At 42.0% G+C, this 72,089-nt stretch overlaps 1 protein-coding gene across 1 annotated transcript; it reads left to right on the top strand.

Annotated features, from left to right (window-relative positions):
• Nucleotides 1–29,459: 29,459 nt before the first annotated feature.
• On the top strand, nt 29,460–69,343 carry LOC124594641 (dehydrogenase/reductase SDR family member 11-like). Its single transcript, XM_047133009.1, has 6 exons — nt 29,460–29,621; nt 42,555–42,717; nt 47,399–47,528; nt 64,516–64,645; nt 69,058–69,210; nt 69,293–69,343. Exons 1-6 carry the CDS (start codon nt 29,484–29,486, stop codon nt 69,341–69,343), a joined length of 765 nt encoding a protein of 254 aa, XP_046988965.1. The 5' UTR covers nt 29,460–29,483.
• Nucleotides 69,344–72,089: the final 2,746 nt, after the last annotated feature.

Raw genomic sequence — 72,089 nt, 5'->3', positions numbered from 1 at the left:
CGACCGTGACGTGCTCGAGAAAATTTCTCCTTTCGTCTAGTTGGACACCTAAATATCTATAAACAGTACTGCGCTGGATTGAGATGCCATTCATTTTAATTACAGGATTTCTGGTAAGAGACAATTTCCCTTTCAACAACAGATACGTTGTTTTATGTGCTGCTACTGTTAATTTATTAGTAGTACACCACTGTTGCAATCTGTTTAGAACTCGACATGTTTTCTGTTCAAGTCTGTATCTGGAATCTTCAGACACTACCACCAGTACATCGTCTGCATTTGCTACTACACCATCTACATCATCTGTCACTTCAAGTTGTTGCAGTAGAGGCTCTATCATCACATCCCAAAATATAGGTCCACATACTGACCCTTGTGGACAGCCTTTTGTGATCTTTTTAATTACCTTGTGGTTTCCTGCTGGCCATTCAACAGTACGACCCTTACAATAATCCAATAGACTATTGTAAAGGCATCTCGGAGTCCGAAGGTCTCGTAATCTAGCAAACATTGCAGGCCACCAAAAATTGTCAAAAGCTCCCGCAATGTCTACCATGATGGCAATGGCTAGCTTACAGGGAGTTTCATCCACAATATTTAATGCTTTGTTGATCGTGTCCTCCACAGACTTCCCTTTACGGAAACCGAATTGACACTGACTCAACCCTGACAGCTCCCTGTGTGACTGCAATCTGTCACATAGAAGACGCTCTTGAACTTTCGCCAAAGTATTTATCAAACATATAGGACGATAACTTTTGGGTTCCACCGGACTTTTATCCTCCCTTTTCTTAATTATTACTATTCGAGCAACTTTCCAGATCTCCGGTACCCTACCTAAAAGTAATGCATCATTTAATAGGGTAGTTAAGAATGGTACAAATTTAGTCCCCATCATATGTAAAACCTCAGCAAGTACACCATCAGGGCCAGGTGATTTACCCTTCTTCAATCTATGTACTGCTCTCACAACTTCTTCTTGTGCAAACGGGATAACAGGAGTGTCATTAAGATATTCTTCACTTAAAGCCGTCCTCAATTCATTGTGCTCTTCTGTATCCTCATCTATGCAATCATCAGGTAGGAGTGTCTTCAGCAGATATTCCGCCGAGTCCCTCCACCCTAATGTCATACTACCGTCACTCTTTTTTTAGGGTTGACAGAACCACAGGCGATTTCACTTTCTCCGTTAATAATCTATATGGTTGTCCCCACATATTGAGTTGCATATATGTTTGTAAATATCTCTCCCAATGAATTCTTTTAACCTCAAACAATCGATTCTTATATTTTTCTTTTACTTCTCTATAGACAGTTAACCGTCTCTGCCTTTCCAGGTACCCTAACGACCGCTGGTAGTGTCGTCTGGCAGCCCTCATTCTTCTACGCAGGTTTTCCAATTCTGGCGTCCACGGCATCTCCTGTACTCCCTTACCTTTATTTACTGGTATCGCTGCTCGTTGTGCTTCCTGAAGCAGCGCAGTTAATGCATGCGCCCTGAAGTCTACACTTCCTACAACGTTATCCAGAGGATTTGTGTCCATTATTTCCCTCATCCTTTTCCAATTTGCACGTTTAATATCCAGTTTTATGACCGGTTCTAAATCTACACTTTGCCCTCTTACATTTTGAGGGGTGATATCTACAAATATTGTATTATGATCACTAGTTGTACAGTGTTGTCGAACAGTCCATTCACTAACTTTACACATAGCAGCTCTATTCACTATCGTCACATCTATGTTTCTTGAGGCTTCCGCTCTATTTTCAAAGGTGCAAGGTTGTCCAGGTTTGTTAACTACAAAAAGATCCATTTCAGCAATAACTTCTAACAGTTTTTGACCTCGTTCGTCTGTTTCGTTACTATGCCAGACAGTAGCCTTAGCATTTGCATCTGCAGCTAGAATGAAGTTATGTCTTTGCCCACACAGTGCCGCAGCCTTTACCTTGTCAAGATAGGGTTCTATTTCGTGAGAATACTGCATGTATATGTTAGCGATTATCCACTTAGTAGATCCATCGGTAGCCTCAATCACTACACAGTCTTCATCACACAACTGCGCTACTTTTGTGATCACTATTGACCGATTTAGTACTATTATCACAGATAAAAGCACTTCAGAGCCCGATATTACTGTTACACTAGGATCAAAATGAGTGACTTTTCCATTTCTTGTATGTGGCTCCTGAACACATATCATGTCAACCTTCGTCTCCTTGGCTACCCTCTGCACCTCAGCCATGACCAGCTTGCTTCTCATAGCGTTTATCTGCATAATTTTCATGTTACGGCTTTCTGGTATATACGTAGCTTTTAGAAGTCGGCAGAGACCAATCGAAATAGACACGCCCATACGCTTTAACAAAGTCTTTATATAGACGCCCTAAATCAAAGTTATCCTGTCTCCGATTGTAGACTTGCTCTACTAAGTCACGCAATTTATCTACATCTGTTGGAAGATTATTGCTTTTTAAAACAGTTCTATCTACCTCCTCCGCTGTAGGGAATGTTATCGTATCACCTAGAGAATGTGCATTTTTTACAATGTACCGAAGAGCAACGTTTAGAGTGTTTGTATCCTCAAGTTTACTTAACCTTAAATTATGCTCTATATCACTGTATATTTCCTGCGCTGTTTTTGGAGGCGTTACACCAAATCTACTTTGGATATCATTGTAGCTTTATCACTATTACTAACAGGAACATACACTTTTGCTACATTGTTATCATCTCTATCAAGTACACATACACCAGTATCACTTAAGGTGGGGTTTACTTTACTGCAATTTGGCACCGTAGAGGAAACATGTGTAGAATTTACTAATTCTTTTACCTGCTCAACTGTCTCATTTAGTATTTTATCTTCAAACTTAGATCCCAGACCAGTTATTGTTCCACTTTTAACAAATATGACAGGTTTACAGCTATTTGGCAAATTTTTAGTATCATATATTTCAGCTGATGTGTTGGCAAATGTGCCAACACATTGTAGATCGAGGAAGCCGAAATGCACACTATCTAACGCAGACGGGCGTGAATTCTGGAACAGGATATGTAGTGAAGTCTAATAAGAAAAGTATGCAGCTCCTCGAATACTTAACTTTATTCGATCCTTGTGGTCCATCGCTCTTGATAATACAAATAAGACTATCTTCAGATACGGTTAATGGCGTTTTGCTAGGTCGTAGTCATGGACTTAGCTGAAGGCTATTCTAACTGTCTCTCGGCAAATGAGAGAAAGGCATCGTCAGTGTAGTCGCTAGCAAAGTCGTCGTACAACTGGGGCGAGTGCTATTCCGTAACTCGAGACCTGCCTTGTGGTGGCGCTCGGTCTGCGATCACACAGTGGCGACACGCAGGTACGACATGTACTAAATGGACCGCGGCCGATTTAAGCTACCACCTAGCAAGTGTGGTGTCTGGCGGTGACACCACATCAGCACTACACGACACCATACCAACTACATCTGAGGTTTCAGATGCATGTCCTAATTCATCATCATATGCACCAACAGTTTCAGATTCTAATTCGTCAATTCTAAACATCAACTGACTTTGGAAGATTGCCCAGCGAAACATGTTTCTCCGAAGCTGTTTACCTACTTCTGGGTGGATTTGCCTACTTTCGACCATACTTTCTATGTAGTCTACATTTTCATGATAATATGTTTCAATCACATCACAGTTCTGCAATGGATATGCTATATATTCAGAATTTTGGGATTTTGCATACATAGATATACACTCCTGGAAATTGAAATAAGAACACCGTGAATTCATTGTCCCAGGAAGGGGAAACTTTATTGACACATTCCTGGGGTCAGATACATCACATGATCACACTGACAGAACCACAGGCACATAGACACAGGCAACAGAGCATGCACAATGTCGGCACTAGTACAGTGTATATCCACCTTTCGCAGCAATGCAGACTGCTATTCTCCCATGGAGACGATCGTAGAGATGCTGGATGTAGTCCTGTGGAACGGCTTGCCATGCCATTTCCACCTGGCGCCTCAGTTGGACCAGCGTTCGTGCTGGACGTGCTGACCGCGTGAGACGACGCTTCATCCAGTCCCAAACATGCTCAATGGGGGACAGATCCGGAGATCTTGCTGGCCAGGGTAGTTGACTTACACCTTCTAGAGCACGTTGGGTGGCACGGGATACATGCGGACGTGCATTGTCCTGTTGGAACAGCAAGTTCCCTTGCCGGTCTAGGAGTGGTAGAACGATGGGTTCGATGACGGTTTGGATGCACCGTGCACTATTCAGTGTCCCCTCGACGATCACCAGTGGTGTACGGCGAGTGTAGGAGATCGCTCCCCACACCATGATGCCGGGTGTTGGCCCTGTGTGCCTCGGTCGTATGCAGTCCTGATTGTGGCGCTCACCTGCACGGCGCCAAACACGCATACGACCATCATTGGCACCAAGGCAGTAGCGACTCTCATCGCTGAAGACGACACGTCTCCATTCGTCCCTCCATTCACGCCTGTCGCGACACCACTGGAGGTGGGCTGCACGATGTTGGGGCGTGAGCGGAAGACGGCCTAACGGTGTGCGGGACGGTAGCCCAGCTTCATGGAGATGGTTGCGAATGGTCCTCGCCGATACCCCAGGAGCAACAGCGTCCCTAATTTGCTGGGAAGTGGCGGTGCGGTCCCCTACGGCACTGCGTAGGATCCTACGGTCTTGGCGTGCATCCGTGCGTCGCTGCGGTCCGGTCCCAGGTCGACAGGCACGTGCAGCTTCCGCCGACCACTGGCGACAACATCGATGTACTGTGGAGACCTCACGCCCCACGTGTTGAGCAATTCGGCGGTACGTCCACCCGGCCTCCCGCATGCCCACTATACGCCCTCGCTCAAAGTCCGTCAGCTGCACATACGGTTCACGTCCACGCTGTCGCGGCATGCTACCAGTGTTAAAGACTGCGATGGAGCTCCGTATGCCACGGCAAACTGGCTGACACTGACGGCGGCGGTGCACAAATGCTGCGCAGCTAGCGCCATTCGACGGCCAACACCGCGGTTCCTGGTGTGTCCGCTGTGCCGTGCGTGTGATCATTGCTTGTACAGCCCTCTCGCAGTGTCCGGAGCAAGTATGGTGGGTCTGACACACCGGTGTCAATGTGTTCTTTTTTCCATTTCCAGGAGTGTATTTAAGCCTATCTGTCTGCGCCATTCCATTGCCCTCCGCCAGTTCCTTGCTCTCGTAGAAGGTGTCTTTCTTTTTAACTTACTGCGCTTCACTACCTTCTCTCCAATATGTTCACTATTTGACTTGTTAGTTGCACTCAAAATACCTGACTTCACGTCACTGTCCATAATCAGTACGTGCAATCATACGTTCAAGCATCATTTGATAGGTTGCGCAGTTAGTTCCCAAATTATTGCATACTCTCTTCCTTCTCACACAGGGTATACAAACCGCTTTTTGATCTTTCTTAGGACATTCAGCTTTTAGGTGCCCCTCAGAGCCACAGTGTGCACATGTTTGTTTGTTTGAACAGGTTTTTGATGAGTGGCCTAGATCATTGCATTTAAAGCAGCGTTGGACCACCAAGTAATCACGAAGATTTAGAGCACGAAATTCAACAAAGATACGTGATTTGGCCAGAAGGATGTTTCGCAATCTTTGTGTCACTTCAAAAACATGATTTACTACCGGTTTATCTCTTGCACCTCTCCTAAACCTCGGTTTCATCTCTTGCTCAAAACTCTCCCTACTGATATCCTCGGACAAATTTAGCTCATAAATCTCTTCCAAAAGATCAGTCTCGTTTAAAACCTCAGGCACATCATGTAATATCACCAATGGCCTCTTTTTCGTTGGTGGCTCGCACTTGATGTTAGGTATGGTGTTTACTTTTTCGATTAACTTCTTTTGGTCATCTTCAGACTCAGTCTCGACGATGACCACATTACTTGTGGTTCTCACTGCCCTAAACCGGAGTCTATCTCGCTTGGGATTAATAGCTGTCGTGATCTTCTCCTTAACAGTCTTGACATCACTGTTATCATTTGCTCGTATAAAAACTGTATTTACCTGTTTTGCTGTTATTTTGTTAATTTTGACTGCAGTGGCTTGTTTTTTGGATATTTTACCCTCACCAGCAGCAACTGATGCATACGTTACTGGAGGAGCCGTTTGAATTTCTCTTTTATTTAGTTCTTCTCAAAGCCTACTGTTTTCTGCTCGCAATTCTTCAATCTGACCCGTAAGTTTCGCTTGATAGAAAGCCCATTTAGTGAATTTCTGTCTGAAGGTTTGCACTACCTGTTGCGGAACTCTCTTAGGCACTAATTCTTTAGAGAAATATTGAGTGATATCCTCAAAAAAGTCGAGGATATGCCTCAGATTTCCTCATGCAACTACTCGACTGTTCATGCATAGTGAGAAGTCTACTTACAGTTCGTGGCGTTGACTGTTGATACACTGATATACAGAAGAGATGGTATGCAGATGTTGCACTCGAAGATGTAGCACTCGAACCAAAGATGTACTATCCTTGCCAGAGAATACAAGGAGAAACACTTTAATTGCTTTGGAATGAGAAGTCAACAGATACAACGCGTTCCCTCCATAACAGTCGTAGTTCGATTTATGTACCACGACTTCAGTTCGATCAAACGACCACAGTTTTCAGATACAGTTTTTAAACGTCACTTTTGGCAAAAATATACTCAAAAAATTTAATTAATTTTGTGACCTACTGGATAACAATTTCCCCCTATTTAAACAATAATCCCCTACCAATTTTCACACTGAGAGTGTTTTGCTTGGGCACAATATCATCCGTAGTTCGATTTATGTACCACAAAGATTCACTCAGAGTTTGATGATAATTACCTATTTCCTCATGCACTTAATCACAACAACACTGCAATTTCCCATCAATTATAATTTTAATATATCCACTAACTGTAATCTTTCCTCATTTGATATATGCACACGAGAATAAGGTTATATTGTTCCACTTCACACGTGATATAGTAAAGGACGAAAATGATCCAAAAAGAATTTGAACAATCTCCACTACTCAATTATTGAAATTATACACAATAATTTCCACAGCCCTTTAATTTAAGGCATCAGTACATGCAAATAGTGAGTTCAAAATGTTAACCTCACTCTGCAGAAATTGTCACACAGATCAGAATGCTCACACCGCCACGCGACGCGGCGCGGACGATACTCAGTAGCGACGGAAAACTATTCAATACGATTTTAAAATACTCCAAAATACTCAAAACAAACTTTCCTTCGCACATTCGCTTCAAAAACCGACCCGACGAACACGCACTACGACCTCGCCCGCCATCTTGATCTAGGGACTGATGACCTTAGCAGTTAAGCCCCATAAGATTTCACACACACACACATGCATGAGCAGCGCCTATTAGACGATGGGGTCTGACAGCCGATCAGTTGCAGTCATTCCACCAGGAAGGAGGTATACGGCTCGTGTTGTCTGTAGTTCAGCCATGCCTAGACGGTCGATACCGTGGTTCGATTGCGTCCGCATTGTTCCTTTGTACCAGGAACGGCTCTCAACAAGGGAACTGTCCAGGCGTCTCAGAGTGAACCAAGGCGATGTTGTTTGGATATTGAGGAGATACCGACAGAGAGGAACTGCCGATGACATGTCTCGCTCAGTCCGCCCAAGGGCTAATACTGGGGTGGATAACCGCTAGCTACTGATTATGGCTTGGAGGAACCCTGACAGCAACGCCACCATGTTGAATGATGATTTTCGTGCAGCCATAGCACGTCGTGTTACGGCTCGAAATGTGCGCAATAGGCTGCATGATGGGCAACGGCACTCCCGACGTCCATGGCGAGGTCCATCTTTGCAACAAAGTGCTTCAAATGGCTCTGAGCACTATGGGACTTAACATCTGAAGTCAGCAGTCCCCTAGAACTTAGAACTACTTAAACCTAACTAACCTAAGGACATCACACACATCCATCCCTGAGGCAGGATTCGAACCTGCGACTGTAGCGGTCGCTCGGTTCCAGACTGAAGCGCCTAGAACCGCTCGGCCACACCGGCCGGCCCATCTTTGCAACTACGACACCATGCAGCGCGGTACAGATGGGCCTAACAAGATGCCGAATGGACCGCTCAGGATTGGCATCACGTTCCCTTCACCGACGAGTGTCGCATATGCCTTCAACCTGACAATCGTCAGAAACGTGTTGGGAGGCAACCCGGTCAGACTGAACGCCTTAGACACACTGTCCAGCGAGTGCAACAAGGTGGAGATCCCCTGATGTCTTTGGGTGGCATTATGTGGGGCCGACTTACGCCGCTGGTGGTCATGGAAGTCTCCGTAACGGCTGTACGATACGTGAATGCCATCCTCTGACCGATAGTGCCACCATATCGGCAGCCTATTGGTGAGGCATTCGTCTTCATGGACGACAATTCGCGCTCCCATCGTGCACATCTTGTGAATGACTTCCTTCAGGATAACGACACCGGTCGACTAGAGTGGCCAGCATGTTCTCCAGACATGGACTCTATAGAATATGCCTGAGATAGATTGAAAAGGGCTGTTTATGGACGACGTGACCCACCAACCACTCTGAGGGATCGATGCCGAGTCGCCGTTGAGGAGTGGGACAATCTGGACCAACAGTGTCTTGATGATCTTGTGGATAGTGTGCCACGGCGAATACAGGCATGCCTTAATGCAAGAGGACGTGCTACCGAGTATTAGAGGTACAGGTGTGTACAGCAGTCTGGACCACCACCTCTGAATGTCTTGCTGTATGGTGGTGCAACATACAAAGTGTGGTTTTCATGAGCTATAAAAAGGACGGAAATGATGTTTATGTTGACCTCTATTCCAATTTTCTGTACAGGTTCCGGAACTCTCGCCACCGAGGCGATGCAAAACTTTTTTGATGTGTGTATAATAACGTGAGACAATGTCAGCAGGCGAAACCGAAAAGCAGCTATTTATCTCACGCGCTATGATTTTATAATCAAAATTGGGTAGCGTTATCGGTCGGACCTGATCCACGGAGAGACGCCCCATCTTTTTGGGAATTAAGACAATTTTTCCGAGCTTAGATGTTATCGTATCTCCTGACAGAGGCGAAAACCGAACATAAAATTCTTTGGGAAGCCCATCCAAATCCGGTGATATGAGGGAAGCAGAGCGAAGTAGTGTCAGATACCTCATCGCGGTGAAGAGCTGCCAAAAATTCCTCATGGAATGCTGCCATTACAACACTATCAAGGAGGGAATTAAAATTAGGTTGGGATGATCACACATAGAACGAATGGTACTGAGACACGTCCTTTGAGATCGCTTTCGAAGCCGAATTACATGATACAGAGACGCCAGCTCATCTTGGAGAATCACACATGGCCGGGATCCCAAACGAAGACCGTCTAGTTGTAGTCTTTTAATTTTTTTGTTGAGAAGCTAGTTCTCTTCTCTTACATTCTTAACTCTGTCCAGGACGTATCCGCTTTCTTGTTCTATGATGCGGCACTTTTCATTTTACTTCCCCAATTTTGCTTTATCATAATTTTGACATTAGATCACTGTAGCTTGGCAACAGATGCAGATTCTTTGGCTACATCCGCTACAGAATTATTTTTATTCACTTTTAGTGTTTCTTCAACATTCGGCATTAACATTTTTTTCAGGATCGTAACGTTACTTGGCAGTATTTGTTGAATTTCTTTAATGAGTTTCAGACTAAGCTGAATGCATCTCTTCTTCAAATAAACTTTATTTTCTTTAGACAAACTTGACTCAGACAATTTCTGTTCAATATGCATAAATGACCTCGTGCATGACACCGGAAGTTCACTGAGGCTTTTTGTAGGTGATGCTGTGGTGTATCGAGAGGTTGTAACAATAGAAAATTGTACTGAAATGCTGGAGGATCTGAAGCGAATTGACGCATGCTGCAGGGAATGGCAATTCAATCTCAATGTAGACAAGTGTAATGTGCTGCGAATACATAGAAAGATAGACCCCTTATCATTTAGCTACAAAATAGCAGGTCAGCAACTGGAAGCAGTTAATTCCATAAATTATCTGGGAGTACGCATTAGGAGTGATTTAAAATGGAATGATCTTATAAAGTTGATCGTCGGTAAAGCAGATGCCAGACTGAGATTCATTGGAAGAATCCTAAGGAAATGTAATCCGAAAACAAAGGAAGTAGGTTACAGTACGCTTGTTCGCCCACTGCTTGAATACTGCTCAGCAGTGTGGGATCCGTACCAGATAGGGTTGATAGAAGAGATAGAGAAGGTCCAGCGGAGAGCAGCGCGCTTCGTTACAGGATCATTTAGTAATCGCGAAAGCGTTACGGAGATGATAGATAAACTCCAGTGGAAGACTCTGCAGGAGAGACGCTCAGTAGCTCGGTACGGGCTTTTGTTAAAGTTTCGAGAACATACCCTCACCGAAGAGTCAAGCAGTATATTGCTCCCTCCTACATATATCTCGCGAAGAGACCATGAGGGTAAAATCAGAGAGATAGAGCCCACACAGAAGCATACCGACAATCCTTCTTTCCACGAACAATACGAGACTGGAACAGAAGGGAGAACCGATAGAGGTACTCAGGGTACCCTCCGCCACACACCGTCAGGTGGCTTGCGGAGTATGGATGTAGACGTAGATGTAAAAGCCAAGGTTCGGATTTGCGTACATACATTCGCTTGGAACTGGTGTTGTCAACAAATCAACAGTTGGAAAAACTATGTTTTGTCCGAGTGACTGCATGAGAAATACAAGTGTATCTAGTAATTTAGTGGGGTCATTGTCTTCTCCTTCAAAAGCTTTTATTGCTATTTGTACGTCTTTTAAAGCATGTTTAAGGTAAAACGTGTAAAGCTGATTTGAGTCGTCACAATACACCTTGTACAAAAGATCGGAAGTGTAACAGTTGTCTTGAATCATAGCAAATGAAAAATATAGCTTTAGTTCTTCCCACTGCCCCAGAATTCTTCGTATTGCTGGTTCAAGTAAAAGCCAACGTGATGCACAGACCTTCAAAATTTTTAGTGGCTGTTTTCCACAGTTTACTGTCTCATAAACCTTTTTATATCCCTCTTGTCTTTTGGGTGAAATGGAGAACCAATTGTAGGTTTCCCGTACAAGAAACTCTATGTTTCTAGGTATGGTATTCACTGAGGCATGCGAAACTGCAAGCTGAAGAGAGTGACAAATGCAACGGATCAGTACCAAATGCTTCAAACCATATTCTCCCTTGAGTTGTTCGAAAAGCCTATTGTTTATTCCAACCATTGCAGAAGCATTATCTGTGCCAATTCCTACCATATTAGCGATTGGAAGTTTGAGATCTTTCAAATAATTCACAAGAACAGCAGCCAGATTTTTTGCATCTGTAGTTTCTACTACAGCGAGTTTGAGAAATGCTGACCTAATGGTTTAGTTGTTTACACTATAGTACTGTATAACGATATCTAGCATTTTAGATATTGATACATCTGTGGATTCATCTATTAGTACACTGTATTTTTGGTTACCTATATCTTCAACCAATGATTGTGTAAAATATGGACCCAAAACTTCAGTTATAATGTTAGTGCACTTTGTACGATGTAATTGCATGTTTTTAGCGCCCTCATCACCGGAAAACACCTTCTTGCACAGTATTCCTAAAAGATCTACAGCTAAAATAGAACAATGTTCAGCAATAAATAAAGGGCGCCTTCCGCTCTGCTTGCTATTCTAACTGTAGTTTTCGGAACAATTTTCACAGGTAAGGTGGTTTGTGTTTTTTTTTAACCAATTTTTTGTTTATGCTTAATAGTTTTCGAATGCTTTCTAATATCACACAATTTAGCATAAAACTCTGTTGCACATACTTGACATCTTGCCTTGGATATGTCTCCAACTACTGGTTTCAGCCACCCATTGAATTAAGGTTCTGCTTCCCACGCATCCCGATATTTTTGAGCGTACTGCTTCTTCTTCTGCGGTAAATCCATTATGTAAGCCATTACAACATAAGTTTCACCAATTTATAATCACTGAAAATACATTAAAACTCAGGCGAACTAGAGGTCATGAAACAATCTACTCACTCGGTAACTCGATATCAGTCCTATTGTTCATTGTTTAAAACGTAATAATATCTGAAATACCCCTACCGAATTGTTCTTGCATTACTACTGTGCATGTGGTAATAATTTGACTGCGAGTTAACATTTCGAAAAATTAGAGGTTGCTGGACAGAAATGTATTTTATTATACTTAATATTACGTATGTTTTTCTGTCAATTCGAAAAATAAAGGAAGTCCAAAGTTGAAGAATTATAGATCGATACGCTATCGACGATATCAGGCTAGTGGGTAAGGAATAATGAATTGTTCTATAGTCAACGTTTTCTTATTCTGTAGGCAATTCCAACATTCAGGTTTACTAAATGCTGAATAATGCTACATGATCCGCTAAGAACTGAATTTAACTTAGTAAATCTAGAACAAAGTCAGTGTAGTACCCATTCTATAGTTAAAATCTTAGTTTTGTTAATGAAAATACTGGCCCAAAAAAGTTTTGATTTGTACTTCAAAAGTCGTCAGTACTCCAAAAGTCGCCAGATAAGTCGCTAAATAATTTTTGTCGCTAAAAAGTTTTTTTTTTGTCGCTAAGACGAAGGCAAAAGTCGCCATTTCTAGCGACAAAGTCGCTAAATTGGCAACATTGCCTCCAACTGCGCAACGCTACGCGCTGTTCACATCCAACTACGCAACACTACAATAGCAAAAATTCCAACAATGCAAACCAGCCATAGACTGCACACAGCACAGTCAGTGATTTTCATACAGAGCGCTACGTGGCGTTACCAACATAAAAACCTAAACAGCCTACTTACATACTGTAACATAGCTACAGTAAGACAGCGGCATCGAGGGAGGTGGCGCAGTGGTTAGCACACTGTACTCGCATTCGGGAGGCCGACTGTTCAAACCCGTGTCCGGCCATCGTGATGGTTTTCCGTAATTTCCCTCAATCGCTTCAGGCCAATACCGGAATGATTCCTTTGAAATGGATCGCTCGTCTCCTTCCTCGTACTCCAATGGGACCGACGACCTCACTGTTTGGTTTCCTCCCCCAAATCAACAAACCAAACAAAAAAGCTGTTCGAATGGCCACAACAGGGCGCTTGCCCAGACCAAACCGAAATCGTATTACCCATCTTCCTTGCTCAAGTAGGAACCGAGCACCAAGATCTTCCCCTCCCAAAAGTTCACTACTGGCATTAAAATTGCTACACCATGAAGAAATGCAGGTGATAAACGGGTATTCATTGGACAAATATATTATACTAGAACTGACACGTGATTACATTTTCATGCAATTTGGGTGCATAGATCCTGAGAAATCACTACCCAGAAGAACCACCTCTGGCCGTAAAAACGGCCTTGATACGCCTGGGTATTGAGTCAAACAGAGCTTGAATGGCGTATACCGGTACAGCTGCCCATGCAGCTTCAACACGACACCACAGTTCATCAAGAGTTGTGACTGGCGTATTGTGACGAGGCAGTTGCTCGGCCACCATGGACCAGACGTTTTCAGTTGGTGAGAGATTTGGAGAATGTGCTCGCCAGGGCAGCAGCCGAACATTTTCTGTATCCAGGAAGGCCCGTACAGGACCCTCAACATGCGGTCGTGCATTATCCTGCTGAAATGTAGGGTTTCGCAGGGATCGAATGAAGGGTAGAGCCACGGGTCATAACACGTCTGAAATGTAACGTCCACTGTTCAAACTGCCGTCAATGCGAACAAGAGGTGACCGAGACGTGTAACCAATGGCACCACATACCATCACGCCGGGTGATACGCCAGTATGTCGATGACGAATACATGCTTGCAATGTGCGTTCACCGCGATGTCGCCAAACACGGATACGACCATCATGATGCTATAAACAGAACCTGGATTCATCCGAAAAAATAACGTTTTGCCATTCGTGCACCCAGGTTCGTCGTTGAGTACATCATCGCAGGCGCTCCTGTCTGTGATGCAGCGTCAAGGATAACCGCAGCCATGGTCTCCGAGCTGATAGTCCATGTTGCTGCAAACGTCGTCGATCTGTTCGTGCAGATGGTTGTTGTCTTGCAAACGTCCCCATCTGTTGACTCAGGGATCGAGACGTGGCTGCACGATGCATTACAGTCATGCGGATAAGATTCCTGTCATCTCGACTGCTAGTGATACGAGGCCGTTGGGAGCCAGCGCGGCGTTCCGTATTACGCTCCTGAACCCACCGATTCCATATTCTGCTAACAGTCATTGGATCTCGACCAACGCAAACAGCAATATCGCTATACGATAAACCGCAATCGCGATAGGCTACAATCCGTCCTTTATCAAAGTCGGAAACGTGATGGTACGCATTTCTGCTCCTTACACGAGGCATCACAACAACGTTTCACCAGGCAATGCCGGCCAACTGCTGTTTGTGTATGAGAAATCGGTTGCAAACTTTCCTCATGTCAGCACGTAGTAGGTGTCGCCACCGGCGCCAACCTTGTGTGAATGCTCTGAAAAGCTAATCATTTGCATATCACAGCATCTTCTTCCTGTCGGTTAAATTTCGCGTCTGTAGCACGTAATCTTCGTGGTGTAGCAATTTTAATGGCCAGTAGTGTATGTGCGATGTATTATAAAAAATATTACAGTGTCACTACAGTCTCTAACTACACTAGAACTATAGACAGATTAACTGACTGCTATGAAAAAATATCTTGTGTTCCGATGGTAACACCACTTAACTTTGGCGTTTGCTTCGGCAAGCACTTGTAGCACTTGCACTCTCAGCCCCTCAGTTATCTCCTACACCGTGTATATTGCCTCTTAGTTTATTAGCACTCTATACTGGTGCCATCGTAACATAGCTATGATACCTGATATATAATTCAGCTGTACAGCACAGTTGTAAGTGTAGTTTTAAGTTCAAAAAATTCTGGAAAATTCGTAATTGTCCGAGAGATTGCAGAAGAACGTAACATTTCTGTTGAGTCATGTTATAAAATTCTGACACAACCTCTTGCAATGCATCGTGTTGCTACCAAGTTCGTTCCACAGCTCATGGGTCAACATCAGAAAGACCTCTGCCTCGCAATCTATGAAGAGTTTTTGGATCGCGAAAATGAGAGCGCGACGGTCCTTAAGGGAATCATAGCTGATGATGAGACGTGGGTTTATGATTATGATGTTGAGACCAGTGGTCAGTCTTCACAGTGGGTCGGGAAAGGTTCTCCAAGGCCAAAAAAAAAGTCATCAGGTGAAATGTCAAAGCCCTGCTGGTAGTTTTCTTTGACTTTCAAGTATCTGTTCATCATAAATTCATACCACAGGGACTAACTGTTAAGCGACGTTACGGTAGAGACGTCTTGCGACGCATGCGAGAAAATTGAGAAGGAAACGGCCTGAAATGTGGCGAGAGACAATTTGTGGCTCTTGCATCACGATGACGCACCCGCAATTTCATCCCTGTTGGTGCGTGACTGTTGCACAGAAAACGAAATCACTGTTCTGCCTCATCCTACGTACTCTCCAGACGTGGACCCTGCGGACTATTTTTATTTCCAAAGCTGAAATCCCCATTGAAGGGATGAAGATTTGCAACGACAGACGAGTTTAAAGAAAATTAGCAGATGGTGCTTCGCACGACCCAGCAAGAGGCGTACCAAGACTGCTTCCGGAAGTGTAAAAGGTGTTAGGAGTGTTCTTATCAGTCGTCAAGAAGACTATTTTGAGGACCATGCACAATAACTAATAGGTAAGCGCTGAAAATTCTGTGGACAAAATTCCGCACTTTTTGAACAGGTGTCCAACATTCTGCGGGGTGTCTGTTTTTCTAAGTCGTGTCTCCCTACCACTTTCGCGCAACGACGCTCTGAGCGTGTTTTTTAGGGAATTGACTAGTTTGAACCTCGGACTTGTTGCTGGTAAGGAGACGCCAGACCACACATGACATGTAGAGTTCAGCAGAGTTCAGTGAGACTAGCGATGATATAACCAAATACTTAATGATTTCAGCGTCAGCTCCACTGCACTCCCTGTAAAAGAATCTTAATACTAACTAAATTTAGTGGAAGGGGTTCAAGGCTTTCCTATTTTTAATTAACTGGTAAAATAACGTCGAAAAAGCAGTTAAGTTTACCACTGGAAATTTTATTCTACTCACAAAACATTGTTTATAAATTGCACTATTGATAAAAGGAAATGTTTTAATACAGGATGATAAAAACCAACTGCGTTCAATAAAAATGTGAACGAATATTCCCTGAGTGGGTTTCTAAGTTCTATAATGGATCGAAGGATGACCTATGCCATATCACATCTATAATCTAGGTTTAAGTTAAGTTTCATAAAAGAGAAAACTATCAAAATGGTCTACAGTGACCCTCAATTATCCTTAATTACTTATCTAACTTGTCATAAATTACAGTGGCTGATGTGACTTCTCAATAACTATATAACAGAAAAATCATCACGTTTCAGATTTTTACTTCAAGTGGCAAATGTGAACACCATGAGCTTTAATTGACGATCGACACTAGTATTACGCAAAAAGGGGGTGTAACAAATGAGACTTCTGCAGTTCTGAGTGAAGCTTTATGCGCTGTTATGCGGCATCGCGTGCGTTCATTACCTTGTCGGTGTTCGTCGGGGGCGGCGGAGCACAGCTCCGCTCACCTCGCCGTCTCGGAAGCAACTGTCATCCTAACTTCTCCTTACTACAATTTACCGAAGTTGGTTTAAAAAAACTATCTGGCTGTGTTTTCATCTGACCAATCAGGGCCTCAATGTTAACCTTAAGCTTTGCCTACAAAAATTCTGTCTATCCAATGAGAAACGTTATACTTTTCGTGGTGGGGCAATGTTTTTAAAGTTTGCAACGTAACAGAGACTCGAAAAAGTCTCACGCTAAAACTTGCATCTGGTGTGGTCCTTTTAGTGTTATCGTAAGATCTATACTGTTCTTCTGGAGGGCTCTATCTTTTAACATGGGCTGAGGGGTGGTCCTGACGTAACAGAGACGCGAAAAAGTCTCACGCTAAGACTTGCGGCTGCGGTGGCCCTTTTAGTGTTATCGTAAGATCTATACTGTTCTTTTGGAGGGCTCTGGTTTTAATATGGGCTGGGGGGTAGTCCTAGCGGTTAGCTGGCGACGTGGGTGTTCGTCCCTTATCGTAGGGCCTTCCAGCTTAACACGGTTCTGCTCTCGGCTTCTGTTCTCGTTTCTCCCCTCGAAACTGCGTCTGTCTCACGGTGGGAAGGTATGACATGCATTTAGGCATTTTTGTGTTAGTCTGTGGTATTCCATTTGCTCACTCGTTACTCGTATTACTTTGCTCAATTTAAAGTCACGATTTATTCGGAGTTATGTGACATACTACTGGATTTTCTTATCGTGTCAGGGTTTTCATAGAAGGTCTTGGATTTGCCTGACATCTTACAGGTGTCGTATGTGAGTCTGCCGCAAAGCCGGAAGGGACTTATTGGTAGTAATCATAGCTTACACAATTGTTTCGTCACCTCCCTGCCGCACCGTTAACTTTCCCAGTGAGGCAGCAGTAACGCCTGAAATTTTCTGATAGATATATAAACAGTAGATAGCGCGTACAAAGCTCAGCTCGGTTCCCAGTAACGTCTAACCGGCCACAGAAACCCAGTGGAAGGCAGTACGAAGTGTCAACCGCGGTAGCTAAGGCCCTATCCATCACAAACGCGGTAAGGGTACTCTTTTTTTGTTGTTACCGCTCTCTATATTCATGCTCCGTAAATCTCAGACGTGGCAGAGAGTACGTTTCATCACACAGTACACTAAGACTTCGTCCTCTACGTATTGACTGATAGAACTTGAAGAGATTCATTTCATATAGTATTTGACCAGAAAAGAAAAGCAACTGGTCACTGGACGAGGAGACTATTTTCGCAACATTAGCTTCAAGGTTTTTTTCGCCTTCGATTTGCGTCCTTACGCTGTGACACGTTTTCTCAAAAACTGTGACAGCGGACGGATAGTTTACTATATGCAGCTGGCAGAATTCTTTCTTTTCACTTCTCAAATTATTTCCTCAGTTTATAGAAAGCCTGAGTAGGAGTTCTGTCATGTTTGCCTTTCGTCTGCAGTAAATTTCTCGTCAACTTGGAGGAACCCCCAACCCCCCGCCGACACTCGTACTAAACCTCCAGTAATGTCCCAGTTGAGCTGGCGAGTCCGTAGATCGTATAAGGGGCGAACAATATAACTGGCCACGCTTTTCCACCCGAGTTTTGCGATAATTAAGCCAGTCCGTCCTTGAACTGACTTAGTGAGCCACCGCGCAGGAATCCTTCCTACCTGTTATGTAGAGACGCTCTCATAGTTTTACGTCCCCTTGCAGAGCCGTAACAGCGCCGTCGAATTCTGAAACTGCAGTACTACTGTCTGTGTTTTACGTAATAAAGTGAGAACAAGTTTTTTCGCGCAAAACAATTTTTTGAACGGGACCCATAAAGTGAGCTTCTTCACACTGATTATAAGCTACCTACTAACAGTACGAGAGCATGGTCTACTGCATGACTAGATCGAAAGGCATTCTACTCGTATCGGCGACTACCGAATTGGCGCGTAGTCTCTAACTTGGGCGTACAGTCGGTATATTTCGTATAAGATCGTACGTCTTCGATTATGCCAAAGTTACTCATTTATTTATTAATATGTACGTTTCTGGCGTTGTAAAGTTCTCGATAGATCGTATTTATCAGCCGTGTAGTCCTCCCAAAGTCTGAGTGGCAATAGGCAACTTCTGTTAGCAAATATTTATTTATATCAATTTTTTGACTAACACCAGAATAAATGTACATTCCCTACGTATCTTTTCGCTGACGTCAGGAAACAACAAAACTAGAAATATAGGAAAATGCTCTCTCATCTGAAAACAAGGGATACCTTCGACACTCTCACTGGTTTGGTCGGTTTTGAAGAAACGCCCAGCAACCTACAGGTACAGTGTCGTAACTGTTATACTTTATTTTGTTCCTCTTGTATGCTGATGTTGTAAACTGGTTTCCTGTTATTAACTTTCGTGTGCGTCTGTGCTGAATGTTACCCCGAACAATGCAAATGCTGTGCCAACATAAATGCTATCTGATAAAAGGATGGCCAGAGCGATCTGCGACTCTACAATTGTGTTACAAATAACTTTTAGAAAATGCGAAACTGTATCCTAAAGAATCTCTCTTGCGAAATTTTGTGTTGTGCAGTGCAGTACGGTGAACGGTGCCACAAGAGGCGATTCTAGAAGTCGGTCAAGGGGCTAATGGGGGGCGGGGATTTGGGGGAATGGAATGTCGCTTACGAAAAGGGGAGCTGGGATCCTCCACCGACAAACTAGTAAAATTTGGTTCTGCGTAAGTTTTTGGTAACTGTTTTGGCGTTCAGGGTAAAAAATGTGTACTAATAAATAATAAGACGCCCATTTTAAGTTAAATGATATTTATTGGTTTAGATAGTAAGCTATTTGCCGCTCTTATTCTTTTGTTAAAATGTGTTTGAAATACATTGTAACCTATATTGCTACATAGTTATAAAAAATTGATATCTTATCCAGTGTAAAGTGATGCTATAGCCCTCATAGCCCCCCCCCCCCCCCTTGCCATCGCCCCTGAGTGCTACAATGCGTGACGACACAGCACACGACTTGTAGTTAAAAAACGCTAAATCATCAGAATACAAATTCTACAAAAAATTACGAACAGAGTTGTGAAAGAAAAAAATGTCGAAAACGCTTTTGTAATAATGCCCCTATAAAAATGCCAAATTCGCAATATTAAATAACGCACAGACGAATGTAACTCTGCGCTGTAAGAACAAGACTCTCCAACAAATTAAATCAGATTTGAACTGAACTTTACCTAAGCTGACGCTGATAATAATTTCGAAATGCAACGCACGACTGTGAATGATTTTAGTGTCCTGACTGTAATGCTAAATTGGCCCAAACAGATTTTCATGATTTACCTTGTGGCAACGGAAACTCGGTAACCATCTAATGAGAAGAAACGTTGGTCGGCGCAATGCAAGGAAAAGCAGCTGTGCCAAGAACATCACGCTTTACTTATAATGACTGTGTACCGTTCAGTGCAACGCGGCAACAGACAATGATAAAACAAAACTTCCGTGAGGAGAGTGTGGTAGAAACTCGACTCAATAAATAACTGAAAAGGAGATTAGCAAACAAAACTGCACTATGAACCTCATTCCTTAAGAAGCTAGATTTTTGAGCAAATTTTCCATTTTATTCTAAGAATGCATTTTGTACTGTTTCCAGTCCGGAACTGTGTGACATTATTTGTCTGACTGTTATGTCGGTATTTTGGTGGTCGCACGATATGGCAGTTGGCGCAAGTACAGACCTCTCATTTGAAGGAAGTTATGTTTACAATCGTAAGATAAAATCCTTGTGTTAATAACAGGATGAGATCTTCCTAAGTTTGGTTTCTGACGTACAATCGAACCACCATGCATACACTCAGCAATTCACAACTGCCGTGGCTATTCTTGATGTCAGCGAGTTGAATTTTTATTTTTTAATATAAATTTGGTCATGAAAGGATGATTGCATGTTACGTCAAACGTGGGATGAGCAGTAAGAATGAGTTTATACCTGGATCATTACTGCAAGTACCAGTAGGTAATGGAAAAGCATTACAATCGGTAGATATGGAGTTTTAGTACACGTAATGATAATTATTACTGCGTTTATTGATTAATAAATATGATATCACGTGTGTTTGTGTTACGTTTCACACAGTTCAGGTATGTTCGTCATTTAATATCGGTGGTAATAAATGTTTAGACGTAGATGATGTAGTCGAAATATGGATACGTTTTACGTCCATCGTTAACCGCACATCGACTGAGCGATGATACGGGGCAATAGCTTTACCGGTGCACTTAAACTGGACAGCACTTGCCAGGCAAGTGATCCAACTAACCTGCAGTGATGTGAACAATCGCAATAAAGACTTAAAAAGAGACGAGCGGGGAACAATATAGCTTTGAATTTCATTTAATTTTTTAAATAGAAAGAAGTTAGATATGGGCAAAGCTCAGGCGATACGCTTCCTAAGTGATCTGACGGGAAACGTAACGCGCCTCGATCTTAGCTAACATAGCAGGGTCATTAAAAACAAAAGTGATGAAAATTTCTGACTTTAATAAGCGTAATTTTCTGCCTGAGCTATGAGTGGCGTAAAAGCGCACTGTTTATTTCTCGTGTAGCTAAATATTGTAGCTACAGTCGTCTGGTAATCTCTGAACTCCCTCCCAGCAATACACTTCCATTATTGCTGCGTTGATAAAGAGGTGATCAGCAACAGAATCCCAAGCTACCAAAAGGTCCACATTTCCTTCTCTCTTTTATGACGTACTGTTCTGCAGGCCACCATCGTTCGGCAGCGTGTGTCACTGAGCTTTGTGCATTAGTTCCTGGACGTTTGTCAGCCAGCTTAAACTTCATGGGATTTCTTCCGACAAATCCCTCAACTTGGCTCTATGTCAGTTCTATTGGGTTCAGAAAGCAGTGGTGCGATGGCAAGTGTAAAAATGCAGCATTTGTACAGTGTGCACGATGCGGTGAAAATTATTGTTTTCCGTGTTTCTACGATGCTTATCACTCTGGCTCGCAAGAAACCACATCTGTATTACAATACAATGTGCATATTCAAATAATATTTGATTCTTCATTTTTCTCCACAGAAATATGATTATGTAATGTTTTCTTAAGTTCAGCAATCTTTTACAGTCTTTTATAAAATATCGATACTTAAGAATTTATATTCGAGATGAAAACCAGAGCTTTGCGATATGTAATTAGATACTAGAAGACGTGCATTTTTCTTGAAAAACGACGGTTAAGTAAGAGTTCATTAACATATATTTGATGAATTTTATACTTAAATGCTTTAATTATTCAAGTCGAAAAAAAGATTGTAGACCACTACGAGAATAGAATTCTCGACTCAGACCATACATAATTATACCAGTCTACAATGCTAGCGATTACGTTACGCATATAACTTGAATACAACCTCATATTTATTACATAGTGTTTCTTGAAAAACGTCAGAGCTGATTTTTCTCTGTAAGAAACAATTTGTTTCTCGCCATTAACGGTGTAAGGCGGACATGTTTCACTACATAGTAGCAAGCAGTATCATCCATTTACGTAGTACATATTAACAACGAGACGCGCAGGCAACAAGTAGCGTTTACAGAGACTATGACCATACACGATTTTTTAAATAAAAAATATGTAGCTAAAGTGTGACTAAGAAATACGTTGAAGGTTGTTAATGCATCAGACTGCCTTAAAATTTCATTTACAGAGACATAGTAGTAAGATATCTACACCGAAGGGCCAAAGAAACTGGTATCCCTGCCGCAACACGGCGTGGCATGGACTCGACTAATGTCTGAAGTAGTGCAGGAGGTAATTGACACCAAGAATCCTGTAGGGATGTCTACAAATCCGTAAGAGCACCAGGAGGTGCACAGCTCGTTGCAAGGCATCCCAGATATGCTCAATAATGTTCATGTCTGGGAAATTTAGTGGCCAACCGGAGTGTTTAAACGCAGAAGAATGTCTCCGGAGCAACTCTGTAATATTTCTGGACATGCGGAGTGCCGCATTGTCGTGCTCGAATTGCCCAAGTCAGTTGGAATGCGCAATGGACATGACTGGATGGAGGTGATCCGACAGGATGGTTACGTACGTGTCACCTGTGTCCAGACGTATCAGTGGTCTCATATCACTCCAACTGCACGCGCCCCATAGCATTGCGGAGCCCGCCAGCTTCAACAGTCCACTGCTAACATGCAGTCGTCGTTGGTCCCGTCCTTGCAGGATCTTTTTCAGGCCGCAGCGATGTCGGAGATTTGATGTTTTATCGGGTTGCTGATATTCACGGTAAACTCGTGAAATGGTTATACGGGAAAATCCCAACATCATAGCTATCTCGGAGATGCTGTATCCCATCGCTCGTGCGCCGACTGAACACTACATTAACACTCACTTAAATCTTGATAACCTGCAATTGTATCAGTAGTAACCGATCTAACAACTGCACCAGACACTTGTTGTCTTACACTTAAGCGTCAAAGAAACTGTTATAGACATGCGTATTCGAATGTAGAGATATGCAAACAGGTAGAACACGGCGCTGCGGTCGGCAACGCCTACGTAAGACAACAAGTCTCTGGAGCAGTTGTTATATCGGTTACTGCTACTACAATGGCAAGTTATCAAGATTTAAGTGAACCTGAACGTGGGGTTATAGTCGGCACACGATGTATCGGACACAGCGTCTCCGAGGTAGCGACGCAGTAGGAATTTTCCCGTTGGACCATTTCACGAGTGTACCCTGCATATCAGGAATCCGGTAAAACATCAAATCTCCGTCATCACTGTGGCCGAAAAAAGATCCTGCAATAACGGGGCCAATGGCGACTGAAGAGAATCGATCAAAGCGACAGAAGTTCAACGTTTCAGCAAATTGCTGCAGATATCAATGCTGGGTCATCAAAAAGTGTCATTGTGCGAACCATTCAATGAAACATCATAGGTATGGGCTTTCGGAACCGAAGGCCCATTCGTGTACCCTTGTTGACTACACGACACAACGCTTTACTCCTCGCCATTGGACTGTTGGTGACGGAAACATGTTGCCTGGTCTGTCAAGTCTCGTTTTAAATTGTATCGAGTGGACGGACGTGTTGGGGTATGGAGACAGCCTCATGAATCCATGAACACCGCATGTTAGCTGGGGACCGAACAAGTTGGTGGAGGCTCTGTAATGGTGTGGGGCGTGTGCAGTTGGTGTGATACGGACCCCTGAGATCTCTAGATACGACTCTGACAAGTGACACGTACCTAAGCATCCTGTCTGATCACCTGCATCCAGTCATGGTCATTGTGTTTTCCGACTGACTTGAGCAACTACAGTGGGCAATATGACACCCCACACCTCCAGAATCGCTGCAGACTGGCGCCAGGAACATTCTTCTGAGTTTAAACACTTCCGCTGGCCACCAAACTCTCCAGACATGAACTTTATAGAGCTTATCTGGGATGCCTTGCAACGTGCTGTACAGAAGAGATCTGCACCCCCTCGTACGCTAACCGATTTATGTACAGCCCTGCGGGATTCATCGTCTCAATTCCCGCCAGCACTACTTCAGACATTAGTCGAGTCGATGACACGTCGTGTTGCGGCACTTCTGCGTGCTCGCGGGAGCCCTACATGATATTAGGCAGGTGTACTAATTTCTTTGGCTCTTCATTGTATATAGGCACTGCCGACCCCAGCGCCGTGTTCTGCCCATTTACATTTCACTGTATTTGAATACGCAAGCCTATACAAGTTTCTTTGGAGCTTCGGTGTAATACATAATTTGGTCCTACTTCCAAGAGCGGAACAACAACATGTACGAAAGTAATGGCTTCCAGCCAACCATCGCTTTTGGGGTTGTTTATATCAGGTTTATTCTTATGATGAACGAAATGTAGTTCCAGTACGTATGGCAGCATAACAGTCTTCTTATTTCTCGCAACAAATCCCGTAATTCGGCTCCAGATCAGTTCTGTTGTGTTCATATTGTAATGGTACAGCGACAAATGTAAAAGTGCAGCATTTGTATACTGTGCTCGATCCTCTCAAAACGATTGTTTTTATGTTTCTACGACACTTCTAATTCTGGTTCCTGTGAGACTACATGTGTGGTATAAAACGTTGGACCTAGTCCATATTAGAGTATTTGGTTTGTCATACTTGTCCTAAAAACTAATTTTTTCATGTTTTCTTAGTTTAAGCAACCTCTATTATCAGTCTTTCAAAAAATGTCGATAATTAAGAATTTATATTTGAAATGAAAACAGGAATTTCGCGTGCAATACGTAATTAGAAACAAGATAACATGCATTATTCATTAAAAAATTGGTGATGTATTTTACGATTACTATTAGCAGTATATCAAACTGAACGAAAAAAAGTCCAAGGCGAGCCTTGAACCTGTCATTCATGATCTGCAAGATATTATCAGTGAAACTACGCTACTGATTTCGCTATACATCCCATCTATATGTGTAACCCAATTGTATCACATACAGTCCTTCGAAAAACTTTAAAGCAGATTTTCTCTGTTGTTGTTGTTGTGGTCTTCAGTCCTGAGACTGGTTTGATGCAGCTCTCCATGTTACTCTATTCTGTGCAAGCTTCTTCATCTCCCAGTACTTACTGCAACCTATATCCTTCTGAATCTGCTTATTGTCTTCATCTCTTGGTCTCCCTCTACGATTTTTAGCCTCCACGCTGCCCTCCAATGCTAAATTTGCGACCCCTTGATGCCTCAGAACATGTCCTACCATCCGGTGCCTTCTTCTTGTCAAGTTGTGCCACAAACTCCTCTTCTCCCCAATTCTATTCGACATCTCCTCATTAGTTATGTGATCTACCCATCTAATCTTCAACATTCTTCTGTAGCACCACATTTCAAAAGCTTCTATTCTCTTCTTGTCCAAACTATTTTCCGTCCGTGTTTCACTTCCATACATGGCTACACTCCATACAAATACTTTCAGAAACGACTTCCTGACGCTTAAATCTATACTCGATGTTAACAAATTTCTCTTCTTCAGAAACTCTTTCCTTGCCATTGCCAGTCTACGTTTTATATCTTCTCTACTTCGACCATCATCAGTTATTTTGCTCCCCAAATAGCAAAACTTCTTTATTTTTTTAAGTGTCTCATTTCGTAATCTAATTCCTTCAGCATCACCCGACTTAATTCGACTACATTCCATTATCCTTGTTTTGCTTTTGTTGATGTTCATCTTATACCCTCCTTTCATGACACTGTACATTCCGTTCAACTGCTCTTCCAAGTCCTATGCTGTCTCTGACAGAATGTCAATGTCATCGGCGAACCTCAAAGTTTTTATTTCTTCTCCATGGAATTTAACACCTACTCCAAATTTTTCTTTTGTTTACTGCTTGCTCAATATACAGATTGAATAACATCGGGGAGAGGCTACAACCCTGTCTCACTCCTTTCCTAACCACTGCTTCCCTTTCATGTCCCTCGACTATTATAACTGCCATCTGGTTTCTGTACAAATTGTAAATAGCCTTTCGCTCCCTGTATTTTACCCCTGCTACCTATAGAATTTGAAAGAGAGTATTTCAGTCAACATTGTCAAACGCTTTCTCTAAGTCTACAAATGCTAGAAACGTAGGTTTGCCTTTCCTTAATCTTTCTTCTAAGATAAGTCATAGGGTCAGTATTGCCTCACGTGTTCCAACATTTCTACGGAATCTAAACTGATCTTCCCCGAGGCCGGCTTCTACCAGTTTTTCCATTCGTCTGTAAATAATTCGCGTTAGTATTTTGCAGCTGTGACTTATTAAAATGATAGTTCGGTAATTTTCACATCTATCAACACCAGCTTGCTTTGGGATTGGAATTATTATATTCTTCTTGAAGTCTGAGGGTATTTCGCCTGTCTCATACATCTTGCTCACCACATGGCAGAGTTTTGTCAGGACTGGCTCTCCCAAGGCCATCAGTTGTTCTAATGGAACGTTGTCTACTCCCGGGGCCTCGTTTCGACTCAGGTCTTTCAGTGCTCTGTCAACCTCTTCACGCAGTGTCGTATCTCCCATTTCATCTTCATCGACATCCTCTTCCATTTCCATAATATTGTCCTCAAGTACATCGCCCTTGTATAGACCCTCTATATACTCCTTCCACCTTTCTGCTTTCCCTTCTTTGCTTAGAACTGGGTTTCCATCTGAGCTCTTGATATTCATACAAGTTGTTCTCTTCTCTCCAAAGGTCTCTTTAATTTTCCTGTAGGCGGTATCTATCTTACCCCTAGTGAGATAAGCCTCTACATCCTTACATTTGTCCTCTAGCCATCCCTGCTTAGCCATTTTGCACTTCCTGTCGGTCTCATTTTTGAGATCGTTTGTATTCCTTTTTGCCTGCTTCATTTACTGCATTTTTATACTTTCTTTCATCAATTAAATTCAATATTTCTTCTGTTACCCAAGGATTTTTGCTAACCCTCGTCTATTTACCTACTTGATCCTCTGCTGCCTTCACTACTTCATCCCTCAGAGCTAACCATTCTTCTAGTTTATGAAAAACACCAAGAACACCCTATTTCCCGGCACTTTCTAACCGTATTCCACACCCGTGTTTCACTACAGAGCAGGAAGTAGCCTCAGCCGTTTACATACCGCGTATTAACTGTGCAACAATCAGGCCACAACAATACAGAGATTGGGACTGTACACAGTTTATGAAATAAAAACTACATAGCTAAACCTTGATTAAGAAAAACGTTGCCGGCTATTAATACATTGAATATCTTAGTTCCATTACACGTAGCTTAGTAACAAGATATCTAACGTATTAATGTCTTACTTATGTATAAGTAGGACCTACTCCCAAGAGCGCAACAACACCTGTGTAAGTGTGCTGCGGCTTGTGACCAATCATCGCGTTTTTGTTTGTTTACATTAGGTTTATTCTTGTGATGAACAGAGTACGTAATAGACGGTAGGGGCCATGCGCAGACGGGCTACGAGGTGTGACGTCACCATAAACCCTTGCCATGCCTCACTAACTTGGAGCTTATGGGCATACGGCGTACATGTTTATAATTCGTAGACAGGTATGAAAATAATCGAGATTTTCCAGGTTTTAATGTATTGTTGTCGTTATTAAGCTTTATATTTGTCACACTGTCTTTTCTATGGTCGGTAAAAGACTAGTATAAAGCCTCCGAACTAAGCCTTTTTCAAAAAAAGGCTTAAAAAACTTTGAGTTTCGGAACACTACGGCTTAAACCAATAAAAGCTGTTGGAACGCTAAATTGTCTGAGTCTTCTATTTTAAAAGTGACTGCACTAGGAAGAAAAAATTTCAGTATGTCTCTGACAAAAGGTAAGGCTTTATAAGATAGACAACTTAAACTCGCAGCGTTTGTTATGTCTTCAGATGACCACAAAGTACATCGTCGTTTCATAAGCCACTGTGGCTGACAGTCAGAACAATATAAAATTTTGGACATATTTTAATTTCATGTATCTCAGCGCTACATCCAGAGATCATGTAGATCTGGATTTTTATGCCTATGGTCTTTTATTTCTGTTTCCACAATATCAAATTGTTGGCCTAAGAACACATTATCGCGTATATGGCAGTGTTTGTTTCCACAGTTGATGTTTTGTCTAGTGGCAATTTCGTCATTAGTTGATAACATACTTGCCCCTAAAATAACTTCCACTTCTTTAAGGTAGCTTCGTTTTTATGCCCCAATAGTTCTCTCGTTATTAGCCCTCGTTATCCCTAGAGAGTATTCTAGCATCCGTATTCCAGGCTGTCCCCACAGTGACCAACTGCACTAGTTCTCATTGTTTGGTCACATCCATGCTTCATCAAATTTGTTGCTTACATAATGTAACTACGGTTCTTTTTTGTGTTTCTTATTTTTACTGTTTGTGGTTAGAATAACACATATTCGGAATGCTTTTATTAGATGGAGCCCGGTAAAACGTGAACTTGTTCCTAGACTTTGCGAGAATTGAAGGAAAAGAAAATGAAAGGAAAGCTCAAAATCAATCATCTCGAAGTTTTTGAGGAAAGCGATTCGCGTACGAGTGAGGAAGAAATAATAAATGCTGACGACCATTCTACATTTCTAAAACTGAAGTTGAGGGCAGTGATGTGGAGGGCGAGTGTGAAACAAGAGCTGAAGATTTTTATGTTGGGAGGAGGCTTCGATTTGATGATAGCGGAACCCAGCAGGAAAGATGGAAACTTGATAATTTTCCTGCCATAAGATGTATAAATCTTTTTTTGTCTGTTTCAGTGTATCATAAAATTTTTTATACAATTATGAGCAGAAATTATTCTATTTTGAACATAAAATGGATGAAATATGTTGTATGGTATATATAATGTAAAATAAGACCAATAACTGAAGCAAAACTAAGTGTTTTGCTTTGTGTAACGCGCGACTGCTCACGTGACTGACAAGGAAAGATTAAGATTGTGCTGTGATTAATATCGTCTTTGCAGTCTCTAAGGCAAATCTGTCTCTTTTCCATACCTTACACACGCTGATCGTCGCTAAAAATACTGGGTATTTCTGTTACACTTGTTTATGAAGGCGATAACATACCAGTCTTTACGTACAGTGTTGATCATCGGAAGCTCTATTTGCTGCTCTAGTACACTGTTTCCCTCACATGATGACTTCTATCTCTATCACATGACACCAGAGTAAATTTTGCTGATAACTTGTCGTGTACATGTACACATATAGAAGACAGTGTGGCTAGAATATCTATGTCAGTTGTGCCTGAGATCCTGACTAGCTGACCACTCTGTCCACAGAGCCATGAGTATCGACAAATACAAGGGACGTGTCGCACTGGTTACTGGCGCCAGTGCGGGCATCGGCGCTGCCATAGTGCAGGCGCTGCTGAAAGAAGGACTCACCGTCGTGGGAATGGCCAGGAGGGTTGACAAGATCAAGGTACTCATACACCCATTCTGTGTCCTAACTTGTATTCCTAGATACAGTCTTACAATGAGACCGTATGGCTGCCAGTTTTTTATGTTTTTTTTTTTTTATGGAGTGGCGAGTATTGCGTGTCTCGCCTTGCGATGAGTTTGGCAGCACATTCAAATCTTGCATGCATGTGTTCCCGGACCCAGCAGTGGTAGGATGGGAGTAGTAGTGCTGTGTGTATGTTTGTTGCTGTTACTTGTGTTATTGTCTAGTTGTTGTGTGATCTGAGTGTGGTCTGAATGCTTACTATTACAGAGAGAGCGTTTTTAGAGAGCATGTGAGGCGGCAAATTGGATTCCGTTTTTCTGCTTCGAGGTGTCCACATCGTGACACTGTGCGTGATTTAATTCGCAAATTCCCGACAACAGGTTCAGTTCATGACGCACCACGAACTGGTAGGCCCACAATTTTAACAGAACGGAAGTTTCAGAGATTTATACCAAATAAATTAACAAACGACGGAGCTTGGTATACAAAATGTGTTAGAACACTATTGCAAAAGCAACGACAAACATGCCAAATCCAAACAGACGCAAAATCTCCAAGATTGGCGATCTTTTACAGAAGCTTGAAATTTAGAGCGGACTTCAAAGCGAGATACCTATAACAGTTTCCACAACGAAACATTGTCTCGAAACCTGGCAGAAAATCCAAAGAGGTTCTGGTCGTATGTGAAGTACGTTAGCGGCAAGAAACAGTCAATACCTTCTCTGTACGGTATCAATGGAGATACTATCGAAGACAGTGCTGCCAAAGCAGAGTTACTAAACACAGCCTTCCGAAATGCCTTCACAAAAGAAGACGAAGTAAATATTCCAGAATTCGAATCGAGAACAGTTGCCAACATGAGTAACGTAGAAGTAAATATCCTCCGAGTAGTGAAGAAACTTAAATGACTTAATAAAAGCAAATCTTCTGGTCCAGACTGTATACCAATTAGGTTCCTTTCGAAGTATGCTGATGCATTAGCTCAATACTTAGCAGTCATATACAACCGTTCGCTCGACCAAAGGTTCGTACCCAGAGACTGGAAGGTTGCACAGGTCAGACCAACATTCAAGAAAGGCGGTAGGAGTAATCCACTAAATTACAGGCCCATATCGTTAACGTCGATATGCAGCAGGATTTTAGAACATATATTGTGTTCGAACATAATGAATTACCTCGAAGAAAACGGTCTATTGACACACAGTCAACATGGGTTTGCCGGCCGAAGTGGCCGTGCGGTTAAAGGCGCTGCAGTCTGGAACCGCAAGACCGCTACGGTCGCAGGTTCGAATCCTGCCTCGGGCATGGATGTTTGTGATGTCCTTAGGTTAGTTAGGTTTAACTAGTTCTAAGTTCTAGGGGACTAATGACCTCAGCAGTTGAGTCCCATAGTGCTCAGAGCCATTTGAACCATTTTTTTCAATATGGGTTTAGAAAACATCGTTCCTGTGAAACGCAACTATCTCTCTATTCACTTGAAGTATTGAGTGCTATTGACAAGGGATTTCAGATCGATTCCGTATTTCTGGATTTCCGGAAGGCTTTTGACACTGTACCACACAAGCGGCTCGCAGCAAAATTGCGTCCTTATGGAATATCGTCTCAGTTATGTGACTGGATTTGTGACTTCCTGTCAGAGAGGTCACAGTTCGTAGTAATTGACGGAAAGTCATCGAGTAAAACAGAATTGATTTCTGTCGTTCCCCAAGGTAGTGTTATAGCCCTTTTGCTGTTCCTTATCCATGTTAACGATTTTGGAGACAATCTGAGTAGCCGTCTTCAGTTGTTTGCAGGTGACGCTGTCGTTTATCGACTAATAAAGTCATCAGAAGATCAAAACAAATTGCAAAACGATTTAGAAAAGATATCTGAATGGTGCGAAAAGTGGCAGTTGACCTTAAATAAAGAAAAGTGTGAGGTCATCCACATGAGGGCTAAAAGGAACTCGTTAAACTTCGGTTACATGATAAATCAGTGTAGTCTAAAAGACGTATATTCAACTAAATACCTAGGTATTACAGTTACGAACAACTTAAATTGGAAGGAACACACAGAAAGTGTTGTTGGGAAGGCAAACCAAAGATTGCGTTGTATTGGCAGGACACTTAGAAAATGTAACAGACCTACTAAGGAGACTGCTACGCTACGCTTGTCCGTCCTCTTTTAGAATACTGCTGCGTGTTGTGGGATCCTTACCAGATAGGACTCACGGAGTACATCGAAAAAGTTCAAAGAAAGGCAGCGCTTTTTGTATTATCGCGAAATTTGGGAGGGATTGTCACAGAAATGATACAGGATTTGGAATGGACATCATTAAAAGAAACACGTTTTTCGTTGCGACGGAATCTTCTCACGAAATTTCAAACACTAACTATCTGCTCCGAATGCGAAAATATTTTGTTCACACCGAATTACATAGGGACGAACGATCACCAAGATAAAGTAAGGTAAATCAGAGCTCATACAGAAAGAAATAGATGTTCATTCTTTCAACGCGCTATACGAGATTGGAATAATAGAGAATTGTGAAGGTGGTTCGATGAACCATCTGCGAGGCACTTAAATGTGATTTGCAGAGTATCGATGTAGGTGTAGATGTTCACGACATTACGGACATCATTTTGCGGAGTCCAACAAATCAATGAAGAGATTATCGGAAGGTAGCTAAAATCTCTGCTACGAGCACAAAAAGCTGTAACCAATGAACTGGGGATGTATCCGTATAAAAGTACTTAGTGCACTAATTATGTTGTATGGACCATGTGAAACTAATAACATATCGTGAATGGTTTCAGGTATTTGTTAACTGTCATGGAGTTTGTGTTTTAGATCGAACGTTTTTCACTGTTGAGGATTAGTTTCACCTATCTGGCTTCATTAATTCCCAAAATTCCCGATTTTTCTTATTAGAATATACATTTCCTTAAGTGAAACACCATTGCACGGAGAGAAAATCGGAGTGTGGTTTGCCATAACGCGAGCGCGAATTATAGGGTCTATCTTTCTCGATACTACCATCACTTTTGATACTTATTGTTCCCAGATAATTTATCCATTTATTGCTCTGCTGAATGAAAATGAGGTCAGTGATTCATTATTCCAACAAGACAACGCTACTGCCCAGGAACGTGCTCGCAAAGGCGCATTGTACTGAATACACTGTGGTGTGAGGTTGCATTGATGTCTGCAGTCGCTTTAGGGTGAAGGCTTCCTGTTTTCCAAGCAGCCGACTTTTGAAAAAGCCATCTCAACTGTTCTCAGGAGTTCCGTTGTTGTTCCAGAGGGGTCTAGTCTTCCTGAGAAACACATTTAAGAGAGTGCAAGAAAGAGTTACATATACATTAAATAAAAGTGTTCTCCATCAGCCGGCCGGTGTGGCCGTGTGGTTCTAGGTGCTTCAGTCTGGAACCGCGTGACCACTACGGCCTTAGGTTAGCTAGGTTTAAGTAGTTCTAAGTTCTAGGGGACTGATGACCACAGATGTTAACTCCCATAGTACTCAGAGCCATTTTTTGTTCTCCATTGCAGAACGACAGGCCTATTGGAGGCGATGGGAGCATGCCTAATCTGTGGGTGGTAGCCCCCTGACCAGGCAGACGCTGTGTGTGGGTTGTGTCGATGTATTTCAGACGAACAATTAGCACTTGGGGCGGCCATACTTTTATCTGTTGTTGTTTAGTTGACTATACACACTATTGTGTTGGCATAGGACCAGCTAGTGCAATGAGGCGTTCGGAGGAGCAGCTGTCCTTTTGAAAAAGTCAATGTGTCCCTTCTCCCCCCCCCCCCCCCCCCTCTCCTGTAGGAGGAAGGCTGGATGGAGAGAGGGGAGGCATGATTGGAGGTAAGGGGGTCTCGATTTTCGGCAGTTTGTAAATGTCTATCGGTGAGAACACACACTCAGCCACCACCCCCTCTGCAGCCTTTTGGGACGACGATTTTCCCCAGCACATGTGCTGCCTTATGAGCCATTCATTAGGAGTACTGGTTTTCACACGACAGTTTTGAAATGTAATTACGTCTGTGATGCATTTTTCCCAGCAGTTGTGGCAGCGTGTATTGGCTTCGGCTACCTGGGTTGCAGGGTGGCTTTTGAGCAAGCATCTGTAGCGAACTATGACATCAAACAACGATAGATATTGTGCTTAGCTGTATGCTTACAAGTAATACACTTCTTAAATTCTTATCTGTCCAACACCAGCATCTCGACAGTTGAACCTACTTTCCACCAAAATGAACAGAGATAGTACCTTGCACCCCTGCCATTTTCCTTCCAGCTTGTAGGTGAAGGGTAGAGTTTGGGTGGTATCGCGAAATTTTTTCACAGCAAAATAATACCTGTTGTGTGACATCGTCAGTTTTTAGCGAGTGTGCGATTTTTGGCCATCCTTGTCCCATGCTATGCATATAGTTGAGTAATTGGGCCCGATCTTTATGATTAATTATGTAATTAGGACCTATCTTTACTTCAGTTAGTGATAATTTCAGATGTTAGCAAAAATTTCCAAAAAAATATCGCACATCTTTATTTTTAGTCTAGAATACCGTGGAGTACTTTTCAAAAGAAAATTCTTACCAGTCGTTACGAAAAAAAGTAAAACCTAACTTTACAAGACACTTTCAAGAAATACTTTTTCTCACATTTTCTCATAAAACTAACTATAACAACGCAGCTGCATCTTGCGATTATCTTTATTGTCTCACACGACTAGTTTCGGCGGCACATTACCACCATCCTCAGGCCCACCACTGCCAAAAGAGTAATAGAATTCATTGGCGCATTTATTGTGGAATCGTTGTTACTAGTACAAGTGGGCTAGCTTTCCTCTCTACTCGATACCGTGTTGTCTCCAGTGCAACAAAGCCGAAACTACACTCCTGGAAATTGAAATAAGAACACCGTGAATTCATTGTCCCAGGAAGGGGAAACTTTATTGACACATTCCTGAGGTCAGATACATCACATGATCACACTGACAGAACCACAGGCACATAGACACAGGCAACAGAGCATGCACAATGTCGGCACCAGTACAGTGTATATCCACCTTTCGCAGCAATGCAGGCTGCTATTCTCCCATGGAGACGATCGTAGAGATGCTGGATGTAGTCCTGTGGAACGGCTTGCCATGCCATTTCCACCTGGCGCCTCAGTTGGACCAGCGTTCGTGCTGGACGTGCAGACCGCGTGAGACGACGCTTCATCCAGTCCCAAACATGCTCAATGGGGGACAGATCCGGAGATCTTGCTGGCCAGGGTAGTTGACTTACACCTTCTAGAGCACGTTGGGTGGCACGGGATACATGCGGACGTGCATTGTCCTGCTGGAACAGCAAGTTCCCTTGCCGGTCTAGGAATGGTAGAACGATGGGTTCGATGACGGTTTGGATGTACCGTGCACTATTCAGTGTCCCCTCGACGATCACCAGTGGTGTACGGCCAGTGTAGGAGATCGCTCCCCACACCATGATGCCGGGTGTTGGCCCTGTGTGCCTCGGTCGTATGCAGTCCTGATTGTGGCGCTCACCTGCACGGCGCCAAACATGCATACGACCATCATTGGCACCAAAGCAGAAGCGACTCTCATCGCTGAAGACGACACGTCTCCATTCGTCCCTCCATTCACGCCTGTCGCGACACCACTGGAGGCGGGCTGCACGATGTTGGGGCGTGAGCGGAAGACGGCCTAACGGTGTGCGGAACCGTAGCCCAGCTTCATGGAGACGGTTGCGAATGGTCCTCGCCGATACCCCAGGAGCAACAGTGTCCCTAATTTGCTGGGAAGTGGCGGTGCGGTCCCCTACGGCACTGCGTAGGATCCTACGGTCTTGGCGTGCATCCGTGCTTCGCTGCGGTCCGGTCCCAGGTCGACGGGCACGTGCACCTTCCGCCGACCACTGGCGACAACATCGATGTACTGTGGAGACCTCACGCCCCACGTGTTGAGCAATTCGGCGGTACGTCCACCTGGCCTCCCGCATGCCCACTATACACCCTCGCTCAAAGTCCGTCAACTGCACATACGGTTCACGTCCACGCTGTCGCGGCATGCTGCCAGTGTTAAAGACTGCGATGGAGCTCCGTATGCCACGGCAAACTGGCTGACACTGACGGCGGCGGTGCACAAATGCTGCGCAGCTAGCGCCATTCGACGGCCAACACCGCGGTTCCTGCTGTGTCCGCTGTGCCGTGCGTGTAATCATTGCTTGTACAGCCCTCTCGCAGTGTCCGGAGCAAGTATGGTGGGTCTGACACACCGGTGTCAATGTGTTCTTTTTTCCATTTCCAGGAGTGTAGTTTTCTCATGTAGTTCATCAGCAGGAGTCTCTCGGCCATGCAATAAGATGGACATCGTTTTTTTATTACTTGTCTGAGGAAAAATCTAGAAACAGTAATAAGTTTTCGGTAAAAAATTTAGGAACACTCTAAAAGATTAAAGATATGTCTAGTAAATATTTTATTGTGAAAACGTAAAACTATTCATAGATAAAAAATAAAATAGCCCATGTAACTAAAATCGTCGTCGCTGAGGAATCTGCGTTCTCTTTGATCTTGTAGAAAACCTCCAGCGTTAAAATTGTTATGAAAACTACAAAAGTAATTTTGGTAACATCTGAAACATAAATTAAAACTGTGTGCCGGACCGAGACTCGAACTCGGGACCTTGGTAGAGCACTTTCCCGCGAAAGGCAAAGATCCCGAGTTCGAGTCTCGGTCCGGCACACAGTTTTAATCTGCCAGGATTTTCATATCAGCGCAGACTCCGCTGTAGACTGAAAATTTCATTCAATCTGAAACACACGTACTGTATCGAACGTGAATTATTTTCGAAAGTTTGCATATGTGACAGCGCACGAATATTTAATAGCCGCCTCGACGTTTCTAGTTCCAATGGCACGCCTTCATAGGACCGAGAATATTCCCCAAACGCCGGAGAGATTGTGTATATGGATCCGTATTACACTGAGGTGATAAAAGTCGTTGGATAGCGATATGCTCATATGCAGATTATGGTAGTATCGTGTAGGCTAGATAAAGTATGAAAGGGCGGAGCATTGGCCGATCTGGCATTTTTACTCACGTGATTCGTGTGAAAAGGTTTCCAATGCTACTACGGGCGCACGAAGGGAATTAACTTATTTTGAACGTGGAATGTTAGTTGGAGCTAGACACATGGGACACTCCATTTCGGACATCGTTAGGGAATTCAATATTCCGAGATCCACTGCGCCAACGAGAAAACCAAATTTCATGCATTAGCTCCCACTACAGGCAACACAGTGGCCGACTGTCTTCACTTAACGACCGAGAGCAGCGACGTTTGCGTTAGAGATGTCAGTGCTAACAGACAAGTAACACTGCGAAAATCAATGTGGGCCGTACGACGAACGAATCCGTGAGGACACAGGGGCGAAATTTGGCGTTAATGGGCTGTGGCACCATACAAGGACAAGAGTGTCTTTGCTAACTGCACGACATGGCCTGCAGCGGGCTCTTGACCGTATCGATTGTACCCTACACTGCTGGAAAACCTGGGCCTTATCAGATGAGTCTACATTTCAGTTGTTAAGATCTCATGGTAGGGTTGTGTGTGGTGTAGACCTGCTGAAGCCATGGACCCAAGTTGTCAACAAGGATCTGTTGGTATGGCTCCATAATGGAATGGATGGGGTCCAAAGGTCCAATTCAGCAGATAATTGACTGAAAATGGTTATATTTGCCTACTTGGAGACGATTTCCAGCTATTCACAGACTTCATGCTCCCGTGTCAACGCGCTATCCCACCGGACCACAATTGTCTGTGATTGCTTTGAAGAACATTCTGAACAATTCGAACGAATCATTTGGCCACCGACATCGCCCGACATGAATCATGCTGTGTTGGCAGAAGAGCCAACACCGTGTTGCTAGAGGAGGCCGAAATGCACGCGTTTAATTACACGCAGACTGGCGTGAGGTCTGGAACAGTTAAATGTAATTAATATAGCCAATAAGGTACGTTGTTGCTGGAATACTTAACTTTAATCCATAATTGGTGTACATCGCTCTTGACGGTACATGGTTCACATAATAAATATCAATTGAATACGGCGCCTTGCTAGGTCGTAGAAAATGACGTAGCTGAAGGCTATGCTAACTATCGTCTCGGCAAATGAGAGCGTAATTTGTCAGTGAACCATTGCTATGAACGTCGGCTGTACAACTGGGGCGAGTGCTAGGAAGTCTCTCTAGACCTGCCGTGTGGTGGCGCTCGGTCTGCAATCACTGACAGTGGCGACACGCGGGTCCGACGTATACTAATGGACCGCGGCCGATTTAAAGGCTACCACCTAGCAAGTATGGTGTCTTGCGGTGACACCACAAATCACATCGAATATTTATGAGACATAAAGTAGAAATCAGTTCGTGTACGAAATCCTGCACAGCCAACACTTTCGCAATTACGGACGGCTGTAGAGGCAGCATGGCTCAATATTTCTGCAGGGCACTTCCAACGACTTGCTGAGTCCATGCCACGTCAAATCACTGCACTACGCCATGCAAAAGTAGGTCCGACACGATGTTAGGAGGTATCCGATGACTTTAGTCACCTCAGGATACGTTAAAAATGTTCTCTAGATACCCCACAGTTTGTAGATACCCCACAGTTTTGTGCTTGCTCGATCTATGCTTTTCAGATCTCAGAATGGAAACATAGTTTGCTGAACCCAGTAATAAGAACGAATGGTCTAGTAAGTGAGTTTCTTCTGTTTTCATATCAGTCTAGGTCGCCTCTCTCACTACCCCCTCCCCCACTCCTGAGTGAAATAATGTCGTTGACATATTTCTGTAGAGTAGTAGAAGTAAATGTTAAAAGATTTATTACAGATGACACCAAACGGTAGACAATCAGTGCCGCTCTGCTTTAGCTGTAACACTGCATTTAAAAATCAAAGATATGAATGTGGAAACGAAAAATAATCAATAGAATCAAACGAACTTTTGATGTAAACTCGATACTGCATTCATTCTCTTTCGGTCAGTGGTACACATTACATCTCGGTGATGGTGGAAATGGTCACATCCACCTTTTTTCATCTGGAAGTATCCGGAGATAATTTTTAATCGAGCGTGTGCCTCATTTATCTTTGGCGAATACTTGCAGGCCAGCCTGTCCTTCACGACCTAATGTAGTGTTGCAGTTGAAACCCACCAGCAGACCGAGGTGGCCGAGCGGTTCTAGGCGCTACAGTCTGGAACCGCGAGACCGCTACGGTCGCAGGTTCGCTACCTGCCTCGGGCATGGATGTGTGTGATGTCCTTAGGTTAGTTAGGTTTAAGTAGTTCTAAGTTCTAGGGGACTGATGATCTCAACAGTTAAGTCCCATAGTGCTCAGAGCTATTTGAAACCCACCTGCTTCACTGTTGACTGCATCGTGCACCAGTCCGCAACGAGACGGTGGAGACAGAATGACTGCTTGAACGAAAAGCGTTGCCTACTAAATATCTTTCATGTTGAATGTTTCCTTTAAATAATTTGTTTTCTTTGATTTGATTTGGATTTTGAAGAGCTGGCCTGTTGATTGATTGTAACTTGGCTGTTGTTTAGCTTTGTGCATTTCCAACTGCGAGAGAAACTAAATACATCTGCCTGCCAGAATGCAACATGAATCTGGCCCGGGTTTTCTAGTCTTTCTAAAAGAAATGTGCAAACTGATTAAATCCTGATATTTACAGTTAATATCTTTAATTAAACAAACTGGTCCCTATACGTTAATGACTTGGCTAATAATACTGTTTATGAAATTGACCCTGGGCGTAGATAATTCCGCAATGAAAATCTCGGTAATTTCGAAGAATGATTGCCCATCGAAGTCGCGTGGTCCAAATGATACATATCGAACGTGCGATCCTAAATCGATCATGAGACTCTGGCGGCGGGCGTTATGATCAGTTATTTGTGATCGTCAATTTTATCTGTTTTCTGTCGTTCCCTTAGTTACTCAATATTACATATCTCCGCGAATTATTTCTGAGTTGCTAGGGAAACCTAGACGATTTATGTCGGTAGTGAGTGGGATGTCTGGTGTTCTTGACGTTTCTTCGGCGGATTCTCTCACATGGAATAATCTGATTCCATGCTAATCCAGCGTAGAAAATTGTTTGACTTTTTGTCGCGAATGTCGACTACTACCTGACGAGGAAACGAGGGACTGTGCAGACTGGGGGTGCGAAGTTGAAACGTCCCCTTGGAAAAATTAATGAATGACTGTGCTGATAGACCCCTTACATTATTTGATTTTCAAACAGCTGAGCAAAACTGAACGTACTCAGACATTTCTCTCTTTACCTATTATGACCAACACTAAACTGACACACAATATTTTTAGCGCAACGCAATCTGACTTTCAATAATCCCTACAAAAGAATAGCCCTGACGAACATTAACCTATACCTTTCACAAATCACTTACCTCACAAAAATCATCGTTACTCGAACTACTGCAAAACAGCGAGCGCCATTACTGCCAGCTAAATGAAAGATTCAATCTACTGAAGGCACTAACTACTGACAGGCATGAAAGATTTTGATAGAGAACAAACAATGTATTTACCTTAATAGTGTTCAAAAGTCATAATATATATATTGCAGTTCATGACATCCAGTCTCACAAATTTACTGTCTCTGATGGACACACGTCCAGATCACCTGCTCTCAAAACTCTGCCATTTCTCTCCCCACATCCACCACTGCTGGCGGCTCACCTCCAACTGCGCAACGCTACGCGCTGTTAACAGCCAACTGCCCAACACTACAATAGCAAATTCCAACAATGCCACCCAGTCACAGACTGCACACAGCATAGCCAGAGATTTTCATAAAGAGCGCTACGTGGCGGTGGCGTTACCAATATAAGAACCTAAACAGCCTACTTACAAAGTATGTAAAACTTCGTAAGAAGGGCTTCTATGCTGAAATACCGTTACAATTTCATTGCGGACAGTGCGGAAAACGAACGAGTTTCAGGAATAATGTATAGTTCGAGTCTTCTAAATTATCCGTCCAGACCAGCGTAATTCTTCTATCTTGCTGTATTCGAGACTACACCTTGCAAGGAACAGCATCGGAAACTGAGTTACCTGCTAATACCGTGTGCGCCTATTTCGGGTTTTGCAGAGAAGTGTGTTTTATGGTGTTGACGAACGACAGTGTACCGATTGGTTGGCGGAGTAAAGTTGTTGAAGTGGACGAATCTCACATAGCAAGAAGGAAGAACCAGAGAAGGCGACCTTTAAAGAGTGAAATCGATCATATTTGGATATTTGGTGGGATAGAAAGAGAGTCCCGAGAAAAGGTCACTTTAGTGTGTCTGATAAAGCACTTCATACTGCCTGGTAATAAAGTCATTACAGACTGGTTTAAGTCCTACAAGACACTCAGAGCAGAAGGATTCGACCACGAGTTCGTCCACCACTCTGCAGAGTTCGTGTCTTTGGATGACCCCAGTGCATGTGACAGAACTTCGAGCGGCTGTAGAAAACTGTGAAGTCTTCCATTAAAAGAGAAAGGCGTTCAGGACAGAGAGACGAACTATACTTGTTTCAGTAGCTCTATTTCCACAACTTGCGTTTGCAGGAAAAAGTTAGTGCATGGGACACTCTACCCGTATTCTTGCGTGATATTGACAAGAGTTAACCCAGGCTATGGCAAAAGGGGAATTGATCCCTAGCGTACACATCACATGGACTTTCACATGACGACAACACCGACGACGAGTAACGTAATTACAAGTATTTTTGTAACGCTCTTCTTTTGTCGTTGCTGTAGGGACCATCGTAAACAAACTCATAACGCCCGCCATCAGCGTCGCATTATCGATTTAGGATCGCGCGTTCGATACGTATCGTTTGGACCACGCGACTTCGATAGGCAAACATTCTTGGAAATTACCAAAATCTCTTACCTCATAATATAATTGCTTGGAAACAATGTGCTTGCTGCTCTGTGTGCGCCAGCTGCAAATTTTTAACTACAGTTGCTTTACTGAGAGCTTAGTTTAATGCTCCAGACAATCAGTAAACTATTTTAAACACATTATTGAGTGAGACACTCCTTTAAATAAAAATGACTTGGATTGAGGATGTGGACAGTGCTCTTTGGCGAAATATTCCTTTAACAAAGTGTTTTTAAAATATCTGGTATATTATTAATTGTATGAGTGTTACAACACTCATTAACACTGAAAAGGGTAGCATTGATATCAAACTTTTACTCTCACAAATGTTAGACAAAGTATTGGTAAACATAAAAAATACCTTACAGTGAGAATTATACATCTCTAAAGAAAAATTTTAAGTTCTCTAATATGGATGTGTCATTCGACAATAATTACAATGTACGCGCGATCGCAGTACTACATAAATAAAAAAGTATTACCTTCGTTTCCTTCATACTATTTTCTAGTCTCAGTACATCTCATTTCATTCTAAATCACTTACTGAATTTTTCTCCTCTGTTCCACAATACTAAAACACAAATAATTTTACTTAAACATCTTCTCGCTGCCAAGCAGAGATGACAAAAACAAGCACATCTCCCAGTGACACAGCTACTCTGACCAAAGACTGCACGCCAATAATAAGCAATACAAAATTGTCGCTTAGCATTTGAAACATCCAAAGTATGTACAAACTCCATAAATGCAAATAACAAACTTCCAATATACCTGTTTCAGTGTCATTGCCACTTTCAGGAGATGTAGTTTCGAGACTGTCTGTATTCGAACTGGCTATGTTTGAGTGGACGTGTCAATGTACGAGTACTTGGCTAAGGAGGGGGTTACGCTCGCCCATGACAAATACAGATAAGAAGTATCCGGTGAGTTCCTCGTAATCTCTATCAAGACGCCGCTGGTTCTCTTGTGACAGGAACTTGAGCTGAATGGCGCTCCCGGTAAACTTCACGCCATCGCCGGAGATGTGGGTGACGAAGGTAGCATCCTGTCTGTCTTCAAGTGGATTAAGGACAACCTAGGAGGTGTAGACGTCCTGATTAACAACGCTGGTACCTTTCCAGCCAACGAACCGATCGGTAAGGAAATATATACATAACATTTCATATTTCTTAAAACATTGGTGTAAATGGCTGTATACACTTGTACTGGTGGATAAGAAACGGTACGGCACATCGGAATTGGTCAACACGCTGCCAATCATTTAAAAGGACTGATCTACTGCCAAGCTGTGCAATTAATATCTGTCGAACTGCACAAGAAGTCCCTAGACGTGTGGTGTACCTGTAAGTTAATGATCGGACAACTGATTTCGCTGAAAACAATTATTCGGACAATACACACATAGACAAAAATCCAAGAATGGAACGCATTAGAAATCAGTGTAGATCTAACAAAATAAATGACTGTTCGAAAAGGATGATACAAGTTCTTGAGATGGTTGCAGTATTGAACTGTCTGTTTAACAGGAAGGAATTTTACATCGTCCTCATCACGTCCACTTAAGATGGGACAGTTAAACCAGTAAAACATTCCCAGTTGCCGTGGGCCCAATTCGAATTGAAATAGCGTGGCGTGGACCCTAGTCGTTGATGAGTCAGGGTCATGGTGCGAACGGGACGTGAGCAATTCACTGTGAGAGAGACGCGGGACGGTCGTGCTACGATTTGATCAGAATAAGTCGTCTTCATCATATGAAGATACTGATGCACTACATGTTTTTTAACTCTTGAATGCTGAGCAGCGAAGAAGATACTGCGCATATCCATTCTGGTTGAAAAAAGGGAAGAAACGTGGTATATTCGACGTAATGAAAGAGCTGAACATATATCCCAACCATTTCCAGAACTTTTACAGTGTTTCTGAAAGGCATTTCTATACTGTGCTACAGACAATGAAGGAAAGCATTCAGAGAAAAGCAACGAGACTAGAATGTTTTGATTATAATATCTGTTTTTCATTTGATTCTCATTTGAACGGAAGCATAAATGTTGGTGATTTTCTGAGAGATGTTTGAAATATTAGGGCATTTTTCCATAGTCTGATCATCGATAAATATTTCACTGCTGTAGACTAGAAATGACTAGCTATAGATAATAGTTTTCTACCATATGATACAGATTTTGCACTTATAGAGAGGAACTAAATAGTCTTTCACCCATAAAACTGAATTACAGTCATTGCCAACGCAGGGGACAATAGATTCCTTCGGTACAAGATGGGACCAGACGATTTCAACGATCTTAGTGCACTAGATGACGGGTTAAGTAGAGGCGCATTATGTCTGACTACGCATTTCATCTGACAATTCTTCAACACTAAGAGAAAGGAAAAGTTGTAATATCCAGCAACCGCAGATTTGTCAAATTATTGCAAAGAAGCCGAGAGGCACTGGGAAAGAAATTAGCCGATAGATAACATTCCAGTTCTCCCTATCTCGTATGATAAAACTCTGTCAGTAAAAAAAAGTGCCGAGAAGAAAGCCTTACTTGAGATGTGACAGTACACATCAGCTGAAAAACGGAATTTCGATCAGCATGTTCCAAGTGAATAGTGGATTTGCACGTCTGTCTGGCAAAACCCATTGATTGAGGGCGGTAAATGTAGTGCTGTCTGCACCTGGTTCGTGTAATTGCAAGAGGAATAGTGTTAAATTTTTCCGTATTTTCTGCAGCTGCTAGTGCAGATTTCTGCAATAAGTAACACAGGAAAAGCAGAGTGTTTCAGCAGCACAACGTTGTAACTGCACAGATTCAAAGTCCAGAAAAATAAAAAGAGAGTGATATTTTTTCAAATATATCTTAAGTAATTGTCTAATAACTGTTGTAGAAATGGGGTTTTACCTCAAATACACTGCCTCCAGCAAGAAAGCCCAAATATGTAAGCATAAAACGCACAAGCAATTTGATAGGTATAAAATCATCTAGAATACAGAATACTTTAGTTATAGTAATATCTAAATACCATTTCTCATCCATTGCTCGCTGGAACACACGCAATTTGTTCGACAATATATGAACGAAAACAGTTGCCGGATGTTTCATTGTTCGGAAGTTCCAGTTACGGGCTTCTAGGTTTGTAGAGCGGACTGAGTACATAATACTCGTATTTTGAATCAGAGCACATGTGAGGAAACGTACCGATTCCGTGTTAAACCCATTTGAAAACGTGTTTGCTAGGTGGGTATGCAGCAGGGTACTCATGGTGGGGGGTGCTTGCATCAGATTGGCTGATGTCATTTGACGTCTATCCTATCTCTCTGACCTGGTTCGAGCCTCATTCACGCGCCTGTGAGTGTTAGAGCGACATGGTTGAGAACACGTTGGCGAAGCACACGGTAATGGATGATCCTCTCGTAGTCTTTCTCACGATCGTTACCCACAACATCTGACTCCATCGCATACCCTTTTCGCCACAATTACGCAACGGCTTCGAGAAAGGGCACCTTCAGCGGGCGTGACTGTACTGCTCCAACGAGACGCCACACACCCGAATTGGAAGAGGCCGTGATGCGTCACTTTGTTTTTTGTTTATTTGGTTACTAACGAGCGGATTTGTAAATAATTGTGAAATGAGTGATGTATTGTGTCACGGCTAATAAATGACTTGTAAAAGTGGCCACGTTACCAACACGTTTTCAAACGGTTGTAGCACGGAAAGGCACGTTTCTGGACAAAAGTTCCAGTTCAAGCTATTATCTGCTCAGTCCGTTCTACAAATCGTAGATGTTTGTAACACGAATTTCCGAACACACGGTATAACTAACTCTGGCGCTGTATCTGCCATTCCATACTTCTAGTTTCAAAATTAAAGGAAGTCTCAATGCTGCATTAACTTGAAATGAGATTGTAGCTGACTTCATAAATCACTTACGGAAGAGAAAGATGAGCCACAAATTCGCATAGTGTGCAGCTAAAACGTCGAGTGTAGCGCGTCGTATCTCGTCACGGTCAAACGTGAAAAATATTACTTATTTACTCGGTACTGTAAATAGGTATCCTTCTCCTTCCACCGTTAAAAACATTTTCGATATGTTATCTATATTTGGCACGCAGCAACCTATGTCCTAAAACCCGCCGGCCGCGGTGGCCGCGCGGTTCTAGGCGCTTCAAGTCTGGAACCGCGGGACTGCTACGGTCGCAGGTTCGAATCCTGCCTCGGGCATGGATGTGTGTGATGTCCTTAGGTTAGTTAAGTTTAAGTAGTTCTAAGTTCTAGGGGACTGATGACCTAAGATGTTAAGTCCCATAGTGCTCAGAGCCATTTGAATCATAAAACCCACCAAATGTGAACTCGCCAGCGACTGTAAATATGCCTGGTAGTTTACTTATTTGCGAAATATTACAATAACTATGGGGAATAAGGGAAATACAGGTAAAACCTGTTCATTATCATGCTACGATGTCAGTGTATGTCGAAATATATTTGATGAAGAGTTTTCTCAAAATCGAATGAGAAAGACGGAGAACATGGCCGAATCCCAAAACAGTGTTTTTTCTTTCATTTTTACGCGAAAAACGAAGCTTAAGGGAAAAACACGAAGTCGGGATAACAGAATTACTTCAATGTTTGTATACCATTATACCATTACGCACAGATATTTCTGCTACACTGTGTGTTAATAAATGATTATGGGGGTTTTAACGCTTTATAACATTTATTGTATTAAACTTACAGTTATAAATAATATGTCAAATGAAAGAGCGACTCAAACAGTTTTACCAAGAACCTTATAAATGTTCAATGTGAGCACCATTTGTCATACGGCACACATCAAGTCTATAGCCGAGTTCTTCCCAAACGTTGATAAGTGTGTCTTCAGTGATTGTAGCAACAGCTGCTTCAGTCCGGTTTCTTCACTCAGGGAGGTCTGCTGGTAGTGGAGGCAAGTACACACGATCCTTGATGAAGCCCCAAAGGAAAAAAAAACCACATGGCGTTAGATCGGGTGAACGTGGAGGCCATGCAAAGCAAGCCCTGTCATTGGGCCCCTTGCGGCCTATCCAGCGTTTGTGCTATAGACTTGGTGTGTGCCGTGTGACAAATGGTGCTCACATTGAACATTTATAACGTTCTTGGTAAAACTGTATGAGTCGCTCTTTCATTTGACATATCATTTATAACTGTAAGTTGAATATAATAATTATTATAAAGCATTAAAACCCCGATATTCATTTATGAACACTCTGTATAACAGACGCGTAAAGCGTCTCTTGAGATATTCCCGGAATTGCCAGAGTAGTGCACCTTACTACTTTATTTCTTAGGAAACGGCGATGTAAAAAATGTTCTGTATATGTCAAACCCTGGTTCGATGTAAGAGGTGGCCTGATGGGCATAACCAGAGCAGGTAAAATAAACAAATACAATGATTATGAAGCACGGAGGAACGTGCAGCCATATGAACAGACGATGGACCAACCATTTACTTTGCTGCATTCCAAAACATAAGCATGGACTGAGAAGACAATCTTGTGAAAGGTCGGTTTACGAAACCAGAAAACGCTATTAAGCAACACACATGTACACAGCTGAAGCCTGTAATGCAAGAAGAGATCATGGCAGTTGTTCGCTGCTTCGTCAACACGGCAAACTGCAGTATAAATTTTAATAAATAACCACGCATGAGCAAAAGCTGAATATGTGCAAAATTTTAAATGGGCGCATGATACATGCAAAACTCTCAAAAATTTCTATTTATCAAAATTCTTCCAAAAACGTACTGATTACCAAAGTTAAATTTCTTTTTCTGACAATCAGATGGCAAGACAGAAGATTGGAAGAGCATCCTGGACGTGAACGTGCTGGGTCTGAGCATCTGCACCAGGGAGGCCGTGCAGGACATGCTGGGCAGGGGCGTCGGCGACGGCTTCATCATCCACATCAACAGGTGGGTTACTCCAACCCTACTGCAAAGTGGGATCACCTGCATTCAGGACCAGATAGTGGCATCTGTCCAAAGTGATACAGCCTGTTAACAGCCTTTAGGTGTCAAGTGAATTCAACAGCCATATCTGCTTTTGTTGTTGTTGTTGTTGTTGGGGATCTTCATTCCTTACACTGAGTTGCTGCGTCTCTCCACGACAGTCTATTGTGCGCAAGTGCCATCAACTCTGAGTAACTATTACAACCTGTATCAATTTGAACCTGCTTACTGTAGTCTGGTGTTTGCCCCCTTCTACATTTTTTACCGTTTACAATTCCTTCAGCTACCACACTGACAATTCCTTAGCGCAATTGGATGTGGTCTAGCAAGCAATCCCTCCCTTTACTCAATTTGTTTTTTGCGCCCATTAAATATCCCAGTGGTCATCAACTGTCCATGCACAAGAACCAATAGGGACGTTGTGGGGTGGTGCTTGGAGTCGCTTATGTACTGATATTATTAATTATTGATAACCAACGTAAAGTAGTATGTTATGAAGCCCCAATTGACTAGCCATGGAATGGACATGACATGCTGTCCACCGGTCCTCCAGGACAGATCATAAAAAGTCGGAAGTACTCGGAATACTTCGTGTCGACTATTCTCCTTTTCATATTGCTGCGACCCTCAGAGACTCGAAAGTTGTCACACTATAATTGCCTGTTGTGGTGTTGTTTTTTATGGTGTTCTCTGTGTGAGTTGATGATTAATGGTTCAAATGGTTCAAATGGCCCTGAGCGCTATGCGACTTAACTTCTGAGGTTATCAGTCGCCTAGAACTTAGAACTAATTAAACCTAACTAACCGAAGGACATCACACACATCCATGCCCCAGGCAGGATTCGAACCTGCGACCGTAGCGGTCGCTCGGCTCAGACTGTAGCGCCTAGAACCGCACGGCCACTCCGGCCGGCTGATGATTAATTGCTTAATGATAGTACACTACTGGCCATTAAAATTGCTACACCAAGATGAAATGCAGATGTAAACGGGTATTCATTGAACAAATATATTATACTAGAACTGACTCGTGATTATATTTTCACGCAATTTGGGTGCGTAGGTCCTGAGAAGTCAGTACCCAGAACAATCACCTACGGCCGTAATAACGGCGTTGATACGTCTGGGCATAGAGTCAAACAGAGTTTAGATGGCGTGTACAGGTACAGCTGCCCATGCAGTTTCATCACGATACCACAGTTCATCAACAGTAGCGACTGGTGTATTGTGACGAGCCAGTTGCTCGGCCACCATTGACCAGACGTTTTCAATTGGTGAGACATCTGGAGAATGTGCTGGCCAGGGCAGCAGTCGAGCATTTTCTGTATCCAGAACCACCCGTGCAGGACCTGCAACATGCGGTCGTGCATTATCCTGCTGAAATGTAGGGTTTCGCTGGGATCGAATGAAGGGTAAAGCCGCGTGTCGTAACACATCTGAAATGTAACGTCCACTGTTCAAAGTGCCGTCAGTGCGAACAAGAGGTGACCGAGACGTGTAACCAATGGCACCCCACACCATCACACCGGGTGATACGCCAGTATTGCGATGACGAATACACGTTTCCATTGAGCGTTCACCGCGATGTCGCCAAACACGGATGCGACCATCATGATGCTGCAAACAGAACCTGGATTCATCCGAAAAAATGACGTTTTGCCATTCGTGCACCCAGGTTCGTCGCCTGTGATGCAGCGCCAAGGGTAACCGCAGCCATGGCCTCCGAGCCGATAGTCCATGCTGCTGCAAACGTAGCCGAACTGTTCGTGCAGATGGTTTTTGTCTTGCAAACGACCCCATCTATTGATTCAGGGATCGAGACGTGGTTACACGAACCTTCACAGTCATGCGGATAAGATGCCTGTCATCTCGACTGCTAGTGATACAAGGCCGTTGGGATCAAGCACGGCGTTCCGTGTTACCCTCCTGAACCCACAGATTACATATTCTGCTAACAGTCTTTGGATCTCGACCAACGCGAGCAGCAATGTCGCGATACGATAAGCCGCAATCGCAACAGGCTGCAATCCGACCTTTATCAAAGACGGAAACGTGATGGTACGCATTCCTCCTCCTTGAACGAGGCATCACAACTACGTTTCACCAGGCAACGCCGGCCAACTGCTGTTAGTGTATGAGAAATCGGTTGGAAACTTTCCTCATGTCAACACGTTGTAGGTGTCGCCACCGGCGTCAACCTTGTGTGAATGCTCTGAACAGCTAATCATTTGCATATCGCAGCATTTTCATCCTGTCGGTTAAATTTCGCGTCTGTACCACGTTATCTTTGTGGTGTAGCAATTTTAATGTCCAGTAGTGTAATTTGACTTATATATTAAAGCATTATGCAATCTGACACCAGATCACAAATGTTTACCGAATGTTCTGAATGTCTTTTTCTTCTACTCCTTGCTTTGTATTATAACAGCCTTAATTTAATTTCATATCCCTTACTACAAATATGTACCACATTTAAAGGCGGCTGTCTCTACAATGCGCAATCAGGAATCCATGATACTTCCTTCTGAAATTGATACACTTGCGTTCAGAAAAAAAAAAAAAAACAGAACACTCTGAACGACCAGAGATAGGACGTTCATATTTACAGGAAATGTACATTAGGATGTCCTGCAGAAACGATTACAATTTGAAGGCGCGAGTTGAAGGTCAATATCGATATCGTGGCGCAACACCACTCACCGTTAAAATGTGCCTGAGGCTCTCGTTGTCGCTATAAACTGAAGGTAATGCATCAGTGTGACTTGAGCAGACATATGCGCGGACCTTGCCGTGAAATCAGTGACTTTGGCAGCTGCGGCTCTTGCAGGACGAAGTGTTTTAGCAGTGCAACGGATATTTGCACAATGGTTCACGGAAGGCCGTGCAACACGACCGACGAGGTGGGTCAGCTCTCGCATCGCACCATGCAGACCACCCTCCGCCCCCCCCCCCCCACACACACACACCGAGAAGATCGACACCTCATCCAAATGGAATTGTAGGACATATCTGCGTCCTCCTCTGCCGTGACGCAACAGTGGAACAGTGTAACACATCATATACTATCAGGGCTGACAGTCCGTCACCGGTTATTTCGGCATGGGTTATGTGCTCGTCATCCACTTTTCCATCTACCTTTGACGAATGTGCAGAAACGTGCTATACGGCAATGGTGTGTGGTACGACGTCACTGGGGACAGGAATGGCACCAGATAGCGTTTCTGGACGAATACAGGTTCTGTTTGTTTGAAAATGATGGCCCCATTTTGTTTCGCAGCAGACAGTGAGAGCAGTATTCGCCCAAGAGATACGGTGCCAAGTAAAGGCCTTATGGTGTGGGGTGCTGTTGGGTACATCCACAAATCACAGTTGGTGCTTGTCCAAGGCACTGTGACCGATGTGACCTACGTGAAAGACACCCAGTGACTTGTAGCCATGCCCTTTCTGCACAACACCCCAGACGCCATTTTTCAGCAAAACATTGCACGACCACATGTTGCTGTACGAACATACGTCTGTTTGGTATCACAGGACGTCAGCCTTTCTGCCTGGTCCAGCAGATCACGCGACTTGTTGCCAATCGAAAACGTGTGGGATGTGGTGAAACGAAGAGTGTAGCACTGTGACCCAGTGCCAAGCATCACAGGTGAACTTTGGAATTAGGTGAATGCAGCATAGATGACTATACCACAGGACGCCGTTCACGCCTTATACGCATTGATGCCATCACATATGGTACAAGATATCAGGGCTCATGACGAACCTGGTGCCTATTAGACACATGCTGAACCTGAACTCCTAATAATTTCTGCAGAACCTACTAATGTACATGTCCTGTGAATATGAACGTCCTATCTCTGGTCATTCAAGGCATTCTGTTTTCTTTCTGACCATGTACCACATCTGTGACTTGTAAGTTCTGGAAGGGAAACAATGAAACACTTCCCCTCGCACATCGTATAACCCCAAAGCGGCCGCGCTACTTACCCATCTGCTTCTGAGGTGAGCAGTCAAATGTTCTTACTGTTATCTCCTGGCCAAATTCTTCAACATCAACTAAAATATAGCACATGTTAAAAATTACTGCCTTTTTAAGTATTTTTGTTACTGAGCGGGAAAACAACGCTCTGAAGTTGACGTTTTTGAATTAGCTGCTAGATCCATATCATTATTAAGTATAGCCAACGATCGAAGGGCCACACTAACACTTGATTCAGACTGCATGCGACGCGTAGGCTGCACTTTGTCGATCACTAAAGTATCTGATTTACCCATCCAGTTTTCATCGGTTTTAAATAGTACAGCAACCTAAAAGTCTGTATTGTCTTCGTGTCTATACTGTTTATCATCGACGTTTTACATCTGTACAAGACTGCACTCAAGATAAACGTATAAGATTCCTTTGCACAGTTCTGTTTTTCATGAACATTTGGCTTCTGGACCTGTGCAGGGTGTAATGGGTATTAAGTGCAAATATTTTCACATGTGGTACCTTAATATGTACACACAACAGCGTGATGCTTGCTTATTTCTGTGTCGAACAGTCTTCCCACAAACAAGTCACAAAATTTACTACCTGATGCTTTCTGCATGGATGCACTGCAATACTAATGAACAATGCCTGTCAGTACAGACTAACTGTTTTGCATCCACGTGTCCACACTTCAAGACTTGACCTGCTGCCCATGTACCACATCTGTGACTTGTAAGTTCTGGAAGGGAAACAATGAAACACTTCCCCTCGCACATCGTATAACCCCAAAGCGGCCGCGCCACATGTACTTGGAGGTACTAACCAACATAAAAACATATGAGCTGTAATGGCTATAATTATTAGTCTGGAAATGATGTAAATACTGATGCAATGATGTTCAGTACACTTTCCTAAACCACCGTCAAAAATATCTGCACTTATACACCCTACACCCTGTATTTATTAAGATTTTTGTTTGTTTCATTGTCCTCTACTAACTGCATTCGTTCGTAGCTATAACAGTTAAACACTTTTATACTTGGACTACTGTAATGGGCCTATCTTGGTTCTGATAACACATTCACCATCCAGTTCACAGTATTTCATCAGCAGTTCTATTCTGTTTTTTATTATTGGTCCTACTCCTTCATTACCCTTATTTCCTCTAGTGTTGATAAGCCAGTATTTACGTGACCGGCAGTACTGTAGTTCCTTGTGTTGAACTTCCTTAATTCCCATTATATCTGACTGCAGCCTGTCCATTTCCTTATCCCAAAGAGTGGAAAATTCGATTAGTATTTAATCTCACAGATTGCCTGACGCACTCTGGGTTGATACAAATCGTCTACTAGAGTAGTATCTGGTGATGGCTTTTAGCGTAGGGCACTCAGATCAGAAGTTTGTTGGAGGCTCCAGTGAAAGACAAAAAGCCTACATCAGTATTGTTTCTGAGCAATCATGTGACTGGTTTCACAATAACGTCAGAGCCACAGGTCACTGGAAAAGCTGTAAAAATGAGCACTTGTACATTACATTCGAGTAGGAAGTCATCAACTGCCCGAGTTGTTTATCGGATTCGTTGTCAGTCGTCCCTTAGATATAAATAAGTACGAGCACTTGCTTAACAATGGCGCCAGAAGTGTAAAGTAACATATCTAAGTTTCAGGACTGCGTAGTTCAATCAATAGATCTCGTGTCACATACAAGTTAGTTGAAAGAAGTGCAGTCAAGACATATCTGAATCAACATCATCATCATGTTGTACAGCTTCCTACTACTCGCAGAGTATCTTGGATTACAGCCACTTCCATTTCCTCCAGTCTTCCCAACACCTCTCAGTTCTTACCCTGGCCTCGTTTTCTCCACTCTCCTGAACGCTTTCTTCCACACGTTTTAATTTCATTGTCCCTTGGCCTTCCACCTGATCTCTTGCCAGAGAATAATGTTTGCCACACGTGAGGTTTTCGGTAATGCCACACCTGCTCTCTATGTCGTCCTACGCGGTGAACACCTCAGGGAGATGAGCATTCGCTTGCTAGGTATGAGCTTGGTGAACCTGCGTCTCATGAGCTGGGAAATGGTGAGCGCCGCCAGTCGTCTGGAACTGTAAGTTCTGGACACGACTCAGCTAATCACCGTGCAGAGTTGCAGTGGAACGCTCTATGTCACAGGGAATGAGGATCTCGGTTTAACCGCCCTGTTCGCGTGGATGTTACAAACCTCGATAGTAAAAACCTCAGTGTCATGATGTGCTGCACGCTGATGAGATGCACGGCTGTTGAGGTGGAACAGTCGTTAGCGGGCAACCTCTGGGGAACCTGCCGCACCTCAGTTGTATGAGGCTTACATAAGCATGTGAGGCTCTGTCTGCGTGGACCTATAGGGTAGTGGAAATCAGTGTAAAGGCATGGACATTTATGAGAAAATTAACGTAGTCGGTTGGAATAGATGTGCACATTGTGTATGCAACAGTACGAGATCTAGTATGCTGAAAAATGCAGTCAAATGGTAACCCATTTGATATCAGATATCAACGATTCAAATGGTAGAGGGTAGAACTCAGTGCAGAGGCACTTGGCTGTGTGTGGTGTTAGTGTGTGCGTATGTGTCTCTACTGTAGAAAGGAAACAGACACCACTAATGACAGTGCGTATTGTGAACATAAACCACGATTGCAAGAAGGCCACACGGTACACAGTTGTGAGATGGAAAAGCAAAAATTGGTGAGTACAAGAAAATGGAACTCTCTAATTGTCAGATCGCCAAGAAGTTGAACCGTAGAAGTACAGCGATCGATAATATCGTTAGATCAGGGGCACGGTATGGACAGCACGTAAAATATCGGCAAAGTGGAACTTTATCTGAGGCATCGAAATGGTTCCTCTTGCGCAACTCGTTTCTGACTTAAAGTTTTCGGTAACGCGAACGACAAATTTTACCAAATGAAAACATCTCCCATTCAAGAGACTGCAGAAACCTGTTCTAACATCCAAACATAAACAGGCTGTACTTCAGAATGGGATAAAGTGATCTTCAGTGATGACAAGAAGTTTAATTTACATGGGCGGGATGGATTTCAGTATTACTGGCATGAACTGAGAACAGCTCAGCAGGTAAGAGTGATCAGAAATTTTTGGTGGCAGAAGTGTTACGATTTGAGCGGCCTTCTGAGCTAAAGATAAATCACTCACTGCTTGACTGAGCAGAACAGTGAACTCTTGAATGAACAGTTGGATTGTAGAGACAGAATTGATTAGAATGTATGAGAACGTGGGGAATGAAATTGTAACGTTTCCGCAAGATAATGCATCTGTGCATGTTTCTGCTACATCTAAAAGTGCTTTGAAGATAAAGATATTGATGTCTTGCCGTGGCTGCGTGTAGCCTGGATATGCATACTATATAAAACCGTTCCGGAATACATGAAAGGTGTATTTATCGCAATTGGAAGGCAATGTGAGGCCGTATGTGAACTGAAAAGTTCAATACGAGAAGAGTGAGCGACAAATTCACTACAAGAACTACAAGAATTTTCGAGTAATTAGGAAGAACAGAAGTTGGACAAAGTAGTAACAAAGGAATAACACAACAGGCAAGTGAGTGTCTTTTTACCAGTTTCCACCCAGGAAATGCAAAGGACTTATTTTGCTAGTCATGCATGAAAGAAACTATATAATTGCGTAATGACTGTTTATGTCTTATTTTATTTACTACTTTCGTAATAAATTCAATACAGTATGCTACAAACATCGGCTATTACTTTCGCAGGAACTCCCCCTTTATACTGATTTCCACTACCGCATGTCCCTAACTGTTCGTGGGAACATAGTGGCGAATAATTTTAATAACTCCACTCCTAATGCGATAGAATTACCGTCTCGGAGTACTCACATCCACTCTTCAAAACAATTGAGCGAGCCTAATCCTTGCGAAAAATCAGATTATTTTTAGCAACGGGGCTCAAGGAGTTAAAAAAATGGATGGTACAAATGGCTTTGAGAACTATTCGACTTAACAGCTGAGGTCATCAGTCCCCTAGAACTTAGAACTACTTAAACCTAACTAACCTAAGGACATCACACACATCCATGCCCGAGGCAGGTTTCGAACCTGCGACCGTAGTGGTCGCGCGGTCCCAGACTGAAGTGCCTAGAACCGCTCGGCCACACCGGCCGTCTCAAGGAGTCATAAATCAGACTGTGTCTGTTGTGTTGAAGAGGAAGGATGGGACATTTGAAAAAGTGTCCCCTTTTTACGAGTAACAGAACGAGACTAACAGGATGAAGCAGCTGGAACTTCTTAGGAAGTCACAAAAAGAGAGTTACTATGGCAAGGGGAAGCATCTTTGACTGGTAATTTAAACGTTCCTGTTCTCGGGTTCGAACCTTGCTACTGCATACATTTGAAATAAAATCATCAGCAATGGCTACTGATAGCTTCCGGCATAAGAGGCATAATGTGTGCCCGCATGATACGTGGTCTGTAATTCGAAAAGTGTCGCAACGATCTCTCCGCTGGCAAAAGATTCCGTACTAGGCTTTCACTCAGATCTCTGAGTGGAGACAGCCAAGGGAGAAGTGATCATGAGAAAAACATTGAATTACCAGCAAAACGGTAACGTTGTGCCAGTCGGAGTGTGGAATATCAGAAAATATGAAAGGCAAATGCTAAAGTTTAATGTAGATATAGGAGGGGTCAGTGAAGTGAAATGGAATAGACAAGGAGTTATGGTCAAAAAAGAATAGGGTAATATCGACAGCAGCAGAAAATGGTGTAAAGGGACTAGGAAACATTGTGAGTAGGAAGGTAGGAGAGACAGAGAGTGCGTCACTGTGAATAGTTCAGTAATAGGGTTGTTTTCATCAGAGTCGACAGCGAACCAAACCGACAACAACAGTTTAGATATACACGCCGATGTGGCAGGCAGAAGATGAAGATATAGAGGAAGTGTGTCAGTATATTGAAAGGGTAATGCAATACGTAAAGGGAGATCATAATTTGATAGTCATTGGCGACTGTAATGCAGTTCTATGGGAAGAAGTAGAAGAAAGGGTTGCGGTAAAATATGGTCGTTGTAACAGGAATGAGAGGAGAGAGAGACTAAGTGAGTTTTGCAATACATTTCAGCTAGTAATAGCGAATACTCTGTTCAAGAATTACAAGAGGAGGAGGTACACTTGAAAGGGCCGGGAGGTATGGCAAAATTTCAGTTAGATTAATCACGATCAGACAGAGATTCCGGAATCAGTTATTGGATTGTAAGGCATACCAAGGCGCCGATACAGATTCAGATCACAATTTGGTAATGATGATGAGTAGGCTGAAGTTCAAGAGACTAGTCAGGAAGAGTTAGTGTGCAAAGAAGTCAGATATGGAAGTACTAAGGAATGAAAAATACGCTGCAAGTTCTCTGAGCCAATAGATACTGCGATAATGAAAAACGTAGTAGGTAGTTCAGCTGAAGAGGGATGATATCTTTAAAAAGAGAAATCACAGAAGGTGGAAATAAAGCCATAGGTAGGAGCAAGACAACTGCGAGGAAACCATTGGTAATAGAAGAAATACTTCAGCTGATAGACGAAAGCCGCCCGGGGTGGCCGAGCGGTTCTATACGCTGCAGTCTGGAACCGCGCGACTACTACGGTCACAAGTTCGAATCCCGCCTCGGGCATGGATGTGTGTGATGTCCTTAGGTTCGTTAGGTTTAAGTAGTTCTAAGTTCTAGCGGACTTATGACCTCAGAAGTTAAGTCCCATAGTGGTCAGAGCCATTTGAACCATTTGATAGACGAAAGAAGGAAATTCAGGAATACCGAAATATGAGAATACAGAAATACAACTCACTTAGGAATGAAATAAATAGGAAGCTCGTGGAAGCTATGGCGAAATGGGTGCATGAAAAATGTGAAGAAATCGAAAAATAAATGATGGTCAGAAGGACCGACTCAGTATGTAGAAAAGCGAAACCATCATTCGATAAAATTAAAAGCAAGATGGTAACGTTAAGGATACAGGGTATTTTTCTGTCTCAATATTATGTAAAAATCACCTATAATTTAATTCAGCACATTTTCTAAACGAATTAGAAATATTTTGAATATTTTTGAACCTGCTTAAGGTTATAAAAAAATTACAAAGAAATTGATGCCATTTTTTTCTAAAATGCTTCCTCAAATTGTGGTACCATTTAATCCATGTTATACACTTGAAGGAGACAAACTTTTTACCAGATATGCATGACATGATGGCTGAGGTACTAGATATATTTAAACCCACCTATGATGTATATTAGAAGGATAAAAGTTTCACATCTTATATTTTAATTTTTATAATTTTTTCCGAATAAAAATGTTATTTTTTTCTGTAATTTAGTAGATTTTGCAGTAAAGCTTTAGGTCTACTAATAAAATATTGACTATTTCAATTCATAGAAAACAAATTAGAGTAATGCTTTAGAACATGAGCTGTTTCAAATGGCAGTGATTTGGCCTCACAACACTGAGATGTGGAGGTGAAGCAGCTTGCAGAAAATGTGAAAAGGTACCCAGTTTCTGACACTGACTGATTATCTCCAGCAATTTGCATGAACTGCTGTGGGAGTCACCCTGTCTGGAGCCAAGAAAGGCAGATTTTCACTCAGAAACGAAAAATTCACGAAATGAAGGTGATCAGGCACATCTCTTATGCTGAAGCCAAAAAATAATATAAAGCAACGAAACCTCCACTCTTTTGCTCTCCTTCAGTTTACTTAGTGAAGAAACTTACCTGCAACGTAGACACTTTGACACAGATGGAGTCGAGTGAACCATAATTTGCTGCCAGCACCTATACTTGCACCTGTACATACCAAAGTAAATATTGCCAGTGTTACACAAAACTGCCTCACACAGTACATATTACAGCAAAAAATATAATAGATTGCCCCATACATTGCCATTTTATAGCAAAGGTGTAACAAATTGCTCCATGCATCACGATGTTACAGTGAAACTGTAAGAAATTGCCCCGTAAGCCAATAAGTTGTAGCAAAATGGTAACAAATTATATCATATATAACTGTGTTACAGCAAAATTATAACAAAATGGCCTGCTATACCGTTCTGTTACAACAAACTGTAACAAAGTGCCTGACACATCGCTATGTTACAGCAAAACTGTAACAAATTGCCCCTTACAGACCAGTGTTAATTAAGTCATAATATATTGCTACTTACATTGCGGATGTATGGTATATACAACTGTTCAATGGTGGTCAGTATAATCCTGACAACAGTGACTACATTTCACTGAATGCTTAGTGGATGCAATTCTGGTGGCATGATGGTTAGTTGATATAGTGACTGCCATTAACCTAGATGCAACTGGAACAACTACGTTCAGTTGATACAGTGAGTCCCATTATCGCAGACACCATGGTCAGTTAACATAATTACAACTGCTAAGCCACTGACTGTGACTACCATTATCAAAAATACATTATGATGTGTACCATAACCTGACAATGTATGGCCCGCATCTCGTGGTCGTGCGGTAGCGTTCTCGCTTCCCACGCCCGGGTTCCCGGGTTCGATTCCCGGCGGGGTCAGGGATTTTCTCTGCCTCGTGATGGCTGGGTGTTGTGTGATGTCCTTAGGATAGTTAGGTTTAAGTAGTTCTAAGTTCTAGGGGACTGATGACCATAGATGTTAAGTCCCATAGTGCTCAGAGCCATTTTTTTTTTGACAATGTATGTCAGCTACTGGATTTCAGTCAAACAAAATTATAACAAATTATGCTATACAGCACCTGAGACCTTGATGGTTATTCACGTATACACATCCTAGTGCAGAATCACCTCTTACAAAATCATGACGTCATTTCCAGATATACCTCCTAAATTCAGAACACATCTCGACTTGTGTGAGAGCAGGCTAGCTAATTATACTCCCATGTCAATTAGTAGTTTTTTCTGTATCATTGTTACAAATTTACTACAAAGTCCTTATGGAGAGGGTGTTTCTCCCATACAGTAATTTTTTTGTCTATATGATTATGTTCGTATGCACTAGATTTTATAGGGTAGGTGCACCACACACACACACACACACACACACACACACACACACACACACACACACACATATGACTTCTGTGTTTCTTATTATTTATAAAGGATTACATGTTGCAGTATATATGATTCATAGTGTAAGAAATTACACATCACTTAACAGTACTTAATGATTTCTTTTTTATATAAAGTGTTACATGTTGCAAGATATATAAATAAGCTTAAGTATGATTGCAGTTCAAGACCCACATTTGGTGTGGCGAATTCATGCATATAGGCATGCATTGACACACAGCATTTTTCAAAATAACCTGTTGTGTGTTCAGATGTAGAGTGTATAGTATGATGTTAAGTGTCATCCACTTGGTTCATATAGTTTCATAAAAACTAGACCTGTATGGCTGCCAGCTTTAGCCTTTTGTCTGTAGGTCTTGTTATAGGGTAGCAAGTATACATTAAATTCTCATTTTTGCAGATATGTGGACTCTGTTTCACTTAAGTTTTTCACCATGTGTAAGAAATAGCTAGTGCAAATTGTATGTTGATATAATTCCCCCAAGGAGACTACTGTATTTCTGTTTAATAGTAGCACTGAATTATGATGTAGTCGCTTCGATTTACTGACAAATTGTGTCACCATATCAACTGACCTTCATTGCCCCAATCAATAGTATCTAGTGTAATGGTTGTAATCATTTCAACTAAGAATAATTGAACCACCTAATAGAATCCTGATTTATGGCAAGCACATCTATTAACTGACCATAACTGCCCCATCCACTAGTATGCCAGTCACCATATCAGCTGATAAACATTGCCCCAAATCTGCATTTAGGTTAATGTCAGTCACTGTACAATGACCATTACAGATCCCACAATTGTATTCACCATGCATTTGGGTTAATTCGTGTCACTTCTATTGTGATAATGGTGTCCATCATTGCACCAGTTGTGTCCAGTATGTGTTTGTAATGTGCATGATAAATCTTAAGAATTGGTGTAGCAATGGTGATGAATGAGGTACAGTATTCTATAGGGCGATTAAATAAAATTTTGCTGTAGCATGACTATGTATGTGACACTTTGTTTCAATTTATTTTTATGTTCATCTGTAGTCAAATATAAAATGGATCAATTTTGCTGTAACAGGGTGTTGTTTTGGTCAATTTGCTTCAGATTCTCTGTGACATAGTGATGAACATGCACAAACTGTCTTGCAGTTTATATTGTGCATTATCAGCAGAAGCTGAAGAATATCTCTTAGTATAAGATAAAGATAATACCATAACATGGAGATCAATACAATGCTTTACTGAATTTGATAAACTTTTTAACTAAACAAAAAGATACATTTTTGACTAAGAACATACACAATTTACACATGGGAATAATATTGTTACTTTTTGTACAAATAGAACATTATTCTGGTCAATAAGTTCACTTTAAGCTGTGTGTTATGTAGCAGAAGTGTAATATTTTTTTGTATTGTCAATGAACAACTATATATGTATTTTGATAGTTAAGACAGATAAGTTAATTTCGGGGCAAGGACGAATTTTCAGTCATGATTATGAATCTGTAATTAGTCTTGCATATTACGATAACCAACCATCATTTCTTCTGCACTTGAAATCTTCAGGTATTATGATAGATTATTTTATTTTTATGCAAAGCTAATGCTTTTTATACATCGAATTTCCTCTCAGTATGTGGAAGCTTGTTCGATATTTCCCTCTGGCCAGGTTATATTTTGACTGCATTCTGTATTTTTTGCAATATGAGAGTTATACTTTTGTACTATGAGAATGTATAGTTTAAGTGATATAACAAATTAAGGGCTTTGTGAAAATACGTCAGTTTTAATACAGTCTCTTGTGATAAAGTGTTGGGAAACGTGACGTCAGTGTACTGAACAGCAGATATGTCCAAGTGAAAACAATCATTAAAAATCTAAATTAGCCAATCTACAATATTGGTTATATTTTTATAGTGTAAAACATGACGCATTTTTTTCTTACCTCTTAAATGTGCTTGATGAGGTGAAGCATTATTTAAAACTTTTAACAACGGAAGATGACCAAAATTCCTTCTGTTTATCTTCATTTACATAGCACCACGTGTACCTGAGATTGAATGCCAACACTCTTTACATATTTTGACACATACTTTAGGCATGAAAGTAAAAGAAATGGTTCAAATGGCTCTGAGCACTATGGGACTCAACTGCTTAGGTCATAAGTCCCCTAGAACTTAGAACTACTTACATCTATCTAACCTAAGGACATAACACACATCCACGCCTGAGGCAGGATTCGAACCTGCGACTGTAGTGGTCGCGCGGTTCCAGACTGCAGCGCCTAGAACCGCTCCGCCACTCTGGCCGGCGCATGATAGTAACGTTGTGATACTCCACATAAAACAGTGTGTCGGTTGCTGACAATTTTTGATATACATATAAGTGTTGTGAGCTACTCCCTTGATGTATTTTGATCAACATTTTAAAACTGAAGATAACTATCTGTTACTTGACATAAACAATGAGTGCGTTTTTATCTTATTCCTCCTAAAAAGGTACTCGATCAGGTTCGTACTCACTAAGAGTCCGATTTTGGGCCACCATGAAGTGTCAGCTGCCTGAGTAGCATGGTACTTTAGCAAAGTACTTCTGTTTTGTGTAGTTACCACACAATTTACATTCCATACATACCTTGGCAGATAGTTTAGAAGCAAAATAACATTGTGACACTCGACTTAAACATTGTGTTGCTAATATGTTTTCAGATACATTGCAGAAGTGGTATTATTGGAAGCGACACCATGTAGATATGTGGAAATAACATTATGGAAAATAAAATAACTTTCTGTATGTGTATGCACCTAATGCATCTTTTACATAGATTAGATATAGATGTAACCAGTGTGTGCGTGTGTGTGTGTGTGTGTGTGTGTGTGTGTGTGTGTGTGTACACACATATGACTACGAAATGTTGATAAATAGTGCAGACAGTCTGGCTGTAGATGTATTTAACTTGTGGGATCCATTGTGCTTTACACCAAATATGATACAAAGATCCAACAACCTCTTTGACAACTGCTACTTACTTTGCCAAGCTACACCTGTATTGGCTATATCCTTATACTTTTTTCATAATTAATCGATTAATTTTAAACATGATGCATTATTCATATTGGTTGGATATGCCTCAAGGTGGACGCTCAACAGCTCAACAGCTACATTGTGATTAGCTATTTCTTTTAAATTGGCAGTAAAGTACTGTGATGTCATTGGCTACTTCATGTAATTGACCACTATTGTTCCAAGAAAGAGGTGTGAGTTCTTCGATTGTGACAATATAGAAAGGGGGGATAGCTTGTGACATCATTGATATGGCAATGAGCTGTTCACATGGCTGTATGTAAATAGGCAAAATGCTGCAGCATTCCAAATCAATCCTACTTAGAGTCACTGCTTGTTTGCTGGATATGTTACAGTTTCACCAGAGCTCCCATTTGCTGCCACTCTTCAATGTTCCTCTGAGCTTTCATAGCAGCAGTAGGTCATGGACGCCAACTGTCCACGACTAGAACGAGAAGTTGGACTTTGGAAGGCATATGTGATTAAAAGGTGCGGGGTTTGATCGTGAATAAAACATATACCACGTCTAAAAAGTATTGGCTTATGTACTGGCTCGTTAATCGACATCAGATTTTCTATTCTTGTTAATGAGACAAATCGCGAACCAATAGGAGAACAGTGTCCTCGTATGGATACATTAATTCATACCTGGATCCATAATTTAGATCAGTGTAATGTCACTGACAGCAACAATAGCAGACACAGACAATGTCGTATCGAGTAGGAGCATAGACAAATTGATTGAGGGAAATCAATGACATTCTTTGATTTAGTTTAGTGTTCACTAGATTGCATTACATATGTGAATGCTGTGGCGATGTGTTAGAGGCAACTTGTACAAACACCAGAACGCAGTTCTAGAAGTCCAAGGACGTGAAAAGGGCAGTAACTGAGAGTTAGATAGGTTTGAAAAGGTAACTAGGAGAAATGAAGGCAGTTAAAACTCAGAGAGAAGTAATAGAAGTTTAATGGAAGTGTAATTCGGTTGGAGACGGTAAAGCACTTGGGGGATGAGTTAAACTGAATGGATAGTGTCTTCAAAAAAATTATATGACAGAATGAACCGAAAGTAAAACATGGTTAAGTGAGTGTACTCAAATTAAGTAAAACGATGCACAGGGATAAAACTAAAAGTAGTGGACAGATTTTGATCTCTGGCCTTCAAATACCTGGTGATGGCAGGGAAACTAAGTTCTCTTCAAAAAGAGAAATATGTTCCCATGAAGACACAAATTTTGGCGATAGGAAGCTTTTTATGAAGGTATAAGTTTGGAGTGTAGCCTTGTATGTACGATAAACGTGCAAATAAATGGTGATGATTGATGGTGTTAGTTATCAAGCGATACTGAATCGAATTTTGGAGAAAAGAGGTTATTGGCATCATTTGACTGAAAGAAAGAATAGATTTATAAGAAGTATCCTGAAGTATTAACGAATTAGTAATTTAGTATTTGGACAGAGTTTAGAACTGTCAAGTCTGCAGAGGAATCGGAGGCCTAAATAGTGTAAGCAGGTTCAAGAGGATGTCCAATTTAGGTTCAGCAAATATCCTGCTATTAAGATACTTATACAAGGTAGAGTAAGGTGGAGAACTTCATCAATCAGTCTTCACGTTGATGAGTACAACAACATCTGATATGTAACAGTGAAATATCGAGCCGATGACTTTTCATTTGAGAAATGTTCTAGTTGCCGGTACAGACTGCTCAAGAGTAAAGTTTTGGAGTGAGCTTTTCTCCTGATCAGGCCGTCGACTACGACGTCCGAGTCCTGCAACTATCTGTTCTATTTTCCAGCATCTCAGGACATGTACCGCCGCACATTGCTGGATCGGCGATGTATACTGCCAGCAAGCACGCAGTGAAAGTCTTGCTGGAAGGGCTGAGGAAAGATCTCATCGCCAGGAGTAGCCAGATACGAGTTGGGGTAAGTCATCTAATATGGTCTGGTCACAACAATACAGCAGATGCGTACAAACCCTGCCTCTGCACTGAGTGAACCTAAATAACGCTAGGGCAGTCTGAAGAAAGTGTCATTTTAATATTCGTTCATCTTGCTATGATGAAACTGCACTGCTCGTACAGCTTAACTGACAGCACGCTAGCTTGTAAGACAGGGAGGTGAACTGCGGCTCTACGGATCTGGTGGGAACAGTTATTCATTCTTTTCGTAATTTTTTTTCCTAAACGATGCATTGAATCCAGGAATGCTGCGCCTAATAAGAAATTTGAACGTAAATCAATAATGTAGTTTCTTCAAGATAGATATTGCCAAAAATCTGATGAGCAACGGCACTGCAAGATGAAACACAGAAACTGAGGAAGAGGAAGGTGATGAAGGAAAGAGCAAACGGAAGAGACGAGCAATTCAGCCACGGCTACCACTTTCCAAGAAATAAAAATATGCTCTGCATGTTTCAAAAAGTGGCAACCGGGAAAAAGCAACAGATCAGAGTGGAGAGGATGGTATTTTCAAACTTGGCAGTGCGAGATGTTTTGATTGTAAGAGACTCATTTTGCCTTACTTCAGAAAATAATTCTTTGAAATGGTGTCATAATTACGAAATACAGTAATTTGTCTTAACTTGTAACGTAACTATTGCAAATTTTCACATTTTTCTATGTTTGTCAACAATTTCATCTCTGTAAAGAATACTAAACAGCAGTGAGCCAAATTTAACTATTTTGTACACTTTACAGGCTAAAAAGGGTTTATACAGCATTAGTTAAGTAAACTGAAATATTATTAATTAAATCTGTTAGCAAACACATATGATAGATGACCTACAAAATTGTGTAGCGAAAACAAGCAAAATACTAATATCATCACGTGTAGTACCTGCCAAAACGTTAAAGACTTTTCAACTAAACACACTTTACAAATTTGGTTTCAGGTCTCAATCACAAAATGAAATAAACAATTAGCCAACTATTAAGTGAAATCACATATCTTGCCAGTTTCCATAGGAGTCAATTAGGTTTTACAAAAATGTGCTCTCCAAAAATCAGCAAATTCTAAAGTAAATAACAAAATCAAGAATAACTGTATACAACAACAGTGGCAGTTAAAAGTATTAGTCAAATAAAAGTAGCTTTAAGTAACAGTTTTACTATAATGTGAATAGATTCTGTATTTCGACATAACTGGCATCGAGGAGTTTGACTGAATGATATTTAAAATGTTTGACACCACAAACGGTCGTCAAGCCACAGTCAATAAAACAATGAAATTCTTAAAAGGTTACATAATTAGTTTCGTTGCACTGAGTCATCATCTTCAAATGTAATCACGAACCTAGAAAACTGCCTTAATAATTGCAAGCACACTTCTCTGAAATATTATGAAGATTACATTAAAACTAGTAAACCTATGCAAAAACAGCAGAAACGGGACACGAGACGTCATGACAATTTTTAACAGATCAGTCATTTCACACCTTAATGCAGTGTAGATGAAACAGCATCTGGACGAAGGATATTATATGAGTAGCTCCTATGCAAAAGCTGCTAACGCATTTTTTGTTGATTTTGAGTTGAGCACACTATAATAAAGATTTTTTCTGCGCCGAAACGATGGAACAGGTTTCACGGTGCTAAACCTGTCATATACCTTTGGAATTGGAATCTTGTTAGATTGCAAAAGCCTCTACCTGCTCGCTGTCTTCGGGTGCAAAGTCCGCTAAAGGTCCAAAGTCTGCAAAACGCGCCAAGTTCTATAGGTGTGGCAGTTGCGTGCCATGTCCGGACGCAAGGAACGCCAACTGACATCTGACATCAGACTTACCAATCTAGACATTCAAAGCTAGCTTTCAGTTTGTTACGATTTTGAGCGATATTTTTCTTACTCGGAGTTAGGTCGGCTACGCTGTAACGAACGCGTACTCAACAATGAAGCTCTCGCAGCCCATGCATTGTTGAAATGTGCGCCGGTAAGCACAGTTCAGCTGGTCACTAGGATGTTTTTTGATGTATTTGCTTGAGTGTTTTGAAGAAAACAAGTTATTTTGCGTACAGTTTAAATGCAGAAGACGGTACAAACAAAGCGGGAGTAATTGAAACAATAAGAATTTTGCAAGGAGTCTAACCTATCGTAGCAGTTGCAAATGACCGGATAGAGGACGACAGCCCCTCATGGAAAAGGAAGAGGCATCCTGATCAGTGAGAGAGAACCGTTTCCAGAACAGAAAGTTAAGAACATGAAAAGTATTACTAAAGCAGTGTGATGCAATGAACATAGTGTTTACACTAATTGTTATGACATACGTGGAAGGATTAGGGAAAGTAGCTGGAATTTCCAGATTCAGAAAGTCAAAAAAATTGTGTTCACCAAAAGCATAAACAAGACGATTTGTCTAGTTCGTGGAGAGCCCTTCCACAGCTTTGAAGATGGGGCATCCTGAAAAGGGGAAAATTTTCAGCAAAGGAAACATTGCAGCACCAATCACAGCCGTGTAAAACTTTCAGAAGCCACACTCGGAAACACCAAAAAGCTGTTATAGCTCCACTTTGGTGAAAACTGGGGGACCAACGACAAACTCGCTGCTGCCGCTGGCAGTCATCTGAAGATGCGGGAAGCGATTTTGAGCTGATGGATAGTGTTGGGGTCGATGTCACTTGAAAGCAATTTCCAGCTAATTTCATTTTGTAGAACTTTTTGGTGCTATTTTAACTAAGATGCAACTTTCCGCCACTTTTATTATTTTCCAAAATTATTTCCGTGTTTTACTAAGATGCAGTTACAAGCTTATTTTATTTTCTAGTATATCTTTTGGTGTCAAAAACTGGATGGTGTACTTTTTTCTAAAAAAACACAATTTTGAGCATTCATATCTGTTCTCTTTTTTATGTTGAATAAGTCGGTTTTTCCCGGTAAAATAATGTCCCCTTCTTATTTTTATAAGCCAATTTTGTAGGATTTTCAGATTTCTCTTTGAAATAAAACGTATTCCTTTTATATTCCCAATAATTAAGTTCCACCTTCAGGTTATTCCTAACATAGCAACGAATAGCGGATTTTTGCAACCGAATATTTGTTTTGTAATTGGAGCGATACATTTGCAAAATCCCCTAACTGTATAAATCTGGTGCAAAGAGAGCTAAGTCAGTATTTCACTTAAGATTTTAATGTATAAAACATAATCACAGATTTCAGCCACTAATATGGTGTAATTAATTATTTTTTTACCTATTTTTAGAAAAGAAATGGAATCTTTAACTTTAATAGTTTGGGCAGGATGAGTTTTTCTGTATTATCTCAGTTTCGCTTATCATACAGTTAGCGGCTTTCGCATCTGGGTTACTCTTACAATTTTGTATTATGTCCTGCAGTGATTCAACTATCATTTTTGTGTTAGCCCAAGTGGGAGTGCATCGTCATTGTAATAATTCACTAGCAGCACACAGTACGACTGCGTGCTGTGTTGTAGGTTTGGGCTTGCTGCATGTTATAGGAGTGGGACGTGTGATCCTACCTTTGCAAAATGATCGTTGTATCGCTGCAGGACGTAATGCAAGAGTATATAATATATTTCATCCCGATGGAGTTTTCATGTACACTGCATTAAGGTGTAAAATGATTGATCAACCAGAAATTGTCATGACATCCTGTGACCCGTTTCTGCTACCTTTGCTTCTGTTTACTGGTTTTAGTGAATTTTCCGTAATATTCGAAAGATGTGTGGTTACAATTTTTAATGCGTATTTCCAAGTTTGTGATAACATTTGAAAATGACGACTGAGTGCATCGAAACTGGTTACGCAACCTTTTAAAAATTTCATTGTTTTGGTGATTCTGGCTTGATGAACTTTGAGATGTCGAATAAACGTTTTAAATGTGAGTAGATGTGTTTAAGTCCCCGTAATGGTAGATCTGCAATTTATAGCTGACGCCCTTCTATTGGTATACGGACACAAATAAAATTAACGTCTTCAAAAAAATTAACGTGCGACATGAATATTTTTTATACTCTGGACAAAAGATTGTTATAACCAATTGCACATTGTAATGAAGAGAGATGCCAACAGAAAATTAAAATGATAAATGTGGGTCAAGGTTTCACGTAGAGCGATTAGATGGACCCTTGGAAGGGTAACGTTGCACATGTGATATTTTTGTTACATAAAGAAATTATCCGTTGTATCTCCTCTAAAAACTCAAAAACTTTACATATTTAGTTTTTTTACAACTGTATGTTTGCACTCACTTTTATTGCGTAAAACTGCATCATTCTTCAGCTTCGTGTTATAACCGAAATCGTATTCCATCGATTTCCGTTGAAAGAACAAATATTACTACACGGCTGTGCTAGTTGTAACTAAGTAATGAACATTTCATTTCAGCAAATTTCCCCTGGACTGGTGGATACCGAAGGAGTGCGGAAAGCGTTGCCACAGCTCGACTTGCCCGAAGAAGTAAAAGAGTCGCCTTCCTTGCGTCCAGAGGACATTGCTGACGCTGTTGTTTACATGCTGTCGCGGCATCCGCGTGTGCAGGTCAGTAGTGCTGTTTTCTGCCACCTGCAATCCTGGTATCACACTCCGAGTAACTAAGTGAGAACACATGACATTGCGGTAGTTGGACATCGCATTATGCGGCTACCCAACACTTGTATTGAATGGTGACTAACCCCCTGTTAATTTCTTCCCCTTCACAGTTAACGAACGTGACTCCATTTACCATTTATTGCTACGACACTGCTAATTTGGGATCGAACATGAGCAGGATTTTTTTGATTGAATCTGAAGCCAGTTTTACAGATGATACATTCTGAATTTAGCATGTATTTAAAAAATTTACTCCGTGTACCAATAGCCATCGTCATTCCGTTTCATACTCAGCCCTAGCGCTTCCGCGGACGGACTCGTGCTGTACTGACGCTACAACCCGCTCGCCTTCCGCGACCGTCAGTGTCACCCTCGCTCCGTAATTGTTAGCCAAAAGTCTGCCAGATATTACGGAAGATGCTTTTTTCATTCTAAGCTTGCTGGGAAGCGACATCAAAATGACGTATACTCGTCCAGCACATTTGTCAACAACTGTCGAGTTTCCTCGTCATATCGAGTTTTCTGGAAGTCGTCATTTTGACATCAGTTCTCAATAAGCTTTGAGAGCTCCTAGTAGATATGGCACTTCACTCACCAGACCTAAAAGTAAAATAAAAAAGATGTCAAAACCCTCATATCTCGAGGTGTAAAGACACGGGATCCCTATAATGCAGCTTGTTTAGGATCGCGTCAGTGGCCGCTAGTTTAGCGACAGTAGAGCAAACCGCAACCTGGAGTGCGGATTTAATATTTCGAATGTTGTCGCCTAGGCGTCAAGCTATGGAATACTACAAAAAACTGAAACCGATCACCACACATCGAATGCACTGACAACGTCAGTAGGAAAGTTGCCTACTGTTTATCGACGAACGAATTTGTTATTGGCTTCAAGACTGTGCTGTGTTGAGAATGACATTTGATGATGCAATATCACCAGACCAGGCGCTCCTATTTGAAACATGTCTCTACATGACGCCGGAGAGTATCGTATAATAAATTCACATACACTACGCCAACACCTTGTTTGTTGCGATGGCCAACACTCGAAATGAATAGTGCTTAAAAATTTATCAGTTTTTTGGGTTTTCACCAAATTAATCTTTGACTTAAACCTGACGCTGTGCCAGAGATGTTCTAACGTTTTGACGACTTAAAGTGTGAGTGTGGTCTGGGTTATACTGATTTATTTCCCCAGACCACATACCCCTACTTTACGAGATGACTTACTTGGAGTTTGCAGCCACTCTCCTTTACTGGATAGCTGGCTGCTGGAAACTCTCTCGACTTGTTCTCCGTCGAATAACGCTAGGTACAGGAACTTTCAAGCCTCTTTCTACTATTGAAATAAGTAGCCATACAATTTTACGTTTCGTCAATCAACGATGCATTTGACTTTCAAGCACAAAAAAAGTTATCACTTTCAACATAATATGTAACTTCAGTAAGTCTCTCGTATAGTCGTACGTTAGAAACAAATTGATTTACGTTCGAAAGAAAGTCTGCTTAGACACCATGACTTTTAGAAAAGGAGATTGAAAAAACATCTTGCCCCTAACAATGCTGAGTCAAGAGTCTATATGAGTATCTTTTCAACTGTTCTTGTTTCGCATAACAATAGTCAGTGACACAATATGCACAAAGCTGCATATGGATTCCATGGTTCTTCCATACATACACACTAACACATCCTTGGATTGCCCGACAGGTACCCGTCGGTGCCGTCTTCCCGTGACTGATTTTAAACCTGCAAACACAAACATGTGAAGCGCAGTAGGTAGGATTTTATCATCCCACACTCGTATCTAGAATATCGTGTGTTCGAGACGGTAGAAGGCCGAGTGGTTCTACAATTTACACAGAAATTCTGGAATCATTACACATGCCCCCCCAGGCCGATATTTTATACATAATTATTATTTACATGTTATTGTTGTGGTCTTCAGTCCTGAGACTGGTTTGATGCAGCTCTCCATGCTACTCTATCCTGTGCAAGCCTCTTCATCTCCCAGTACCTACTGCAACCTACATCCTTCTGAATCTGCTTAGTGTATTCATCTCTTGGTCTCCCTCTACGATTTTTACCCTCCATGCTGCCCTCCAATCCTAAATTGGTGATCCCTTGATGCCTCAAAACATGTCCTACCAACCGATCCCTTCTTCTGGTCAAGTCGCGCCACAAACTTCTCTTCTCCCCAATCCTATTCAATACGTCCGCATTAGTTGTGTGATCCATCCATCTAATCTTCAGCATTCCTCTGTAGCACCACGTATCGAAAGCTTCTATTCTCTTCTTGTCCAAACTATTTATCGTCCATGTTTCACTTCCGTACATGGCTACACTCCATACAAATACTTTCAGAAATGACTTCCTGATACTTAAATCAATACTCGATGTTAACAAATTTCTCTTCTTCAGAAACGCTTTCCTTGCCATTGCCAGTCTACATTTTATATCCTCTCTACTTCGACCATCATCAGTTATTTTGCTCCCCAAATAGCAAAACTCCTTTACTACTTTAAGTGTCTCATTTCCTAATCTAATTCCCTCAGCATCACCCGACTAAATTCGACTACATTCCATTATCCTCGTTTTGCTTTTGTTGATGTTCGTCTTATATCCTCCTTTCAAGACACTGTCCATTCCATTCAACTGCTCTTCCAAGTCCTTTGCTGTCTCTGACAGAATCACATTGTCATCGGCGAACCTCAAAGTTTTTATTTCTTCTCCATGGATTTTAATACCTACTCCGAATTTTTCTTTCGTTTCCTTTACTGCTTGCTCAATATACAGATTGAATAACATCGGGGAGAGGCTACAACCCTGTCTT

This window comes from Schistocerca americana, chromosome 2 (genome assembly GCF_021461395.2).
Source record: "Schistocerca americana isolate TAMUIC-IGC-003095 chromosome 2, iqSchAmer2.1, whole genome shotgun sequence".
In the NCBI taxonomy this organism is placed as follows: Eukaryota; Metazoa; Arthropoda; class Insecta; order Orthoptera; family Acrididae; genus Schistocerca; species Schistocerca americana.
Note: the sequence above shows the minus strand (reverse complement) of the source record. Positions and strands in the feature narration are given on the sequence as shown.

Excerpts from the sequence above, each read along its gene's own strand:
- LOC124594641 (XM_047133009.1), top strand. The coding sequence starts at position 29,484 with ATGAGTATCGACAAATACAAGGGACGTGTCGCACTGGTTACTGGCGCC. Across the intron at positions 29,622-42,554 it reads GGAGGGTTGACAAGATCAAG|GAACTTGAGCTGAATGGCGC; the intron begins GTACTCATACAC and ends CTCTTGTGACAG. Across the intron at positions 42,718-47,398 it reads TCCAGCCAACGAACCGATCG|ATGGCAAGACAGAAGATTGG; the intron begins GTAAGGAAATAT and ends TCTGACAATCAG.